The 70,597-nt window shown below is 42.4% G+C and overlaps 6 protein-coding genes across 7 annotated transcripts in view; 1 reads left to right on the forward strand and 5 right to left on the reverse strand.

The window, feature by feature from the left end:
• Window positions 1-12,446: 12,446 nt before the first annotated feature.
• On the reverse strand, window positions 12,447-18,570 carry sost (sclerostin). Its single transcript, XM_086064946.1, has 2 exons — window positions 18,268-18,570; window positions 12,447-13,843 (listed from the first exon to the last, which is right to left on the reverse strand). Exons 1-2 carry the CDS (start codon window positions 18,485-18,487, stop codon window positions 13,428-13,430), a joined length of 636 nt encoding a protein of 211 aa, XP_085921072.1. The 5' UTR covers window positions 18,488-18,570; the 3' UTR covers window positions 12,447-13,427.
• A 1,059-nt stretch (window positions 18,571-19,629) lies between these two features.
• dusp3a (dual specificity phosphatase 3a) lies at window positions 19,630-40,885 on the reverse strand. 2 transcript variants are annotated; one of them, XM_086064945.1, is made up of 4 exons: window positions 40,557-40,885; window positions 36,492-36,724; window positions 34,396-34,601; window positions 19,630-19,727 (listed from the first exon to the last, which is right to left on the reverse strand). In XM_086064945.1, exons 1-4 carry the CDS (start codon window positions 40,763-40,765, stop codon window positions 19,707-19,709), a joined length of 669 nt encoding a protein of 222 aa, XP_085921071.1. In that variant the 5' UTR covers window positions 40,766-40,885; the 3' UTR covers window positions 19,630-19,706. The 2 variants fall into 2 exon arrangements, with proteins under 2 accessions (XP_085921071.1, XP_085921070.1); XM_086064944.1 differs by lacking the exon at window positions 19,630-19,727 and having other exon boundaries at window positions 30,644-34,601.
• Window positions 40,886-51,969: 11,084 nt separating this feature from the next.
• Window positions 51,970-56,322, reverse strand: arl4d (ADP-ribosylation factor-like 4D). The gene is made up of 2 exons (XM_086065033.1): window positions 56,106-56,322; window positions 51,970-54,344 (listed from the first exon to the last, which is right to left on the reverse strand). Exon 2 carries the CDS (start codon window positions 54,264-54,266, stop codon window positions 53,661-53,663), a length of 606 nt encoding a protein of 201 aa, XP_085921159.1. The 5' UTR covers window positions 54,267-54,344; window positions 56,106-56,322; the 3' UTR covers window positions 51,970-53,660.
• Window positions 56,323-56,796: 474 nt separating this feature from the next.
• On the forward strand, window positions 56,797-60,937 carry LOC147156872 (E3 ubiquitin-protein ligase TRIM35-like). Its single transcript, XM_086064407.1, has 2 exons — window positions 56,797-56,881; window positions 59,088-60,937. The coding sequence occupies exon 2, from the start codon at window positions 59,137-59,139 to the stop codon at window positions 60,520-60,522; it is 1,386 nt and encodes a 461-aa protein (XP_085920533.1). The 5' UTR covers window positions 56,797-56,881; window positions 59,088-59,136; the 3' UTR covers window positions 60,523-60,937.
• A 901-nt stretch (window positions 60,938-61,838) lies between these two features.
• On the reverse strand, window positions 61,839-65,980 carry tmem106a (transmembrane protein 106A). The gene is made up of 8 exons (XM_086064542.1): window positions 65,755-65,980; window positions 64,734-64,910; window positions 64,591-64,654; window positions 64,366-64,519; window positions 63,035-63,175; window positions 62,916-62,959; window positions 62,794-62,847; window positions 61,839-62,721 (listed from the first exon to the last, which is right to left on the reverse strand). Exons 2-8 carry the CDS (start codon window positions 64,888-64,890, stop codon window positions 62,613-62,615), a joined length of 723 nt encoding a protein of 240 aa, XP_085920668.1. The 5' UTR covers window positions 64,891-64,910; window positions 65,755-65,980; the 3' UTR covers window positions 61,839-62,612.
• Window positions 65,981-66,370: 390 nt separating this feature from the next.
• nbr1a (NBR1 autophagy cargo receptor a) overlaps window positions 66,371-70,597 on the reverse strand; it is a 13,451-nt gene continuing 9,224 nt past the window's right edge. The window contains exons 18-22 of the mRNA XM_086064712.1: window positions 69,481-69,872; window positions 69,266-69,342; window positions 68,804-68,882; window positions 68,641-68,740; window positions 66,371-67,729 (exon numbers count right to left, since the gene is read on the reverse strand). Of these exons, the coding sequence (XP_085920838.1) occupies window positions 67,538-67,729; window positions 68,641-68,740; window positions 68,804-68,882; window positions 69,266-69,342; window positions 69,481-69,872 (840 nt within the window). The 3' untranslated portion in view covers window positions 66,371-67,537. The remainder of the gene's footprint in view (window positions 67,730-68,640; window positions 68,741-68,803; window positions 68,883-69,265; window positions 69,343-69,480; window positions 69,873-70,597) is intronic.

Raw genomic sequence — 70,597 nt, forward strand, 5'->3', positions numbered from 1 at the left:
ATCAGACTCAGGTTCTTTTATTACAATCACATGTTGACCTTTTAAAACCAGTTTAAAGTGGAATAAATGATCACATCTTTGAGATTTAATATTCACCATTATCGACTACAGGGCTATTTTGACTTACTAACCAGTGTTCCCAGTTACGTTAAAAAAAGTAACTTAGCTACTTTATTAATTGCTATATTTTAAAAGTAACTTAGCTACTTTACTAATTACTAAATTTTAAAAGTAACTTAGCTACTTTACTAATTACTATATTTCAAAAGTAATTTAGCTACTTTACTAATTACTAAATTTTAAAAGTAACTTAGCTACTTTACTAATTGCTATATTTTAAAAGTAACTTAGCTACTTTAATTACTTTATTTAAAAAGTAACTTAGCTACATTACTCATTACTTGATTTTAAAAATAACTTCGCGACTTGTTACTTGATTTTAAAGGTAACTAAGTTAGGTTACGAGTTACTTTATTAGTTACTGCCGACAACCCTGCTTAACAAAAACGACAAGATTTGAGAATGACTAAAATTACTGCTGAATTGAGAAGTGGGAGGAGCTGAGCCGCCAGTGCAATATATCTGTACTTTTATATGCACAATTTAAGATGATGAAGGTAATGATATCAATACTGTATGTATATTCTAAAGTTGATGCAAGTTAATTAAAAAAAAAAACATGCTGAGGAAAAAAAGTTTTGATGCTTGTTTGGTATCAGGAGAAAAAAAGAAGAAGCAAATGTTGTTTTGAATGTGTTTTGCATAGAGGATAATTAGAATCATAAATCTAAAGAAATATGTGAGATTTCATTATTTTAGTTTCCGGCCATATGTCCTGCTGTCTGTGTCTCGTTGCTCACCTCCGACGGACGCCCCGCGTCTTCCCCGTAAATTGACGCCAGCTGCGGACGCTTGCAGTGAAGACAATCCTGGAGCACATCAAACGAAAGATCATAAAAGAGAAGAAAAAAAAGAAGAAGAAGAAGATGGTCAGCATCAAATTATGTCTCTGGCTCGACGGAGGAAACTGCCGCGACCCCTTTCACTTTCATCCTTGGCTCGGGTACACATGTTGCTCTTGGGGCTAGTTGTTGACACGTGTGACATCTAAACCCTCTCAGGAGGAACACGGAAAATCTCACCTAGCGACCCACAGAAGTGGTCCAGGCAGGGAGGGGCAACCTCGAGTCTTGTGGAATAAAAAATAAATAAAATCTACATACTCCTTTCCAAATACTAGGTTTTTGTGATTTTAAAAAAAATGACACCACTTAAAACTTATAAAGTGTACTGTTCAATAAAAATAAAAATAAATCGAAAATGGAAGTAAAAATAAAGAAATAAATGTGGTCACACAAGTGTGCACGCTCACTTGTATCCTAGCTATTAGCCTAGCCATTACGCTTATGCTAACATTCTATACTTGTACGATTTAAGAACGTTAGTTTCATGCTACTCTAGATATCAGCTTAACATTTATTTTATCAAGCTAAGCTAGCATTAAATACAATACTATTAAATACTACTTAAATACAAACTATAAATGCTAATTGCCATGTGGTATGCAAACGTGATTGACCCCAAGCCATGCTAGCTTAGCTTAGCTTGTGCTTCTGCCAAGTTTTTGGTGAAAACCTGTAGGTCCCTACTATTACTTAGTTATTTAATGTATATTTAAGAACAAATTTCAATGATAATCTAAGTTTGTTTCGCGTATCAATGGCAATATTATTTTCTTTCAATGTTTTCAACATGATTGTGACATCACAAGAATGAGGCTAAACCTTCAAATCACTCAATATCTATTTCATCCATTTACCCAAAAGTCAAAGTTTGGTACAATAACAATTTCATGGCACATACTCCTTCTTATTCCATTATTCCTCAAAGTATTGCCTGCGCAGTCTATAAAGGTTTTATGACAATGACGGTTTGACCCTGGACAAAGACAAAAGGAAAAAAAGAACAAATCAGAGCCTCCCAGAGCAGATTGTGCTCGACTTCAGGGGTGCAAAAGTCTCTGCCTGACCATTTAATCCAAAGAAGAAGTGAACCGAATCGGAAGCAGTTGTTGTCCTAAATCAGTAGGATAATGTTCCCGGGATGCACACTAAAAGCTTTAATTGAAAAACCCGTTGACGTGTACACGGGGACGTTTTGGGAGGTTCCCACACTGCTGGGAACGCGGAGGCTTCCGGACCCTCCGCTGATGGTTGAAACAGGCCGCCGTCTACACAGGCATTATTTATGGGAGCGCACACGTGGCCACATGCGCTGCGTTTGAATGCCACGGCTGAACTTGTAACAGTTCAATCTGAAGGTAAAAAAAATCCCAGAGGCCGACTCGAGCCCAAGGATCCCGATCCGGTCTGCTTTGGCTATCAGCGGAGCGTCGCTAGTCGTTTGTAATCATCAGCGTGCGTGTGAATCAAGAAAACTGGCCTGCAAAGCCCGGAAAGAAGACATTTATCAACTGCTAAGATTCCCGTTTGTCGGGAAGAAAAATATATCTACAGCGGCTGAGCAGGTGCACTGATGATGATGTCATCTGATTTATAGATCAACTCTGTCCAATGTAAAGCATCGTATTAAATATGTTGGAGCTGATGGCAAATTTGACACTAGCCAATGATACTGTATCACTTATGAAAATTCATGATAATAATATTAACCCTTTAAGCCCTAAGCTACTTTTCAGGCTTTTGAAGAAGTTTTATTTTTCTGAAAAAAAATAAAAAATGAACACGCATGCATCTTCAAATTGTGCTAGTCTTAGTTAGTAATGTACAAAAAAACATATTTGGAAGAAATGTCCCACGATCCATTGATAAGCATGTATCTTTAAATCGTGTTAGTCTGTAAATATTATTTGAGACTAATAATGATGTTATTATTAAGTAGAAGAAAAATCTAAAGCGGTTTGTTTTTCTGATACAAATGTACGAAAAGGAGCACACATTTGGAAGAATTATTCCACTATTCAATCCAAAGCATGTATTCCTTAATTGTATTTGTTAATATTATCTAGTAATAATTAAGGGTATCGGGTACTTGTGGAGGCTGCCGATACCAACCACTAATGCTTTAGGCAAAAAAAAAAACATAAATTAGCACTATAACTGCGGCATTTTAACACATTGGCGTCATTTTGTGTTACATAAAACGTTACATATCAAAAGTATTAGAGATATCGATACTCTGTATGGGTTAGTACGCAGAGTTAATATTCGTACTGGAAGCGGTAAAAAAAAAAAAAAAAGTGGTATCGAGCATCACTCGTAATAATAACTATAATAATGAGGAGGCAGAGGAAAAGGGGAAACAAATTAAGAAAAAAAAGTCATTGAATTTTTCTGATAAATTGAAAAATAAAAATAAATTTGCCACTATCCAATGAAAAATGATGCATCTCCTAATTGTTTTGTTTGTGTTATGTTTTTTTTTTATGCCAAAGTTCAATTGCAAAATATGTTGCTTTGCTAATATTGTTACCCTAATCATTAATATTAAGAGGAAGACCACTAAAATATATATATATATATATATATATATTTTACATATCACACTCTGATAATGATATTGATAACGAACATGCAAAAAAAAAAAAAAAATCTGATACATTTTATTCACAAAATTTGCAATGCTTTTCTCTGGACAGCTCTAAAAGAAAAGTTTTGTTTTTCTCTTGGTATTTCTGGTATGTCTTACTTCATCTGCAAAACCATTTTTTGTTCATCAAGATATGAAGAAATTCCAACGGTTGGAATTCTATGCGTGTATTTCTTTTTTATTTTTTTTACATGATCATAAATAAAATCACACCTGCGAGAAGCAGCAACATTCCAGCTGCCTCCGTAAGCACGTGTGATGGGAGTGGCGGCATTCCGCACAATTGCCGCTTGTTGTTTCTGATGATCCAAAACAGACACACAGCAAGCTTTTAATTGAATGCAAGAAAAGCGTCTATTAAAAACAAAACAAAAAGGGAGCGTGAGGCGTAAAAGTCAACAGGAAATAGAATTCAGTTGCTCCTCCACAAAAAAGCGACACAAAGTGAACTACTTGTGCACTCACAAAAAGCTCCAAACAAGAACCTATGACTGGAATTAAACATTTTAGCACCAGAGCTGCATGTGACTTTTCTTTTGGCTTTTTAATCCTTTCGTCGAGTGTTTGATCAGCGTCCAGACTCAAGCAGACTACTCACTTTCCAGTTTTGGAGCGACCCAAAAAACAAAACAAAAAAACGGGACTGATTAACTGGTGACACCGCCACTCTCCGCTTTTTATGTTTAATTGCCGCCATTTCTTAAAGTGCCTGGCGCGCTTGCCAAGTGGCAGCGAAAATATGACGGATGGCGTCGTAAAAAAGAGCCTCGACCGCCACTTTTGCGAGGAGACACTTGGCGCGCTGCTCCGCGGGCCGTATTTCATCCCACGTCGGGCGCTCTTAATCAAATTTGTTGGTGAGGAGACGCTAATGTTAGCAGGCAGGGAGGGGACTTCCTGGGAAGTTGGGGTCAGAGCTTACAAATGAAATCATTTTAAATCATATGAATGCTACTGTGCTGTCTTTTCGTCATCTGGGTTCAAAAAAATATCTTAGTGTTTTCTACATTTTACAAATCAAGAAGTTTTAAAGTCTTGCAGAGGAAATCAAGCTGACGTTTTTTTTTTTACAATATGTTCTATGTGCCAGCAGTAGTCTAAACACGGCATTATGATTAATATTGTGTTTATGGACTATGAATTAAGCAGCAAAATCCACCTGCTTGTATCCATCTCAGGGGGCGGCCATTTTTTTTTTTTTTACATTATACCATATGACATCACAGTGTCCAAGTGTTCAGTTTCTTAATGTCACATGACCAAAGCTGCTATTGGTTGTTCCCTGATCCCCTTAAGCACTGTGATGTCATTTTTAGTCGACAGCAGAGGACGGTATCATATCAAAATGGCCGCCCTTTGACATGGATAAAAGTGGGTGGATTTTGAAAAATAAATTATTTGACTTTTAAACAATTTTTTGGGGACCATAAGTGTGTAGGAGACACCTGTGTTATTTGTATTATTTTTTTTTTTTTTTTTTTTTTGCAGGGTTAGGACCAGTGTAGTTAAAAAAAAAAAAGAAAGGTTGGCAAGATTCTCACTTTATTCTCAGAATTCTGACTTTAAAATCAGAATTCTCACTTTATTCTCAGAATTCTGACTTTAAAGTGAGTATTCTGACTTTATTCTAAGAATTCTGCCCCCCCCCCCCCACACACACACACACACACAATTCATAGCTCTACATCACAAAGTGAGAATTATGACTATGACTCACTTTAGAATTCTGAATTTTGACTTAAATCACAGAATTCTGAGAATCAAGTCAGAATTTGAGTTTAAAGTGAGAATTCTGACTTCTGAGAATAAACTGAGAATCTTGGCCCAAATTTTTTTTCCCTCTTCACTGGCCCTAATCCTCTTCCGTACATAACTAAAACACTTAAGCTATTCTACCCACATGTACATGTTTGTTTTTTGTTCTGGCGGCTGGCTGATATATGGAAACAATTTTGTTATTGTTATAGAGTAAAAAAGTACATTAATTAATTGACAAAAATACATCAATACCATGATGTAGTTTATTGGGGAATTTGGAGACCCCATTGGAGGAACCACATTTGTATTTAAATAAAAATAAAAACAGCTTCCAGCCGCCTTCTTGTGCAGACAGGAGTATAAAAAGCCCCCCCCCCCCCCCCCACAAAAAAATGTTTTCGTGAACATGCTCTTCCTCCTCCTCCAAGCACTCAATTCTCCCCAGTCTGGTGGAACGACAGCTTAATGACATGTGGAAATATCGCGGCGCATCATTGCGGGCGGGGTCAACACCGGGACAGGGCGTTTAAGGTTTGTGGGGGGAGTTGCGGGAGTAATTGTGATCTCCTAAGCTGTGGAGATGGAGGAGATATCTCCCGGGTCATGCAGCCTCAGCCACAAGGATGGGAGGCAATCTTTGGAGCTGATTGCGCCGAATCCTGGTCCAAAGGCGTGTTAGGATCTAAAACTAAAACAGTTTCCATGTGGGCCCGAGAGCCGGCACGCTCATGGGAACGAGAAATATTATCAAGTGGGAAAGAGGAAAACGCCGCGACAAACATACAAACAAGCGCAAAAGGCACCAGGATGTCTGCGCTGGCGGGCCGCGACGCCTTCGGGGTTTGTTGTTTCGAGAGGCGCTCGACACGCCTTCCACATCGAGATCAAGACTCTTAACTTTTGAGATTATGCTTATTCATCGGCAGTGGTACTAACTCATTCCGTGACCAAGCTCACAACTAATAATGGTAGAGCGGGGTAAGACGATGACCACAGCGGCCTTGATCAACGTCAGCGGGAATCCAAAGAACGGAGTCATTTTGAGTTGATGTAATATTTTGGACATTTTGGGGCTTGAAGAGGTAATACTGAAACTATTCGGGGGGAAAATCCACCTGTGGTTAGAAAACAAAAGTTATAAAGAAGGAATTGGACAGATCCCAAGAAAAAACATCAAAGCTGCCTTTTAGAGAATGACAGGCTACGGGCACCTCAGAGGATTCTGAATGTACGCGAAATTAGCAACATTTCTGCTTGACGGCTCACTTTTATCGCCTCTTTCTGGATTTTAATCAGTTATACATTCCTATGGATTATACAAACTTGATAACATTTAGTGTATAAGTCACACTCATTCAGAAACAAGTCATGCTTCAATGTAGCAGCCGTGGCTAATGTTAGCTTGTTTACAGCGCACGTAAAATCTTGCTAGCAGATTTAAAACTGTAAACTCTCCCTTGAAGTACATTTCCGTCTTTACTTTTGGAGTTGAATCAATTGAATCAAGTGTTCAGAAATAAGTCGTGCTTCAATGTAGCTGCTAATGTTAGCTTGTTTACAGCGCACGTGAAACCTTGCTAGCAGATTTAAAACTGTAAACTCTCCCTTGAAGTACATTTCAGTCTTTACTTCTTTTTTTTTACTTTTGGAGTTGAATCAATTGAATCAAGTGTTTGTACTTTCACTTAAGTACAGAGTGTGAATACTTTTACCGCCTCTATTAATACTCCAGTCCAAACACAAGCTAATTGCGGTTGTCATCAGTTTCCAAAATGTCTTCACGTGCCAGAGGCGTCGTGGAGCATTAGGCCGAGCAGGGTGACGGCGGGGCTGATTCGCCTGTCGCAGCCTGTCTGGCTCCGCCGTCATTGCGGTTAACACTGATGCCACGGAGACGAACCGTTTGACTCATCATTTGCTCGCCGTTCAGAACGGGAGGAGAGGTTTTGGTCGGGCGTCTGACGCGCGCCTGTCAAAACAAGCCAGACCGCCGCCCACACACGTGCTGCTTCCCTTTAAATATTCCATGATTGACTCAAGCTGAAACCACGGCTCATGTCCTGAATCCTAATATTTGAATGGAGACCTTTCATCTGGATTAAATGCTAACGTTTAGCCACTTAGCCTTGTGACGCAAAGCAAAAAGGGTGGGAGCACAACCAGAAATTTTCCCTGGGGAAGGCCTGACTGTCAAGACCTTTTTTAGCAAAAGTTGACTTTTGGGAAATGCATGCTCGGATGGGCGCAGCACCTTAATGCCCAAAATCCCCGAACGAAACTTGATTACAGCGGCATTGCGTAAACCGGGTGGAGCAAAATTGAAGAAAAACTGTGTCAAAAAAATCTCTTTAGCCTCGCTTTCTCATTGAAGTTGTAATTAGAACAATGCGATTTGTTCCAGAAACGAGAGGTACGCTAAATTTAAAGCAGGGATGTCCAAACTATGGCCCGGGGGGCATTTGTGGCCCGCCATCTGTTTTTAAACGGCCCGCAGCCTATAGTAAAAATGACATTTGCTACTAATAAATTTCTTTCTTTTTTTATATCGTAGAGCTACAATCAAAAAAGTAACATTTCCCTTTGGAACACTGGTGAATATTTGTTTTTGTTTTTACAAGCAATAATGGTTTCCCCCCCACTTTCTACTCCGTGTCAAAGTCCAAATTGTGAAAATTTCACATGAATGTTACCCAAATAACTGCTTTAAAAATGGTCTTCTTACAACTGATTGCTTTTTGTTTTGCTTCTGAATGTTGAGATGGGATTTGGCTGTCGTTTGTGCACGGGCTATTTTCTGGTGGGCTACAGGGGGCCACCCCAAAACCTTGTAAAACCCTAAACTATTTGTCTTACATGTTCACTATTCGTTTCAGGGCTATAGTGAGTAACATTTTCTACTTGATAGTGTTTTGCAAGGCCGGCACATTTATTAGACGGCGCTCCGCTAGTATCTCAAAAAAGCGAGTTATGAGCCGTCTTTTAGGGACTCGGCGTGTGTGGTTGGATTGATCTCTTCCGAGTCAACATCCGCTCTGAAGACGAACTGCCGAGTGACATTGTGTAAACTCGTGTCGCTACTCGTGAAGCTTATGCAGGCACGCCACGCCGAAGCTTCAATACACTTTCGAGGTCAAACACGTCGACTGATAAAACAGTCGCACAACTGTGCTTCCCTAATCCCGCACTGAGCGTATTTCACTCGAAAACGGCGCGTTTTCAACAGGATCCGTCAGGTGACGATGACTAACGCGGAGGAAATTCCTGCAGCGCTTCAGACTAAGAAGTCTCCCCGTTGACAGACGCTTCCTAAACTCCCGTCGCGCCCTCGCAGAATTTGGTGAACTCGTTGAGCGACTGAGGCTTACTCGGCTCAGCGGAACCCCTTTCACCCGTGAAGATCTTGCCCGTCCCTGGAAGAGTGACGACCACCACAGAACATTTTTGTTACTGTACTGTTAAGTGAAAATAAAAATGTCTTGTAAATTTGACAAATTGGAATGAGTAAAAAAAGTTGCCAGGTCTGTAAAATGAGGCTTTAGTACCGTGACAAATGAACTAAGACGCTTGTGTGCTTGTACACGGAATGCGTAAAACCACAGCGCACTAAAAAAATATAGATGCTACTTTAGCTAGCAACTTTCTTGTACTTAAACATCCCTACATGTTTGAGCCGTGACAATATATCCACTTATAGCCTCCGGTTGAACATTCCCCCCACTGGGTCACCAGCTAGCTCGCAAGCTAACAGGCTAACAGCCAGCAGACGAGATGAAGTAAGAACACCAACCTGTTTTGTGAATTGCGGCATTCGTGGAAGATTTATTTTCGGGGGTGTAGGTATAGCTAGTAGCTAGCTAGCTAGCTAACTGCACTGTAGAAATGGGCGTAGTAATAATAACTAAGTATCTCCGAAATTTGCCGGATGATGTGAACAACTGCCAAGTGCATCAACGGGTGTTGTTTTATCTATAGCCACAAAAAAAAAAAAAAACCTGAAAACTGAACAGTGAAAATGTTTTAGGTTTAAACATTTCTTTACAATAATATGTGATCTCACTCGTCTAAACATGACATTCTGATTAATATTACATTTGTGGTAGATGAGTTAAATCCAGCCGTTTTTTTATCCATCGTAGGTGGCGGCCATTTTGCCACTTGTTGTCGACTGAAGATGACAGACATCCCAGTTGCTCAGGGCTCAAGCAACAACCAATCACAGCTCACCCGTTTTCTGAAGCTGAGCTGTGATTGGTTGTTACCCGAGACCTGAGTCATTTTCACTCGACAAGAAGTGACAAAATGGTTGCCGTCTGATATTGATAAAAAAATTGCTGGATTATGCTGCTTAACTCATATTCAGAATACCGTATTTAGACGAGTGGGGCTGCATAGAACATATTATTGTCAAGAATTTTGGGGGGGGGGGTTGACTTCCTCTTTAACGCTACACTGGCACAGTTGCCGCAAAGTTTTATACTGTATTAGAAACAAAGCTATGAATTCACTTTACAGGGTTTTAGAGATTTGTATTTATTGTTTGCCGTTCTAATAAATGAATGAAAATGAGTGAAATCAGTACAAAATGTTTGCATATTTTTATACAAGTATCCGTATTTCAACTTTAGCTAGAGTGTAAAAGTACTTTGCCATCTCTGTCCTTCAAGCTGCTGACAAATCCTTGTGCGTCTTAGAAGGATTTGAGAAGAAATTCAACATTTTTGCCTCTTGAAAGTCAACAGTTTGGTTCGATTATCCTGAAGCGGACACACGTCTTTGATTACTGCAGTAGTTTGCAGTCTTGGCAAAAAAGCTCGATCGAAAACTACTGCGGGTGGGGGGCGCGGGGGGGGCCGAATCATCTTGACGTGGCGTAATCGCCGCCGAAGGCCGGAATGTTTGCAGTTCCAGTAAAATGTTTTTCATCTCCGCAAAGCCTCCTGGACAGCTCTCGGTTGCACAAGCTGTCCGTGCAGAAACTCGACACATTACCGACTTTTATTAGGTTAGCGTTTGGCATAGCCGCAGGAATTGTTTTGTGTCATGTTTTACGATCGATCCCGTTTCATGTGGATGTCACTTGCATTCGTGACGTATGATCTTTTTTTACGAGACGAATACCTCTGGCAACGCGTGCCTTTTGGACAATTTACTATCAGCGCACACAGATGATACGCTAATAAAGAAAATCCTCTTAGGTCTCGTCAGCGCTACGAAAACCGTCTTCCACTTCAAAGAGTGATTGTCAAAACAAGAAGTATGGTAGCATAGCTGAACATGCTGCTACCTTTCATGTAGAAGCGCAGGTTCACAGTTCCTTCCCAGGCGTGCCAAAACCCTGCCAGTGGAGGCCAGAAACCGGATTAACGGGAGGATGTTGTCAGCGAGGGGACATCTGGCGGGAAAACAAATCAAGCAAGTGGCGCACACAAGAGAGAGCTCAAATCTCAACCAATCATCTTCAGGCTAAGGTTCCCAAAAATGTTTGAGAATTCCTTCATATGTCACAAGACCTTTCACAAGACCTTAGGAACCCTTCTTGGGTGGAAGAAGAAGAGAGAATTTTAAGGATTAAACCAACCAGCTGAGAACGGAGCTTTTAATTTGTCTAGAGTTTCGGCGAAGAACTGGTACAATGGAGGCGTGATTGAAGGCCCGCCGACAGCTTTGGGACCGACTGAATTCCTCCCTCACCTCTCACTTACGTTCCCACATCGGAACAAAGGAAGCCCCGCGAGCATTTATTGTGGTCAGTGTGTCAGTTCTATAAATATTTTCTCAAGACCGAGAACCTTTTGCGGCAATACGAGGAGCGGCTTTTCCTAGCGGCGGCGGGCCTGTGGGACACGCGCACCTGGAGTTCCGAGCGCCTCCGATGACACTTGCGAGGCATCGGTTGGGAGTAAGATTGCGCTGCGCCCGAGGTCGGGAAAGGGTCACGGGGAGTTTGCGGTGTTGTGCGCACGTTAACGCGGGACAGATGCTTTGTCAGCGTCACCGTGCCGCGGTCTAAGGTTTCTCGGGAGAGACTCTCTGCGCTCGGGTCGTGCGAGCAAAACGCATGGGCATGTCTGTTCTCTTCGGGAAAACAAGGGCTTGGGAATGACATAATGACCACCCGCTCGGGATGATGTAGTGAAATGTGATCCGTTCCCAGAGAACACCAAGAGACAAACTCCCGGTTTGCACCTTGTTTGTTTGGAGGTCTTGAAACGCTGATGAAAAATTGCCTTTAGAGGGGAACAACCCGTTTTCAGGGGCCGGTCCCACTGAACAAGTTTATGTGCAGCATCCAATAGGCTACTTTGAGATTCATTTTCTTCGACCTTTTCGTCTTTCAATTCTGGATTTTTTAAAATTAATATATCTATTTATTAAATTTCATGTTCTGTTTTTCATACATTTTTAGACTTTTCTGAAGCCTCTTTCTTTCCTTTTTTCTTAAAAATACATTTTCCGATTTTTTTGGGGGGGCAATTTTGTCTGCATTTTACAGTAATTTTCAGGATTTATTTTGTTTTTCAACATTTTATAGCTACTTTTCACTTTTTTCTGCCTTTTTTTTGTATATTCTGACATTTATGACAAATTCATGGTCATTTTCTGATTTTCCTCTTCCTTTTTTGGACATTTTATGGTCACTTTAGTTATTTTTTTTACTTTTTCATCTCCTAAAAAAAAAAAATTGGAGTCTGACAATTTTTGAATATTTAATTATTATTTTTTATCTAATAATTTTTATTTTATTATTTTTTTTACTCCACAGGGAGCCACAGGAGAGGGACTAAAGAGCAACATGTGGTTCCAGAGCTGGAGGTAGCACACCCCGTTACTACCGTTATGACAATTTCCAACTTAACTGCGAATTTGGTAGTCTATCACTAACCTATGGTAAAGCAACTTTGGGCACTCATAAGTTAAGGTCCTACTACATTGTTTACACCGCTGTAAAGGTCGTTCGTCATTGGTGACCACAAAGTTCCGTATGTCGGGACCGTTGCATGTCAAGAACCAACGTCAGGATCAATGACACCCTTTCAAGATGTGACATTTGAATAAAACAACAAGCGGACCACTTTTTAAATATATCTGCGTTGGCTTTATTCATGTGCTGCACAGTATTTCATTGCGCTATCGTACTATATGACAATAATGGCGATTATTATATACTACAAAACAAGTCGCATAAATAATTTAAATGTGGAAATAAAAAATAAATATGCAGTTCTTTTCTTTTGTTTGGAGAAATCTGTCCCCTTCGCCGTCCACCGACTCACACCTGATCCCCTCCAGCCTGGCAAGGGCGACACTCGGTATGATATGTACAATCAATGACAAATGCTTTCCAGTTGCTCGTTTTTAAAAGTCAAAAAAGCCGCAAACATCGTCAGGATGTTTTAATGGTGGGGAATGACCGGGGCGCTAGTAAAAGGGGGGGGGGGGGGTCAACGTCCACCTCGTCTACAGCAAAGGGTGAAGCATCTTGGTGGTGCTGTTGTATTTACAAAATGGCAGGAGGAGGATCACTCTTCTATCAGGTCCGTTTGTGGGCTCACTGAATTGGTAATTCCAAGGAATGTCGAGCGCAAGTCATCAGCTGAGAGCGCCACAGGGCTGTTGAGGTACTGGGGGGGGGGCCCGGAAGGCGGAAGAGGTGAGAGGCCTCTTTCCGAAGCTGTCACCATCCCTCCATCTGAGCCACCCCACCCCCCCCTTGAGCTGCCAGCGTCCCGTCTAGGCAGAAGCAGATGGATTACGGCCCCTTTGGTGCACCTTGTCGGTCTGAAATGCAGCAGGGGGAGCAAGCGATGTGTGTTTGTACAGATGGCTTCGAGGGCCCGGCGGGGAGGATGTTTGCTGCGCTTGAGATGCGTTTATATCAGGATGAGGACCCGCTGCGACGTCTCCTCGTAGCAAGCCCGGACTTAAGGTTTGTCATGCAGAAAAGAAAACTGAGAAAAGTCAGCCCAGCTTGTGAAGTCGCTCTGGAGTGAAATAGCTTTTGCATGTCCTCTCCAACAGAGAGATCGGTCGGGTTGTTTGCGAGAAGACTCGGAGATTTTTTAATACGAGTTGTCTGTCAACGGCGAGATGTTCTTGTTCCGGTCCTGGGACGAGCGGCCGTGCTTCTTGTTGCGGGGCAGCCGCGGGACCTCCTTCGCTTCGGACTGGTTGTGATGCGGCCGGAAGCGCTTACACTTGCAGGAGGTGACCACGCGGATCTTATAAGTCCGAGTGTTGCCGTTGGCGCAGCGCAGCTGCACCCGGCGGGTCCGCGAGTGCGCCGGGATGCAGCGGTAATCCGAGGCCCCGCCGCTGGTCCTCCACCACTTCCCGCGGCCGATGGAGTTGGGCATGAGGTGGGAGGGCAGGCACTGGCCCGAGCACAACAGCTCCTTCACCGGCTTGGCGCTACGACAGGATCCGTCCGTGATGTAGCGGGTGGACCGCAGCTCTCTGCAGCTCAGCTCCGAGGCGCCTGGGAAGCAACGGCGGGATATTGGCGTTACGCTCAGTTACAAGACAAACGTTGGATGAATACACCGGTTAGCTGTTTTTATCACTGAGTAACCCATGGTCAATCACTCAACAGTAAATTGCAACTAGGAATCAGCACAAGCTTACCTTTACTCCCTACGTCTACTTTCTACTCCTTATACAGTATTGTGGTTAAAGGATATGTTACTTGGAAAAACAAAAACAAACCGATGACAACGTAAAAAGCACTTCGTTTCATCTCTAATTCTAGTGCTAGCTAGCTAGCTAGCTAGCTAAACTGCTCATCATTGCTCTCTCGATCAGTTGCTTGTTTGGCCGTCTCGTTGCATTAGACGTGAGAAACACTGGCTATTATTTTTTTTTCAAGTTCTCCCTGGTAAACATCCCTCAATGCGTTGCTTTTTTCAAAACTTCCGAGAGCATACCAGTCTTGGTTCAGCTGCTTTTAATGAAGTGCCCCGGACTGAACTTCCTACCAAAGATCTATGAAATTGTCTTCCCTCTCCTCTTCTTTTAGGCATTTTGAATCTCTGATCTCTGTAGAATCAGTTTCTGTTGTGGTTTGCTTTTCCTGATTTTGTTGTCGTTTTCTCATTGTCACTCAGAGGTGGCAAATCCAGGTCCAGAAAGTAAAAACCCTGCCATGGTTTGGCTTTAGCGCCAGGTGCTAGCTAAGGAGCTAGAGCTAGCTCCCGTGGTGCTCGTTTACCTGCTAGGGAGATAGCTAGCTAGCACCTGGGGCTAACGCCAAACTATGGCAGGGTACTTTTCTGGACCTGGATTTGCCACCTCTGAAACCTCAGTGGTTCGTGATTTTGAGCCAAGGCCGAGGTAAAGTCAACTGGTGAGATCTCGGCTGGTCAGTTTAGGTGGAACAAGAGGACAGCCATATGTTCCCCATCCATGGCTACTTTTTTTTTTAAAGGGGATAGAATGCGGTTCCTCACGAAGGGAAATTTAGCGTTAATACACCGTCTTTGGTCCCTCATAAGCAGCTGTTACCGTTCAAGCAGTGCAGTTCCCTACAAGAATCAGTGGCCTGGACTCAACTTTGTTACAGTTGGCTTGCGTATTTTTGAAGTTGAGAGGATTAGCTCAGAGCTTCAGCCTTTTCTAATTTGATGTTGCTGCTACTGACTAAATCAGTGTTTCCCAAGGCTCATAGTTTAACATTAGGAAAATCTCACAGCACACTAACAGACAATGTCAGAAGAAGTGTACAGTATATACTGAAATAACAACAGATATAAAGTAGGAAATAAATCCTTACTTGGTTTCTTGCAGCACACCGGACTAAACTTTTAAAGTTTGTTATTCAACATGGCAAAATGAGCGGTCTTTGCCAATTTGTGAGATGGACCTGAGGCCAGTCCAGAATGTACCCTGCCTCAAGTCAATAGGATAGGCTCCATTTACCCATGACCGTAATGAGAATTTGTTTCTAATTGGGAATGGATTGTGCATAGATGTTAATGTTCAACATACCCGTCCCTAATTGTAAAATTAGGTCAGAAAATAAACACAGCCATTTGTTTTTCTAGATTAAAAAAACAAGCATATTTAGTCAAGTTGGAAGTTTTGGAGATGAGTGTTTGTTAATTTAATTTCATCGGCGGTCCCCGGTGGGGGCTAAGGCCTCCGGGGCGCAGACGTCCAGCTGGCAGCCATCAGCTGATGCGGAGGAGCCAGTAAAGCGCTCCATCAAATCTAATGGAGCGCTGAGCTACAGGGGAGGCCTGGCGCACGCAGCCTCGCTGGCCCTCGCTAACATGCTAACTGAAGGCTAAACGGCTGTTCGCTTGCGGCACCGAACCAAGGACGCGACATCTTAAATTTCGACTACGTCTTTCTAATGGACGCATGCAAAGGCTATTGTGTTGTTTTTTTGTGTTGTTTCTTTTTGTTGGCGGTGCGTTAAAAGGGCCAAACTAACAACGGGCGAGGGATCAGCTTTCCTGTGGGTCCGCTTCTCAAAAAGGGACCAACAAAAGGATTCATGAGAAGCGACTTCCGTTTTATTCTCCCAGAGAAAACCCGATCCCGATGTTTTTCTGTGGCCGCAATACACGACGAGGACGGCTCGCACGATCACACACCAAGGTTGGCTCGGCTTGTAGCTAGAATTTAGCAGCCAATCGGGGACGAAGCGGTGGGGGGTTGCTGAGACCCCACAGAGGACACAATGCATCATAGGTGGCCAAAGTAAAATTACAGAGTTGTCATTTGTATAAATAAGTTTTGATAGCTTGGCAAAATAGAAAAATACTTCTCTGCACACAAAATATTTTCCTCTATTGTCAAACAATAAAAATCACATTACATGTCGCATGTGGAGCTAGCTAGAGTTAGCTTGACTTTTGTTATTAAAACTAGGGCTGTAACAATACACCAGTTTTCACCAAGTCATATCTCCATTTCGGACTCACCTGGATCAATTACAGTATAACAATTATATTTAGAACAATGTATTGGTCATTTTATATTTTAAAAACAATATCACATTTATATTGTTCCAGACCTCATTTAAATACATTTCATCATGGTGTATTTGAAAATGCATTAACATGTTTGTGACTTGGTAATTAAAAAAAAAATGTTTTTATAAATGTTTTGCTCACATACTGCTGACCTAAATGAGCTTGGAGGGTCCACAATTTCCTGATTATTAGTCGTACTTGTAATGTTTCTCGCTCTAGTACTAGCACTAGCAATAGCATTAGCTGTAGCCAGTTTCGCTAACTCTGGTCAGATGACTGTCATCGTAAAAAGTAGTCACATAGCAAGCACACACTTGGGGGCATGCTGAAGCATTTTGTCTTCAAAAGCTAGGCTTTTTTTTTTTTTTTTATTAAAATTATTATTATTATTATTATACTGGATTCAGATTCGTAGCATTGTGAGCTCAAATGGCTGCAGCCTTCATCTGAACGGGATCCCATAGCTTTGCAAAACAGAAAAAAAAAATACACAAATGTTTTGTTTTGGGGTTGTTTTTTTTACATTAGATGTCATCCGTATAGGTTGGGGGGAAAAAAACGATACATTTTTGAAAATAAGGAGTATCCATTTTCAAATGTAGAAAGTAACTAAAATTACCGGTAGTTGTCAGGGGGGGAAAAAATACTCAACTAAAAACCTTACTTAAAACGGTAATGAAGTATTTGGAAAGCAGACCTCAAATCTGACGCAAATCGAACCCCCTTGGCGTTCATTTTCCTTCTCGGGCCACAGGTGGGAATCATTCTCAAAGGCAGCGTTGCGTTAAAGAAGCAATTTCCAAAGTCCCCTCTTGGATATTCGCAGCCAGGGGAAGGCCGTGTTTTCTATTAGGGCCGACATGTTGCTGCAATCAGAGGCTTGAGTCCCTAAGCGGAGCTTGACTAATAGCGCCAAGTGAGACGGGCAATAAACTGATGAACAAATGATGGGGTTACGATTGTCTCTGTCCAGGGTCCAGAGAAGACACCGCAGGAATGTGTGTGGGGAAATTGGATTCAGACATGATCTAATGAAAACCAATTGAAAAACAAAGAGAGACGAGTACCCCAAAAAATCCACCGAGATTCAACCTAAAGTGTTTTAAGCGCAAGGAACTATTATTGGTCACTTTAAACACAAAAAAGCGTCAACAAATATCGTCTTTTAAAAATCATGTTGTATTGCACTGAAACGGCTTTTTATAGTTAAAAGCTTGCAATGATTTTTATTTTATTTTTTGACAATTTCCTGATCTTAAAAGTTCAAATTTCTGAGTATTTAAATTTGATTTCAAAAGGAAATATTTAGAAAACCTTTCAGGTGGATTTCAGGTCTTGTGGGCTTTCCATCAATCAAGTATTTCAAATAAATGTAAAATATGCAAATCGTGACAAGCTCAATCAGTTTTGTGTGCTTGATTCCATTTCTAACCAGACAAATCAAATGCTGAACTGAATATTTCAAACACTACAAAAACTACGCTTCAAAAAAAAAAAAAAAAAACTACTGACATTCATAATATATTACTCAATATAAGCAAAATGATCTTCCAATAGAACAGGGAAATTGAATTTAGAAAAAGTATATATTTTTTTAAAAACACACGAAGATGTCTTAAAACTGGTGCATGCATACTACGCACATGCATAGAAATCTGGCATTTCTTGTCCTAATACAAACCTGCTCACAAAAAAAAGAATAAAAACTCAATAATCTTATAATACCTTAATCATATTCAAGCGGATAAAAATGCTTGAAGCAAGTGAACTCAAAATATTTTAGCAAAGAACAAACCTCGATTTGTAATATTTCACCTTGGTTCGATCCGAGTCTTAGCAACGCACTTCTATTCAAAACAAGCAAATTATGACAAACGCACCTTTTTTATTTTTTTTTTAAATATAGGACGATAAAGAGGACACTTACTGTAGGAGACCGAGTTGCTTGTCCGTCCACCTGTTTTGGCTCTGTTGTTGTTGTTATTATTCATGGTGTTGTTATTGCTGCCGCCGTTGTGCGTGTAGTCCGGCATGAACTCCGTGCCGTCGTTGGACACCTGCCTCCGAGCCTTGGCGGCGGCTCCGGACGCGCAGCCGCATCCGCGGAGCAGCAGGAGGCTGAGGAGCAGCGGGGGAGCAGCGTGCATGCTGCAGCCAGGAGGACGACAGCGAAGTGGGGCAAGTGGGGGAGAAGGAGGAGGAGGAGGTGGTGGTGGTGGTGCTTGGTGGGTGGGTGGGCTTCTTGTGGAAGGCTGAGAGACTCCTCACGCCTTATAAAGACTCTGGCGGGAGGCTGCCAATTAGGCGGTGACGTAAGGGAGAGGGAGGGGCCTCGGACTTCATGATGTTGTGTTTTTTTTTTTTTTCCTTTTGGTGCGCCACACTGTTGCGTCACCGCATTGGCAAGTCCATCAAAATCCTGGCAGAACTGCTCTTCGGGTCTTATTTTGACACGTGAACAGGAAATAACGCATGAGCCCTTTTAAATATTTGTTGGCCTGACTGACCTAAATTTACAACATTAAAAGCACACGGGTGAAAGGATCTGCGAAAAGTGCTTCGAATTCAATTGGCAAGAAACCACCACGCCCGAGAAAAACAACCAATCACATGACTGTTTGTGGCTCACTCTCCAAACAGATAACATTTTGTGTTATAGTAACAGTCCATTCTGAATTAGTCAAGAGGGCTAACGGCAACCTCTTTGCAGTTGCTAAGGCTAGCTTAGTACTGCTAGCGCTGCCATTTCGTTGAAGCCATGTAAGCACTTGTATAAACCACGACTGCACACTTTCATACTCTCGCGCCGTTATGAATGGCCATCTTTGAGAATTACGTTCATGAACGATAATGAGGGGGTGCGGCTTTAGTCTGATACTCGGTGAGAGTGACGTGAAGCTACGTTTAAACCCGCTCTCCCTTAAATGTGATATTGCATTCGTTTATTCCTCACCGTCTGTTTTCTTCATTTTGTAGCATTTCTTTTGGCTGCTTCCAGAAAATGGACAGTTAAAGGGACCACACACTGGTGGATGAGGACTACTTTTGTCTAAATGAAGCTCCACAACTCACTTCAAATTGTTTCCTTGAGGACCAAAAATGCCACCAGATGGCACAGAAGCAATACCGATATTGAATAGTTGAGTTTTTCAGCTGATAGCAGGATTGGTTAAAATTTTTTTAATAATAATCAGCTAATAGCCAAATTTGCCAAATTGCAAATGTGTAAATTTCATTTTATGTTACGTCAATCTAACCTGCCCAGGGTGTTGCCGGCTGATGTAACTTACGTTTCCAGTCCAATTTTAAATTCGCCGTCCGCCTGCAGTCTCCATGTCAGCATTTTTCTGGCTTCTGATTGGCTGGTCAAAGCAAAACTTGTTCCATCTGCACACATGAATACAATTTAATAATTAGCATCTCTGCGAGTATGATGTATTTTATATTTACATTGTTCATCTTTTTGTCACGTTAATATCGATTCCGAACGGCCTCAGATGATTACACGGCACAGTTGTGTGCCGTTGTGTTGCATTTTTTTTTGTATTGTAACGGTTTCTATATAATTGTGACGCGTTTGTGAAAAGTTAAACCGCCGCCGTTTATGGATCTGCTTCAAATTAGACATTGTCGACTGAGAGGCTCTTGGCATCCTCAGCAATGTCAGCGCTTTGACGAGCGTTGACAGATGGAGGCTCCTCGGAGGAGAGGGAAGCGTTCCAAATTAAGATCCCCTCCACATTTCCCCCCACAGACTCGGTTTAACATCAGGATGACATTTCGGCCCCTTCGTGTTCACCCCAGGAGACGCGATGGTCCCTCTTGTCTGGGCCTTTTTTTTTTTTTCTCGCCGCTCCTGCCGCGCTTTGATTTGTCACACATAAAAAATCATGGATGAGGATGACAGAGCCAGAAAAACTGAGCCTGCACAGGTCCACTTCGGCGCCGTATGAGCTCAGCATGATAACCCGCAGCCCTTTCTTTGGTCCTAATGACTTTTATTTATTTATTTATTTTATTCATTGTTTGGCTCTTTATCACCTTCAATATGAGTGCAAAACAAGGTGAACGATCATTGGATTAAGTCTGACGCATGAGCGCCTTGACTGAGGAAACACTGCCTCCTAGAGGGAGAAGGAGCGAGGGCAATTTGCAAGCAGAAAGTAGAGAAAGGTTGCAAATAGTACATGCAGCGAAGTAATGACGATTCTGTTGTGTGATTGGCAACTCGTGGATACAAAAGTTAATCGTACCTTTTTTTGTGTAAAAGCATTTAATTTATCTGCCTGTCATTATAAGATGCTGGAATAGATAGATTAATCAATATAGATATTTGTAGTAAATAAATGACGATCTTTCACGGCACATTCGGAATTACTAATACAAAAAAAAAACTATACAGTGTTGAACTTTATAAATAAATATGTACCTCATAAATATGCATACATACATACAGTAATAATATAATTATACAAAGTAAAGAATGTAATAGTTTGTGCATCAAAATTCAATGGGCATTGGCAAAATAATAGAATACATACACATACTACACGTCGATTTGATGCGGAAGAATCACAAATAAACTGCAAAAATTGTCATTTTTGCAGAGGATAAAGAATATATGCCTGAGAGCATCGTTATATTCTCTGTCTCCATGTGCTACTTCCGCGAGGGTTCAAATACAAGTTGCTTCAAGGTCTATAATTACCGACATCAATGAGAATTCCATCTAAGGTGTTTTGCATTGTGTGTTAGCATTAAGCTAGCAAACCTATGAAAGACCAAGTTCATGTGGTTCTGTTAAATACACAATGGGCTAATCCCATTGCTGCACTCAAACTGCAACGTAGGACAAAAATAAAACAATAAAATAACCAGCTAAGTGGCAGCTACGAACGTACTTAAAAAAAAAAATGGGGGAAAAAATACCGCGTTATCACCAAATTTGAACTTCCCATGATTTTTACTGGTTACATATGATTTTTTTTTAGATTATATTATGTTACATTGTTTTCTATTCTATGTTTTAATGAATTGCCACTAATTCAACCGCGGTGGTTCTAAATGTGCTCTATAAATACATTTGGATCGGTAGCAAGCTGATATTTGATTCATTGGCTTGCATTTATTTACATGCCCGCAGTTTGCATTTGTATTTTGTACAGCATGACTCGATGCTTCCCCATGTGTCATTTAAGAGCGAGGAGATGCTGCGTTGCGTTGTGTGAAGTCGTGCCAAGCAGCGACGCCGCAATTCTGATTAGCATCTTGCGACGGACGTCGGTCACAATCTCCATTTGGACCTTTATGGTTTCCTTCACGGAGCCCCCCCGGGGGCCTGCCGCGCGTTTTGTTTTTTTAATCAGCGTCGCAGTAAAATAACAATCAGATGCTCACCACATTGGAAGAAAGCCTCCAGCGCTGCAGCTGATGGCAGAGCGCAACTTTCATTTAAGTTGAGAAGGCGGCTGCTTTAGGTTCATAAACGAAGTGTTGAAAGCTGCTTGCGGCGATGACATTTCCTGATGAAGAATTTGTTGTTGTTGTTCGTTATAGTCTGTAAGCACTCAAGGGTCAAACGCCGACTTGAGAAATGTATCTTGGTATTGACCTCTTTTAAGTCCCTTGCCTAATATGTATCTGTATCTACCGTTACACGCCAAGTCATTACCTTTCTAACATGCCTGTTAACATTTTTCCAAATAAAAGGCAACCAGGGATGCATGGGAAATATTACACGGCATTCCTCCTCCACAAATGTGTACATAAGTCGCAATGTGTCGGTACGAACCCATTGATGCAATGGTAAACTCTGAGCAATTTCAGAAAAGAAAAAATATAATACCACAAAACAGTTGGCTCAAAAAAAAAAATAGACCAATCCACTACCTGGGTCAATTTGACACAACTTTCAGAGAAATTGGGTCATTTTGTACAATATAGCCAAAAATAAAGCAATTTTATTGGGATTTGTGCAAAACAACACAAAGTTGGGTCAAATTGACCCAAATAGGGTTATCTTTAAACCAACTCTGAAAACAGTTGGGTCAGAAGTAACCCTATTTGGGTCAATAATGGATCAAACCACTACTTGGGTCAATTTGTCCAAAGTATTTTCCTGCTTCTTTTATTTTACTTTTTTTATTATTTTTTAAATAGCCAATTTTATTTATTTATTTGTCATACCAAATGGTCATTTTTTAGGGGGTTTGTGCAAATCAAATCAGAAGATGGGTCAAATTGACCCAAATAGTAGACCATTCCATTTTGGGCCCAAATTGGGTTAGTTTTAAACCAACTCTGAAAACAGTTGGGTCAGAAGTAACCCAATTTGGGTCAATAATGGACCAATCCACTACTTGGGTCAATTTGTCCAAAGTAATCTCCTACTCGTTTCTTTTTTTCTTTCTTTTTTTTTGTACAAAAATTAGCCAATTTTATTTATATATTCGTACAAAACGACCCGATTTATTGGGTTGTTTCATACCAAATGACCATTTTTTTTAGGGGGTTTGTGCAAAGCAACTCAAAAGAATGACCTAAGTAGTGCACTCAACTCCAGCCCCCCACCCCCCCTCTTTTTTTTTTATACCCAAATTTTATTTAATTTTTTAACCTAACCCTGAAAACAGTTGGGTCAGAAATTACCCAATTGCGGTCAATATTGGACCGATCCACTACTTTTTGTTCAAAGTATTCTCCCGAGATGGGAGTTTTGTGAAAAGCGACTCAGAAATGGGTAAAAAAAAAAGACCAGAGTAGTGGGTCAGTCCATTTTTGACCCAACTGTTTTAGAAACTAATAAAAACAGTGAACTGTATGTATGTCAGTACCAATCGTGACCCAAGGAGCACCTGTAATTCTTCACAAATGATCCCTGACCCACCCGAAATCAATCTGTCACGCATTTTTGGGTCCAGACCCGCCAGATGAGAATCACTATATTAGGGAATTCGTCGATTTACATTTCCCACACAATGCCAAAGCCCTGAAAGTATTAGATGGTGTCAAAGAAGACTACTTGCGCATAATATCAATTTTCCCCAATGAAATGTATTCAAATAAATGGATCTAGCCCTCGTGAATTATGTGTGCAGATCTTTTTCTCTTGATGGATTGTGGTCGTCCAGTCAAATCCATTGGAATGATCTGAGATGAATATTATGCAAGAGTAAAACGCTTCCCGCTTTCCCCTCGTAAAAAACACGCGCTGAGCCGTCACGCTCCACGCGGGGGCCCGCGTTGACCCGAGTCGCATTTTAACGTCCGGCGGGTGTCAATCAAGCCGCAATCTACGTTAGCATTAGCGTTGTTGTCGCACCGACATGTGGCTGCAATCAGCACACGCAACCGCAATAAACACCAGCAACCAGCGGCCGCGCACACTCGCAGCCCTCAGATATGTGAAGCACGCTGGACGTAAATTTGCTGTCATGTTCTCATGCGAGGCCCGGCCAGGTCCGTCTCACAAACTACACTTCACGCCGACGTGCGTTGATCAATTGTGACGGCAAAATCTCAAGTTCAAGTGCCGGCATATGGCAGGCCATTCCGAGCATCTCGTGCTAATAGTTCACATTTGCGCATGCTGCTACTTTTTCCAATTGGCAAAGAAAAGGTCCGAATTTGACAACAATCGCTTATCTTCCGATCTTTCAATGGACCCCCCGTTTTAAACACCAAGAACTGTTAGGTTCTTATCCTGACTGTTTTTTGGGGTTCTTTGGCAGGGAACGAGGTCAGCTGGAGTTAAGTGCCTGCGACGGGGCAGCAGAGGCACAATAAGCGCAAAATGGGGACGCTCGCACTACTTTGATCTTTTATGATCTTCCGCGCAGGAAAACGGGGGATTTAACCCTGGCGGCGGCAAATCCCCAAATTGTCATTGTTTGTCTGCAGACTATTCAGATCATCTTCAAGATAGATAGTACTTCCATTGAAGCTGCCAAGTAGGAAGTTGGCCTGTGGGAGCGAGGCTGGCGGGACCTCAGACACTAAATGGCGCTCTTTCCCAACAACCCCGAGGCCCTTGCTTGTCGGACATGTGCTGTTCCTATGAACGAGTCAACTAAACGTTCCCAGAACATTGATCTTAGGCTGTTGTAGGCGAGCTGCTCTTAAGCTCCTGAAATCCTTTCTTCTTGTTTAGCGTTTCTGGTTACCAGGATATCCCATCTTGCCCACTTTTCAAGATTGAGGGGCTTTTATTTCCAGGTTCAACAGTAACCAATCTGGTGTTCCAGCATTTGTATGCCACTTGGTTGTATCGTACCCAAAACGCTCATCGTTCCTATGACACCATTTAGTACTTTTCAGAGATGGGAGACTCGACTTGCAGTCCAGTCGACGCAACTTGACTCGAGAAGAGTCTCCCATCTCTGAAAAGTACTAAATGATATCATAGGAACTAGGAGTGGTTTGCGTACGACGCGACTTGGGTCACATTGACTGGGCTCGACTGGGGTCGCATTGACTGGGCTCGACTCGCATTGACTGGGCTCGACTGGGGTCAAATCGACTGGGCTCGACTGGGGTCGCATCGACTGGGCTCGACTGGGGTCAAATCGACTGGGCTCGACTGGGGTCGCATCGACTGGACTCGACTGGGGTCGCATTGACTGGGCTCGACTGGGGTCGCATCGACTGGACTCGACTGGGGTCGCATTGACTGGGCTCGACTGGGGTCAAATCGACTGGGCTCGAATCAACTGGACTCGACTGGGGTCGCATCGCATTGACTGGGCTCGACTGGGGTCGCATCGACTGGGCTCGACTGGGGTCGCATCGACTGGGCTCGACTGGGGTCAAATCGACTGGGCTCGACTGGGGTCAAATCGACTGGGCTCGACTGGGGTCGCATTGACTGGGCTCGACTGGGGTCAAATCGACTGGGCTCGACTGGGGTCAAATCGACTGGGCTCGACTGGGGTCGCATTGGCTGGGCTCGACTGGGGTCGCATCGACTGGGCTCGACTGGGGTCGCATTGACTGGGCTCGACTCGCATTGACTGGGCTCGACTGGGGTCAAATCGACTGGGCTCGACTGGGGTCGCATCGACTGGGCTCGACTGGGGTCGCATCGACTGGGCTCGACTGGGGTCGCATTGACTGGGCTCGACTGGGGTCGCATTGACTGGGCTCGACTGGGGTCAAATCGACTGGGCTCGACTGGGGTCAAATCGACTGGGCTCGACTGGGGTCGCATCGACTGGGCTCGACTGGGGTCGCATCGACTGGGCTCGACTGGGGTCGCATTGACTGGGCTCGACTCGCATTGACTGGGCTCGACTGGGGTCAAATCGACTGGGCTCGACTGGGGTCGCATTGACTGGGCTCGACTGGGGTCAAATCGACTGGGCTCGACTGGGGTCGCATCGACTGGGCTCGACTGGGGTCGCATCGACTGGACTCGACTGGGGTCGCATTGACTGGGCTCGACTGGGGTCGCACTGCATTGACTGGGCTCGACTGGGGTCGCATCGACTGGGCTCGACTGGGGTCAAATCGACTGGGCTCGAATCGACTGGACTCGACTGGGGTCGCATCGCATTGACTGGGCTCGACTGGGGTCGCATTGACTGGGCTCGAATTGACTGGACTCGACTGGGGTCACATTGACTGGACTCGACTGGGGTCACATTGACTGGACTCGACTGGGGTCACATTGACTGGACTCGACTGGGGTCACATTGACTGGACTCGACTGGGGTCACATTGACTGGACTCGACTGGGGTCACATTGACTGGACTCGACTGGGGTCACATTGACTGGACTCGCCATTTTTAAGACTTGCTTGCCTAAAACTTATGCAAAACTAAAACTAACTGATTTGGCATTCATGAGACTCAAATCACTTGGCAAGTTTTGCTTGTTTTTGTTAGCCGAATAGGATAGTTACCCAAGTTATATTTGAATGTTTTCGGAAAACAAGAAAAAATAATATCTAGGAAATGCAATGGTATTTATTGTTTGATAACGGTAAAATAAAAATGACTTAGGTATTAAGCTATTGAGATAAAGATTTGAATATATGTATTTAAGATAGTGCCGTTTGTTATGTTTTCAAAAGAAAAAAATGTGTATAATGTGTACAAATTCAAAGATAAGACAACTATGGCAGGTCGAATCCAATGAAGGAAGGTAAGCTAAATTAACTTCAGACATTAGCTAACCAATAGTTGACCAAACAAACTAAGCTTCATGTTGCATATGCATTTGTTGTAAATAAGAAGACAAAGAAGGTGATTCTGATTATAAACGTGCTCGTAATAGTAGTACAGCGAACTAATGCAAGTACAGATACTCTACCAACATCCCAGAATTTGGGGGTATTTCATGCTTATCGGCGCTATGGGATCAACTGTTGTGTCCATGTTGCAGAAATGGTACAGTATTTCCTGGCATAAACAGTTGAAAACTAACACCGAAAATCAAAACAAGCTGTATTTTCTTATGTATGACATTTTTTTTAATGGACGATGTAAGGGCAGTGTGACAGATGCTGGCGATTCTCGCATTCCCATAGAATGGCCGCTTTCCCATGATAGCAATTAAGAGGTGCTAATTGAGCATGTAAGTACAAGCAGACAAACGCCAATGCTATGCGTGGTTATTTTCAACTTGTTTTTTTTTTTTTCCATTGCAAGATCAATAAGTCAAGCAAACCGGCATGTAAGAATAATCTAGCCCCCGCGGTGTTTAATTCAGCGAAGGATAATGACAAGCAGAACGTCTCTGTGGCGGCAGCGCGCTGTCAACTGCGAGGCCACCCACGGTGCAGCTTCCCCCTTCGCGGACGCAGAAACCTTGCTCGCTCGCACCCTTTCGCCGAGTGTGACGGCACTTTTGGGCAGAAGCCAACACGCGCGTGACAAGACCAGTGCCCCGTTGCCCACGGTGATGTCAGGATGTGCTACGCAGTACATGTTTCGCTAAACTGAGTCTATTTTGGTAGACTCTAAATAGAGTAAAATGTCCACTTGGCAGAGAGTATTTTTTTTTTTCAGTCACACAAGTGTTGAAGAACAAATCCATAGCTAATCTACTCCCTGAGCCACGCAACTCCTGCTGCGTGTTACTATATCGCTCGTCAGTTGCAATTTCCGTAACTCCAAGAGACTAAAAATGATGTTTTTGGTCTCCTCTCAACTCATTCACTGCCATTGACGCCTATAGACGACAAAAATTCATTTGAACTATTTCTATTAGTTTCACATTTTTTTCCACTTTTGTTAACAAGCGTATGAAAACCTAGAATTTTTTTATTGTACATTTAGAACAGATATAAAATTTGTGATTAAACGATTAATTACAATTAAAAAATTTCATCGTCTGACGCCCCAAATTTTTAATAATCTTTTCTTTTCTTTTTTTATTAGGGGCATTTTTAATCTGTTCTAAATGTACAATAAAAAAATTCTAGGTTTTCATACGCTTGTTAACAAAAGTGGGAAAAAATGTGAAACTAATAGAAATAGTTCAAATGAAATGTTGACATCTATAGCCGTCAATGGCAGCGAATGAGTTAATAAGCAAACGGTAGGAGTGGCATAGCTCAGGCGGTAGAGTGGCAGTCTCCCAAGCTGAAGGTTATGAGTTCATTCATCAACACTTGTAACTTTTTTTTTTTAATAAACTAGTCAATTTTAGTCATAATCTCTCCTTCTCCTCTCTGATTTTTTTCATGTGATAGGCAAATTCTCTCGTATGCACTAAAAATACTTTGAGTAAACTCTGAATATTTTACTCTCTTCCAGGGTGTAAATTGTACTTTATTTAGCGAGAGACCAAATACTCAGATTAGAGTAACATTTACTGAATTTACTGTGTACACTACAGTTCGATCCACTAATCGACCAATACATCCAAGGACGCCCATTTGCATGCCTTTCTGTAGTTCGCCCATACTCTATAAGCTGAGTGGCCTCTTCCCTCTGAGAACCTAATTGAAGCCTCGCAATGGTCTCACCAAGTCAAAAATATAAACGGCATGGGGAAGAGTCACAGAAAAGCACAGAAGTGGCGTGTCAGGCGATTCATGGAGCGTTTTCTTTACTTTGACTGGGGCTTGTATTCGAGCTGGCTCCCAAAGTCAGATGTGTGTACGTCTGGCGCCGCACTGTGAACATTTCAAACGCTTTGTGTAACTTGCATTGTTCCGTGTCAGAGGTGTGCCGGCGCAGGCGGCTTACATCTGGTTGCGCAACAGGATGATCATGCGCAGCCTTTAGCAATTAGCGAGGCAGCTTAAAGGTATGTTTGAAAGCTGCGAACGCCAGGTCTGCTTTTTAACAACGCCACCTGACTTTTTACCCTCCGCCGCTAGTGAACGTCAACATGCGGCGGCGGCGGCGGCGGCGCTCTCGAGAATTCTGCAAAAGGTTGGACGGAAGGGTGCATTCAAAATGTTCACGTTGGAATCTTCTTGACTCATGACGATGAACGTGCCTTATACAAGCATTGCTCCACTATAAGTAACCCCGTTTACGTTGGCAGATATGTTGTTTGTCCTTCAGGGAGAGAACAATGCCAGGTTTTCAATTTTCGATTGATTTTAAATCTGACACGGGATCGTGCTGGGCGTGATGTTTTATAGTTGCACTGGCGGCGTACGCGGATCATCCACATGCGGTGCAGTAAAAAAAAAAAGAAAAAAACAGCACAGGGATGAAACCAGCGACACTGCGGGCGAGACCATTTGGAAGCGGATCTGAGGAGATGGATCCTCCGCCTTCATATTTCCTGCTAAAGCAACGCTGTGCCACAGATGTGCTTCGACGGCGGCCTTGGAGCATCACTCGCTCCCCGGGATGAAACCGAAAACGGCAACTTTGGGAGAACTCCGCTGCCGCATTCTCAGCAGTGACTGATGCAAACGTCAGCGCCAGAAATACCTGCCACTGATTACATGTCCTGTTTCTCACTCATGAATCATTTCCTCCATAAACAAGCGACCGACATCAGGTGTTGTTAGCTTAGCGGATGTGAGCAAATGAGCACATGACTCACGAAAATAAACACGTTTCCAGGCATTTGAGGTATTCGACCCAAACAACTAAATCTGTATTGACACCAGCTCGCGTTTCTTCAAGCGATCTGCAGGATGTAGTCGGCTCTGATTTTGGCTCAAGCCGTAAACATTTCCATGCACAAGCAAACACATAGTTGGAATGCGTGTCACTTCATCACGCTGATGAGATTGGAGAGCTGCTTTGGAATAAAAGTGGTAGTGAGGGACCTATAACCCGCTTGGACAAATTTTTTTTACTCGCAGTGCTTCCTGCCCTGTAACGGGCTCTTGGTGCCTGGCATGTTTCTCCACCGCGCCGAACCCCCCTGGATGCGGTTGTTCGAACCCGAGCCAGCGAGGTAGCCAACCAAAACAGAGCATTTAAAAACGGTTTATAAGCTGAAGAAATAATTAGACTTTTAATTCAGGCTTTCCTAAAAAAATGTCCAGAAAGAAAGAGGAAATGCAGAAATTTACCATAAGATGTCCATTAAATTGCCAAAAATGTAAAAAAAATAAAATAAAAATAGGCAGAAATCCCCCAAATTACTGTAAAATGCAGATAAAATTACCCGTGTCAGATTTTTTTTTAAAGCAGGAAAGACGGTTTAAAAAGTAACTATGAAATCTCTCAAAACAAAATAAATCCCGAAAATTACGATAAAATGTCCACAAACTTGCCCAAAAAAAGGTGCATTGTGCCGTTTAAAAAGGTCATGTTTTTTACATCATGCATGCTCCACCAATGCCCAGATGAGTACAAAGAGCCCTGACTGTTTTACTCTGACTACACCTATCAGCTTTCATCTTCCCTTTAGTTTCTTTAGGGAGGGGCGGAGTTTTTTCTTTCACAAAATTGCCAAAGATTTTGCAATAAATTGTCCAATTAAGGAAAGAGGGGCAGAAAATTACCATATGTCCATAAAATTGCCAAAAACGTCGGAAATTTGATAGAAAGGCAGAAAAATCTGAAAAATTACAACTTCCCCCCCAAAAAAAATCCATAATCTACAAAAGGTAGGAAGGTAAATTAATCTCAAAGTATTGGATGTTGCATATTTTTCTGTTATGATGCAGCTCTAATTCGCTCTTGGGCCCACAGTACATTAGACTAACATGAGCATACTTTTTTTTTTTTTTGCTCGTTACCATGTTCAAAGGTTTTGCGGCTCCGGACAGATTTTTTGTCTTTTTGGCCTAAAATGTCTCTCGACAGTAAAGGTTGCTGTAACCTGGCCTATAAAGATGTTTCTAATATTTGGTAACCAAACACAGAGCAATAAGAGCCATTAGCCCAGTTGATAACTCAGTAGTTTATTTTTAACAAAGTAGTCCTAGATAAGAAAAAACAAAACAAACAAAAACAATCTTAAATCAAGTGCACTTCAACCTTTGCCCTCCCGCCATGTGAGGTGAAATTGACAAACTGAACGACACGCTGTAAGGCTTCAGGTGGGCTGTGTCGTTAGGGTCGTCGTCATCATCATTAAAATGGGAAACGGGACAAAGCAGGAGTCAAGGCAGTGGACTCTTTTTGTGCGAAAACCGTTGGAACACCACTGGACTCCACCTGGCCCCAACTCCCACTTTGTTACTCCTTTCCGGCGCTTGTTTAAAAAGCTCTCAGGTGGGAAAACGTAGCGGGGGGAAAAGGTGAACAAGTTCAGGCCAGATGAGTTTCCATGATGTGCCGAGTATCGGTTGTCGGCCACGTGGGGCTCCCAACAAAAGGAGACTTCAAGCGCAGATGTCCAAATTACACCACGGGAGACTTCACATTTGGACTCCCCAAAACTTTTTTTTCCCTTTTTTTTTTTTTTTTTAAATCACAGGAAGTTATCTGGGAGTCAAATGAACCTACTTCAATGTTTCACAATGTTGTAAACCAGCATTGTTGAATCCATTACAATTACGGGTAACGGGCCCGTGATGTCATCGTTTGTCAAAGAAGATTAAGAACTTGTCCGGCGCCTTTCCCACCCCAAACAATTCAACTAAGATCCACTTGTTATCCTCCCCGGTAAGCGGTTAACCAAATGTTACTACCGACCAATATATTAGGCCAGCTTGGACATTGAATGCAGCAATTCACCACTTAGTGCATGTTACATATTACGTAGTATATATAACGATATACAATTTGACATTCGCAGTTCTGGAACCAACACAGCGGAGCGCGGTCAAAGCTTCCAAAAGTGACGCTGGTGGCGCATTGCCCGCTCAGCAACACCAATTAGTCGCGATGCTACGAATTTTACACTTGGAAATGACGGACGGGAAACACGATGAGGTGAGTTAATTAAAAGCAATTACATTGACTGGGCAGCAGGTGGCAGTTTCGATTTCTGTGCTAAAACATCAAATATATCATAGGTTGATGGATTGTCATAAATTATGCAACAAATACTCAGATGTGAAGAAAGTCGTGAATGCGCCATAGAAAAGATGTAGATTGGTCCATTTTATGAGTGTTTTAAAATGTGGGTTGTTGAGAGGATTTACACTAAACACAAAGTTTCAGAATCAACAAAATGTTTTACAGGCAGAGGTGGAAAATCCAGATCCAGAAAGTAAAAACCCTGCCAGTTTGTCTTTAGCCTCTGATGCTAGCTAGCGAGCAGGTAAACAAGCACCATAGGAGCTAGCTCGCTAGCACCTGGTGCTAAAGCCAAACTGTGGCAGGGTTTTTACTTTCTGGACCTGAATTTGCCACCTCTGTTTACAGGTCAACTTAATTTTGACCTTCTCGAAACCTTTGAAAGCAAATGTTCAACTGTTCAATGTTTTCGTATATTTTCCACAACAGGCGCCTACGCCTTTTTTTCCTCATCTCTCTGCTGGAGCCTGCTGTCTGACAAGCTAAGCTAAAGTGGCCAATTCCCTCCGAGGACAGTTTGTTTGAAGTCTCGCATGGTGAATACTGTCGATGATTAGCCAAGTCGCATCTTGGTGTCATGATGTCGCAAATGTGAACAGCAGGATGAAGAGGTTGCACCGGAAAATGTATTGGGCCAATCGTGGATCGAACGGCTGTTGTGAATTTAGAATTTTGCTTGTTAGATAGCGGCAAGTCAAACAGTACTGAAGCATTGAATGTTGAACACTTAAAAGAAGGTCAAATTAAGTTCACCTGTTAGGGTTCGAGTGCATTTTAAGTTTATCCTGATATTTCACCCGAAAGCAATATTCAACTTTTGTCATATACGCGATTGAATATCTTAAACCTTCAAATTTTGTTGGTTCTGGTTTTGAATCTCCAACCTCACGTTGCTCGCACATTGAAAAAGTCTGCACGTGAGGTTCAGTGAGGACTAAATTGTCTTTGAGTCAGTTGAGGCCGCGCATACGTGACCCAAATGAGATCAAGCTTGATAAGAAAAATGATGTATAGAAGGATGGATTTTGTGTTGAGAACCACAAAGACTCAAAAGAGTTAGTAGTAAACTTCCGGGTATTGGTGTGCCAGCAGATTTGTGTGACTCAAAGGAAGTGATATTGTTTCCGCGCAACTTTTTGTGTGATCGCCGGGTTGTGATGAGGTGAAAAACACGAAGTGACACATTTTTGACAAAGATCTCAGCTTTTTAACCGAGTGCACCCGATGGTTGTTGCCAAACACTTTGGACTAACACAACCAGTGACATGTTGGCCAAAGGACAAACTGGGGACGGGGGGGGGGGGCCGTCTTGCAACTCCCCCCCTTGATAAGAACTGACCTGCCGACGCATGTTGAGACGTCAGCGAACGGCGCTGCGATGCATCTGGCAGCGTTTAGTCATGTCTGCGTCAGACGGGGGCCAAGTCTTTGCTGCTGGAACACATTTGGTTGGACATCTACCAAACAACCACTGCAGTCCTACAACATCTCAATGGGGCTGCTTTCTGGAACATTATGGAAGGACGCCCCCTAGTGGAGGCTCCGCATAGTGCTAGAAATGGAATCAAAACCCTTTCTTTCTGGGCAAGTTGGCGCATCAAGGGCGTGACAGGCTTGGATGCGATGACATCAGCACAATCCAGACTGCCACCTGTGTCGCAATGTCGACGCACAATTCATGATCGCGGATCGCACGATTGTGGTCACAGTAAAGTCCATGCACATCATATTTGGATATTAATTAATATACTGCAGTACATGTAAATGGGCGACGTTGAGGTTGATTAGTCGTATAGACAAGTGATATTTAAGACACAATGACGATACACCTACACGTTGGATACATTGCTCATACATTCATATATGTCAACACGTACAGTAAATACGTATATACAGTACGCACAGTACATGTATATATTCATATGCATATATTTATACATATAGCAAAGGAGGAATAAATAGTGAGTTGATTGATGAGATGTGCGACACATTCGGCATTGTTGACTGTTAAATAACTGACAGCTGGCCTTACATTCTATATATATTGTATATAATATAGGAGTATTGACATATATTGCAATGTTTTACTGCACACAAAAAAAAAAGAAGTGCATGGTATGGGATGTGCGAACTGGCAGTGGATACAATGACTTGCATCACTTTTATCCCATGATGCATCAGGAGAGCGTCAAACGGAGAGGCCTCTGGTCGGTTTTTAGGAGGCGCTATGCTAACGCGTTAGCACGGTTGGTTAAAAAAAAAACTGCTGTGGATTCACGGAATGCTTCTATGTAACGTTACATCGCATCGTGATCGGCCGTTTATTTGACTTTTAGGTTTCCGACGTTCGTGGCAGTGAAACCTCTCGGATTGATTGTGCTGTCGTCTTTTACGTTAGGAATCGTGGGAGTACGGAGCGTCGGAATGCTTGAAGTAGCTCGGTTCTATGAGATCTAGCTCTGTGGCGTGATCGGTGAGTTTACAGCAGCTCGTCATGGCGATTCGAAGGTAAACATGGACGTGTGCGTGCGCGGAATGATTAAAAAAAGCATGTTCCAGAATACCCCTCAGACGGGTGCTGGTTTGTGGGAGGAGTCCTGGAGAGCAGCGGGAAACCAGTGAAAGGCATGATGGGAGGTCGTTTTCATTTGGTCTTTAGTTTGCCCACCTCGCCATTCAGCCTGCCCTCGCGGGCCAGCTTCTCGTTGAGTTGGCACAGCAGGCGCAGGAAGCCGTCGTTGGGGCCGATCTCCCTCTTTTGCCGTACGGTGGCCACCGCCTGCCGGGCGTCCATTTTGTGCCGCAGCATGAGGTAAGCCACCACCATGGTGGGCGAGCGGCTGTAGCCTTCCCTGCAGTGCACGTACACCTTCCCTGTGAGACACAACAGGATGAGTTGAACGCAGGCCCAGTGCATTTTGGGTATTGGAGTCTAAAGTTGCTATCCTGGATTTTTAAGCAATCGTTTTTATTGGGTTTTTACTAGGGGTGTCAAAATTTGCGATTTCATTTTGAGTTAATTTAAAGTTCCTAAACGGCACAATTTTTTTTTATGTGCGATTAATGACCGCCCCTTACTTGGAAAGCCTGTACTGGTGGAATTCCAGTCACAACGCAGCAGACACGTCCACTTCAAAATTTACCAGTAATAATAATGCATATATTTGTGAAGAATGGGGTCAAGTCGTATATTACAATTTTAAAAACGTGCAGAATTTCACAAGTTACTTCATGTTAAAGATTAGATAGCTCTTAATATGAAAAGAAAAATGCCCTGAGCCGTCACCAATGTCTTACAAATGCAATTATGCCATCTCGTGGCAGAAAAATGACCTCAACACAAATCAATATCACTTGTTTTTTTACAGTACAGTACATCTTTTTAATTTTAACTCAATTTTATGAATTATGAAATTACTGTATCAATGACCAAAAGATTCAGCCATATTTCTATTAGTTTAACATTTTTTCCACTTTTATGTTAACAAGAGTATGAATAATTACAAAAAAAAATTATTTTATTGTACATTTGGAACAGATATAACATTTGCGATTAATTGTGAGTTAACTAGTGAAGTAATGCGATTAATTACGATTAAAATTTTAATCGCCTGACACCCCTCGTTTTTAATTTTCAGGATCATAGTTTGTGATATGTTTGTAGTTTAAACCAGGGGTGTCAAACATAAAGCACGTGGGTCAAAAGTGGCCCATCAGGGACTCCAATCTGGCCCACGACAAGAGATCACTGTAGGGTGCACTGACGACCACTTAAATGACATTCTGAAATTTGGCTGCAAAAAAATGCGCTAATTTTTGTTGCAATGTGATGACAATAAATAATATTTTCAGTATGTACTTAGAATTTTTCACACACAAAAAAACCCAGGAAATATTTCTGACCTGTTTGGGTTTAAGTGGCCCCTGGTTTAATCAATGAAGCATTTTAAAGGGGCGTCAATTAGACATGTTTTTCTGCAATTCATGGTAGTATTTGTGCCTTTCACCTGCAAGTAGGGGTATATGCCGTATTCTTTTGTATAAATGGCAACTCAATCCATTTTCTACACAAGTTATCATGAGCTGGACAACATTTTAGACCAATTAAGTGAAATTACACAATTTCCAAAAACTGGTGAAAACACAATTTAGCTTCTTCCCTTGCATCTAGTTTCAGACATCATCTCCAAAGCGAATGAAAAGGTCAGCAATCTTGTGCATGGAAAATGAGTCCTCGTATACAAGGAGACGCCGTCTGCACTGCAGCAACGGTGATGCAGCCGCTCATTAAAATCCACCAACCTTCGACCTTTGAAAACTGGCTCGCAAACAACGCTCACAAAAATGAGCCGATAATGTCGCGCGCAGCAAAATCGGACTCTGCGGCAAAACACACCGGATCTTGGCTCCGAATATTCAAGTGGGTGCGCTTTTTTGTTCCGCGGAACGCTGATGAAGCACCTTTTATATCTAATATTTCATGTAAAAGATATGAAGAGTAGAACAACGCGTTCTACAAGTGCTCTTGCTCATATCCAGGGACGTGATCTGATAATGGAATATGGAGCAGGACTCTGGCGTGAGTCGGAATTAGCCACAGATGATTGGCTTTGAGAGCACAATGCATCATCACATCAATTCATTCAATAAATGTCTGGTGGAGAAAACTTCATTGAAAGAGAAAAGTCTCTATTTTTTTTTTTCTACACACTTGAGGATACCGACATGGAACGCACAGGTTGAAGCTGACCCGCAAATTTTCACCTTTGCCGTTGTTGTGCGCGAGGGCCTTGTCGACAAAGCCGGCGCCCTCCTCGAAGAAGGCACTGAGGTCAAACTGCTCCGTGTCGTTGGCCTTGATGCCGTGGTAGACGATGCCTGTGCCGGCATAGAAATCGGCGCTGGTGTTGACGTGCATGAAGGAGGTGCCCTCCGCCATGTTGAGCACGTGCGTCACGCCCAGCTTCTGCAGGCGCATTGCATTCTGGGCCACGAACCTGCAGAGGAAGGAGACAAGTGTTCATCCCCCCTGCTGAAAAATGAACATAAAGCACTGGAACAGCACACTTGGGGGGGACGGGGGGGGGAGGATGATTGATGTGTAGATACAACAAACATCACACTGCAGCGATATATATATAAATATAAAAAATAAAAAATAAAGCATGTCAGCACAGTGTGTTTCAAAGTGATATATACGCTGCATCTTTCATATTAAAAAAAAAACAGCTCAGGGAACATTTTGCTGCTTCAAAGAAGGTTTTTTTTTTTAGCTGAGGCAGGCCTGTTTCTACAGTATCTGTTGTTGAGGGAATACAAGATAATTAAGCCTCAATATTGCTTTTCCTTGATTTATTGTTAAAATTAGTATGTCATGAGCAATTATGAGGTGTGTGGATTCTCTTGACAGGAGTAAAGCCCGCTCCATCACAAATTCTAGGTTCATGGTCTCACCATTTTGTGATTTTTTTTCCCAACAGTTCATAACTATTTTTGTTCTGCTTCCCACTTATTTTAGCTGCAATTCCACTGTTGACCACTAGATGGTGGCACATTATTTTGTTTGACGCTAAATTTGGCTAAAGAAGACCACTGAAAAAAGGAAGTCAAGTATATCAGGTCACCTTAGTTTTTGCTGAAGATTACTGAATGTCAATCACCTTCAATCCTGCTTTTTACGCCTACAGCAAGTAATGGCTAAAAGGTTCAATTTATAATGTACATCTTTGGGTATGATAATTATGTACTGCATATTGGGAGACGATAAGCCAAGTTTCTTAGTTTGGGGTGGGAATAAATACAAAATCACTGCCTATGCTATTTCTCTGTAAATGTGTTTGCTTTATTTAATAATAATAAAATTTAGAGCCATAAATGCCATTGAAACATGACTAGGGCGTATTTAGCATATTTGATCATGAGTTTCACTTATTCCAAGGGTGATCTGCAACATAATCCCAGTGATGGAGAGAGGATTATTGTATTTGTATAAACAGAATGGACCCAAATTCATCAGTACATACATGCAGATCTGTTACCGCCACCACACTAAGGAATTGTATGTTCTGAATTAACTTCCCATTCCATTTTTCTTCTTTTTTGAGGTTGCTCAACCTCTAACACCCACCACGTCTAAAAGCAGTTTGGAGATAATTGCACTGTCTCTCATTCAAACTATGGATTGAGACCTCAAGTGGGTCAACTCCTCGGGGAGCCTCTCAGAGAACGTAATGAACATTTTTCAAGGACTGGACCACCTTGCCTGCCCCGGCGTAAGCTTCATGTGAAGAGGGCAACGCAAACAACAGCTTTTATCCAATTACGGTTGCACCGAAGCAGACTCGTCAGCACAAAAAGGTCCGCGGGGTCCCCGAGGGGGTCGCAAACTTTAAAATCGCCAATCAATACCGCCACGTGATCTTTCCCTCCTGTTGGACACGCCCACTTGAACAGCGCACTAATTACACAAGGCCGATTAGAAGCCAAAGTGTTTGTAGGCTTGTCGGCATCGCTTGTATCCGGACTTGACTGGCACGTTTATATTGATCTTGTTGTAGCAGTGATCCATTAAAGCGCAAGCAGAGCATCCCTCTTCCTGTCTCGACGGCGATCCGAGCCAAAAAAATGGAGAGCAGCGGGATGCTAAGCGCCATGCCTTCTTCTCGAGTGTCAGTTCGCTTTTTCCTTGACAATAGCGCCATGATAACCGTGGGTCAATAAAATAATACACATGTAAGTTATGCGATGCGTCAAAAGGTTTATACAGAAGATGACAAGGGCTCGCATTTTTTTGATGCAAGTTCGGGTCTGTAAGTGAGGGTCAGTCACTAAACAGTTTATTCACGATCGTCCATTTCCGTCCAGTTCAGGTGCATCGCTCGGTGTGTGGCTGCCTTAAACCAGGAAACGACTGAGTATGAGCTGTGAGACGTAAATCCCCATAGACACGTTTCATTGGAAAGCAGATAGCTGCTGGGCAGCCAACAAGCTCAGATTTATGTTTCTCTCTCCAGTTTCATCTGCTACGCTTCCCGCAAATGACTACATCCACATGATCCTTTGTGTTTCAGCAGAGGCATGCTTGGATGCTGGTGCTTTTCTTTTTTTTTGGGGGGGGGGGGGGGGCTCAAGTTCATAGCGGATATGGAGGTTATTAGTCAGTCAGTATTGCCAATTTAGCAATAATTTAGTCAATTAAAGAGACTTTTAAGTAAATTTTGGAACAGTTATAAATGTGAATTCTAGGAAGGCACAACAAATACAATTACAATGCCACCCCTCTGCAAAGTTACGTCCCCCTCCCCAAAAAGACTTTCTAAAAATAAATATATTTTTTAAATGACTTCCTTAAAAAAAAAAAAAGCATTTATGACTCTAAGAAGCAATCTGACTGAAAAGAAAAAATATTCACCCATTGAAAATTTGACTTTTTAAATTAAAAACGACTTTTCCTAAGTAAGTTCAATTTTTTCCGCTCAAAAAAATGCAGCTTTATTTCCTCTAAATTTAATGTTTCTGATTTTATTTTTATTTTTATCCTTCATCCACTATCGGCGGCGGCAGAAATGCCTCCAAAAAACAGGTGGTTGCATTTCATGAATGAACACAAAGACAGACTAAAATAAAATGTTACTCTTAACTTAACTTGAGGAAACGCAGCTGTTTTGTAATGCTGAAGCAGGAAAGGTTAACAACAGAAGCGGTTTAAAGAATGAATGTGTACAACAAAAAACGCCATCATGGAAATTTTGTAATGATCAAAAACTTTGGCACAATTCGTATTCTCTTTGCCATCGTATGAATTGTAATTTTCTTTGCATGACCTCAAATGCATCAAAACTACATGAAATATGTCGATATAAAAGGAGCAAGGTACCTTTCAATACTTTTAGTTATGTCGCCGTGCCTGAGAAAAAAAATATTGTAATACTGCATGCAACAGCAAATCATTAAAAAAACAAAAAAAAAAAAACAATGAGGCAATAGAGGGGATTCCACTGTGTGTCATATCTAAAAATAGAGAATTTGTCACATAACTATATAATCTTATTTTTCCCTACCATAACCTAACATCAAAATGTTAGTGTAGCCCCCACCTATTTTTCCTATGTGTCGTTGCCCTGAGTGTTTTGTGTATGTTTAATCTAATCACTTACGAGCTACCATAACTCAGGCTCATGACGGCTTTCGGCAAAACGTAATTCTAAAGTGACTCCAAGTGAAAAGAAGGAAAATATATTATGTCACCCTGTCCAAGTCATGGCTTTTTTTTCTTTCTTTTTTTTTAAACCTTCTGAAAAGAGAAAGGTTGACAATGAGACCAGTCAATTTCAAGAAAAACGGGAGACTGTTGTTAACTGTTGTTAATAAACATTGAGAAGAATCGATTACTTGTACTTGTATCGAATACTAAGTTGAAGACCTTTTTTTTTGGGTGGAATACTTGATGCAGTCCAGTCACATTCAGACTCCGTTTCCAGTGGCCCCCACATAAACTTTTTAAGACCCCTGTTATAGACCTGTCTAGGTCTAGGATTATGCAATTTCAGGTTAGGCTCAGTCAAGGTTTCTGAATTAGGTTTAAGGTTCGGTGCAATTCTATTTTGGTCGGTGTGTATGAAAGCATCCAAGCCCTAGGGCATACATACCTGTTTTAAAACACATGTCTTTAATTGGTGCGTTGTCGTGACGTTGATACGCAACACCCACATTAGAGGGCGCCCCAAAGGTGTGTCGGTAACAAAAAAATAAAATAAATAAAAGACAACAACAGGCGGTCGCTGGCTGGCAGGCAGCAAAACAAACACGAAAAAGGAGACAAACACTCACGCATTGCCAATGTATATCCTGGGGAAGACCTCGTTGAAGTGCTGCGTCGGTAGACTGTAGAAGCCGCTGCCGTTCGACAGGAGCTCGTTCAGTTGCTGGACGGTCACCTCGCCGCCCTGAGTCGACGCCGCCACCGATACAACCGCTGGGACGTCTGCCACCGCCGCCGCCGCCGCGGGCTGCTTGGCGGGACTGTGGTGTTTTTTCATGGCGCCACAAAATAATGAAGGTCAGACTGAAGTCGTCGAGGAAGCGGCGAACCTTTTACTGTGGTTTAAGCTCATCTTCATATCGCCGCACGTGAGTCGCGCGCGCACTGTCTGGTCTATTGGGTGTCTGACAAGAGATGACGTCAAGTTGTACGGAATCACATTGACTACTTCCTGTTTGAATACTCAATGTAAAAGTCTCAGGCGAATAGTCATAGTTAAAATTAACCGTTTTTGCTGAACCTCAAACATACTTTACAGTGTTTGAATCGTTTATAAAATATATACCTTTGAGTAACAGGGTCCATCACATTGCAGTACAGTACATCACGCTGACACAACATTTTATTTTGAAGTCAAGCTTGGTTATTTTTCGGTAATGTGTCACTTCCTAGCAGACACGCCCCACCGGTGAACGCACGCCCGTCTGTGTTCCACGCCCGACGACGGCCACACTTTGCCGTCAGTGCGGCTTCTCGAGGTAAAAAAACATTATATGAACACATTGGGAAAGCAGCGAGTAAATGCAAACGCACGATGGGAGGATAAGTTAGCTCACGCGTGCTAACAAGACGTACTTGTATTAACCCTGTCCTCCTCTAGATGTCGCCATTTGCTCTTGTGGTTGTAGACTGGATGACGTTACTTTATGTATCCAAAATAAAAAACAAGTGTCTCCAGTTCGTAACAAATTATTTTATTTTGGAGCTTCTTTATACCCACAAAATGGCTAAGTAACGTCTCTTTAACAAATTATTGGTTGAATTAGGCTCCTTAAATCCATAGCCTGACCTTAAAATAGAATATGAAGTGTAAACTAGTTGGTACGTTCTTTGAATATTCAATGTTTCTTATTTACCATTTTGTATTTATTTATTCGTTTATTCTTTAATGTACAGTACTTTTCAGTTCATTGCATAGTTATGACAAGCACTGCTGTTATGAAGCCAGCCACAGAGGGGCGCCAACTTTCCATTGAAGCTGCACACATCAGTGGTGACGGTACATGTAGATATAGCAGGGATGACGTGACCATTTTTTCCCCGGTGCACTGAGCAGTGTGCACACTGAAATAAGTTATCAATAATTGCCGCATTTAATCACGATGTCAGAATGGTTACATGCATCAAATGTTACAGAATCCGGGCTGGTCACGAGCCAATTCCAAGGCAATTGAAGACAAACAAACAACGGACTGGTTGCCAGCCAATGTCAGGGCACAATGGAGGAGTCGCCAGCCAGTTATCTTACAAAACCACACTGATAAACAAGATGGGGTTCAATCAATTTTGGATGATGCATGCAATCATTTATCTTAAACGGTTTGCAACTTGCACAACTCATTGTTTCAAGTCTTTTTTCTTCTCTACGGTTGTTGTTGTTTTTTTAAATTGAGCTTTGATAAACAACGGCTGCGTAAATGAGGCCACTTCACTCAAATAAGCAAGCCAGTCATCATTTTTGTGTTTCCGTGGAAAATGTGGGGAGATGCAGACCGGCACCTTGGCAACAACAACAACTGAGTAGACGGACAACATGTCCAATTGGATGTTATAATTTCATTCAGCTGACATTATACGTTTCAACATCACAATAATATCTGAGGTCTTGTAATGCCTCATAAATTGCAGAAACACTCCAGTAAAGTAGGATAAAAAATGCATTACTGATAAATTATAGGCAGGGGGGTTTAATGACATCCCGTGTCCCTCGTGGCTGAGGATAACACTAAGCATTGATTTACAAATAGTAGCTTTTTTATTGACAGTTTCCCTCCTCATCCCGCATCCACGCCGCTTAATTGGATCGGGACCACCTGAGTCCGTCTGCAAATCAGCTCGCGGTGACACGTGGGGGAGTTCCACCAAATGTGAGCCGCCTCGATCCCCATTTTTTTCGATTTCTTCATAGGGAATCAGCCGTATAAAAAGCGGAACGGGATGGCTCGCTTAAATAGCGCAAACGGTACAGAAAATGTCTGAATTTAAAGCAATGTCACAATCCACAAAGCGGAAAGAATGGCGCTTTTACCAACATGTGAATGGACGCAGCCATTCATCTAACGCGCATTCATCTTGACGCCAGTCTAATGGAACACGTTGAAGCTGCCTTTAAGCCACATAAAACAGAACAAACTGCAAAGTCTGACATCAACGCCGCAATAACACTAACTTCACTACTTTCCGCTTTCATGGAAATGGAAATGTGCCAAGGAGTGTTTATTAGGCTCTCTTAGTACATTCTGGATGACTTCTCCAGATGGTGCATGACAAAGGAGCGTGCACGTGTTGCCTTCAAGCCCCCTTTTAAGCATCTTTATATATATATATATATATATATATATATATATATATATAGCAGAAAGAAGCCATCTCTATCAGTGTGGGCCGCTTTCACCCACGGGCTTTTGTAAGAGTCGGTGATTCGTCTTGAGCTTCCACAATGGATACAACCATCTGTGTGACCCCCCCCCCCCCCCCCCGCCAATCAGATAGATTCCGCACTAAGCAGCTTAATTAAGGGGAGGAACAATCAGAGGTGTGCTAATAATAATAGAAAAAGAAGATTCCCTCATATGGAACGTTGAAAAGTGTCAACTTTCAGCCCTAGCTGATCATTCTAGAACCCCTCTCCTTGGGTGGTCGTTCACATTTACCCCGAAGTTCAGAAAGGACGTTGACCCCCCTGAACCCGATGTTCTCCTTTCAGGCTTACGTTTCGTGAAGACAAATACATTTCAGGCTAAACGGGCGTGTGCAAGTTCAACTGTGGGGGGGGGGGGGGGGGGGGCAGGCCGGGTCTTGGTTACCTCAGAGTCTCCCTTCGCTAGCCTAAGACTTGTGTTCTCCACGAATGTGTATTAAGCACTTCTTTTCAACAAGCAGCCCTCCTTTCACGATGTTGGAAGTTAAGGGAAATCTTGATAAGAAGTCACAGTCCGGGAACAGCAATTACAACAAACAACAGTTTGGTTGTCAATACCTCAAATGACAAAAGACGTCAACCCACCCACATTCTTCGTTTTTTTTTTTTTTTGTTTACAAGCATAGTGTGGTTTAAGAATTTGACACAGCTTTTGCAATTGGGACGGAAATAACTGATCCGTCACACTGTCTGCCCCCCCCCCCCCCCCAAAGCCTTCTTTTCCACTACACGGTTAGTTACTTGCCTTATTTTATGACTCGTTTGCTGCTTTTTATTGACACGGTTCCACTATCAAACTGAAGTAGCGTTAGATACGAGTTAGAATTTGTGGGATACACAATGGGTTTAAACATTGGTCATTCACGCCCACCGATTTGACGAACTAACAGCTATTCATTCGGGGTCACATTCTCCAATTCGTCTTTTTTCTACCCGCTTGGCTCGTCGTGCACCTTTCAGCTACGTTCGCTTCTGACGCACACACCATGCGTAACCTGGAAACGTTAACGCGTGCCACCTAAGAGGCGTGGCTCAAGAAGTCTGATGCTGGCTGTGAATCACGGCGCATCGCATTGCTGAGGCTTTGTCATAGAAATCCATTTGGAACATTTAGCAGACTTTTAAGTATGAAAATATTTTCTGGAGCGAATGCGTCGTCGCTCGTGAGACGTGTACACTTTTTTATTCTGTATGAACTAAATGTAATAAAAGTAATGAAATCAGAATACTGCACTTATGAATGTATTTTTGGAGGTCTATAAATAGAAAAGCCGGTGGATTTCTACTGTTCTATATCAACAGTGCCCTTGCCTATGTCACTTTCTTTAACTCATTCACTGCCATTGACGGCTATAGACGTCAAAAGTTCATTTGAACTAACTATTAGTTTAACATTTTTTCCCACTTTTGTTAACAAGAGTATGAAAACCTAGATTTATTTTTTATTGTATTATATAACATTGGTGATTAATCGTGAGTTAACTAGTGAAGTCATGCAATTAATTACGATAACAAATTGTAATATAATCTTTTCTTGAAAAAAAGGATTATTAAAAAATAAAAAATAAATAATAATAATAACTTTATAAAAAAAATGAGGGGCGTCAGGCGATTAAAATTTTTAATCGTAATTAATCGCATGACTTCACTAGTTAACTCACGATTAATCACAAAATGTATATCTGTTCTAAATGTACAAAAAAACAAATTTCTAGGTTTTCATACTCTTGTTAACAAAAGTGGAAAAAAATGTTAAACAAATAGAAATAGTTCAAATGAATTTGCGATGTCTATAGCCGTCAATGGCAGTGAATGAGTTAACATATTTGACAACTGACAAAGAGCAAATAAAAAGTAATGATTCCAAACAGAACTCACCATAACGCACGCCATTACTAGCTTCTAATAGTGTGCTGCCAAAAAAGTCCAAGCCACATGCTTTAAGTGGAAAGGTTCTGAAATCACAGAGGTGAAAAATAGTTAGCTAGCAGTGAGTATAGGTTAGCGTTATGTGCTAGGTGTGTCCTGCACCGTGAACATGAGTCAGCTGTCGCTATGCTAGCAGTGATCAGTTAAAAGGAACCCCGTCCAAATAAAGTTTCTACAAAATGTATTAAACAGGAAATTATTTTTGAAAAATGAATCTCATAGTTATGTTCGTAACCACCAAATAAATAATATAGAGCAAACTTGTCATTACAGTCGGGGTTCCTTTTAACTGAATCAAAAGGTGCAATATGATGTCTCACCTTCATGGGGCGCTGTACTTACTACAGTGACAATAATTTGTTCTATGTGCCCCCACTAGTCTAAAATTCTGATTAATATTGTGTTTGTGGAACATAAATTAAACAGAAAAATCCACCTTTTTCATCCATCTCGGGGGCGGCCATTTTGCACGTGCTGGCGACTGAAATTGACATCACGGTGCCTAAGGATTCAAATGACAAATGTCACATGACCAAACCCAGAAAACAGGAGAACTCTGATGGTTGTTTGAGTCGAGAGCACGCGGCAGTACAACCTACAAGGCAAAATGGCCGCCCTCCTGAGATGGATAAAAACGGGTTAATTTTTCTGCTTAATTCATAGTCCACAAATGCAGCATTAATCCGAATACTGTGTTTAGACTAGTCGGGGCACATAGAACATACTGTAAAGAAATGTTTTGACTTGACTTCCCTTTGAAGTCCACACATGCTAATTAGCTGCTAACAGTTCAACGTAAGCAATGCAACTAAGGATAAAAAAAATGGCTTGGGGTACATGGAAAAAAAAAAAAGTGTATCTACGGGTATGTATCACAGATTAAAAAAATCAAATAAAATAAAAAAAATTGGTTACACATGCTAACATGAGGCTTAGCTTAACATTAGGTGAAACAGTTAGGTATAGTGTAGCCCAGATACATAAAGAAAAGATCCTCTTTTTTGTGGAATTCATTAGTGTCTTGCACAAAATAGCACAGGCTCTTTTACTGTATGTACACCAACACAATTTATCAGGATATCTGGACTTGACCTTTTGGTGAAAAGGTGTTTTTTTTGTAGGGGACAAGATAAGTTGCTAATTGGACCGAGGTTGGTGGAGACTGTCAGGACGCGCTCGTGTTGAGTTTGTGCAACCTTGACAAGAGGCGAGCTGAGTGCCTGTGAGCGCTGTGCTATCTTTAGCTTTTGTTCAAGCTTTTAGCGCTGGCCTTCTCTTCTTCCTCCTCCCCCTCCTCCTCCTCTTCCTCCCACTCTGCCCACTCACTGCAAACATACACGCTGATGCATGCTTGCACACGACCAACACACACTCATATATGCACGTTGCATGAGTGTTACTGGGCAGATTAGAGGAGGCAACCTACTCGCGGGCTGAAAACGTGAGACCCATGTTTGGTTTTGGGTGGAAAAAAGTGAGCCGCTCTTCACACACTGGACGTGAAAAAAAATACTCAAATACAGTACGAGTAAATCTTTCATGACTTATGTAATAACATGTATGTTACCGTATACCAGTCGCCACATGTGAAAAAGATTTCTGTGGTTCTTGAAGGAAACATTCTCAAAATAGCTCGGGTCAAACAGCCTGGCTAATCAGCGCTAATCGAGTTAAATGTCGCCACGCCGAGGGTCAAACAACAGCTTCAATCATAATCGGATCTGCGCATGATTGGTCGTCACATTTTATGAAACAGAATTTGCCAAAAAAGTGAGATCTGCTTAAGTCTGCTTATTGCTATTTATAGGGGTGTCATGGTAAATTCCCACAAATCATATTAGGTAAGGGATAGGAAGTGCAACTCCCGCATAATCTAGCAACACGTCTCCTCCGTAAACAAACACAGTGCAGCTCACCCTCTTGCTTGCCGACATCATGGCTAGCTAGTTAGTTCACTTGACGCGGCATCATAAGCGACAATAAATAATAAAATACTTTCAACTATTCCACTTTCCTAAAAAGGAAAAATTCAATCTGTTAAGTACTGCATTCCTTTAACCGAACTGTCCACAACGTGATCCAAATCTTTTGCTTTGGCTTTCAGTCCTAAAAATGAGGGAGAATAAATAATCTCACTGACTACTACTCTCATCTCTTTAATCCCTTCTATTCTTCACCACGCGCATGCAATGTTGCGGTCGGTCCAGTGATGAAAATCCAGACTCGTCACCGCACCTGAAATTGTGCAGGTTTCCTCCTCCTGCACTGCAGCATCCGAGGCTGTCAGGGGAGTTCGCGTCACGTTTGCCCCCAGAGCAGCGACCGACTGCCAGGCAACCGAGCGCCTGCCGCGCCGTCCCCTCCTGCTTCACCTTCGCCGGGCGAGCTGCTGTCTCATGACGAGGAGAAAATATTGCTTTTGGCCCGGCGGCGAAAAAGGAGATTATATCCTGATAAGTGATGATGCGTTTTTTTTCCCTGCTGCGGGGATAACAAAGGCGTAATTGTGATGCTCGCAGATTATTATTATTATTTTTTTTAAAGCATCATTTGCCTAAAAGTGCAGTGTGACCTTGATGGAAAGGCAGTTTCTACCTTCACACTTCTCTGAGTTTAATAAGTTCCTGACGAAAGAGGGCTCGAGGCTGTTTTTTGCCACAGATCATTGGAGGCAACATAAGGAGGATTAAAATAAAGGCCACAAGGACACAATGCGGGCATCCTCCATGCGCCCGTCCTCCTTCCCCCCAAAGTTATTAAAATCATGGCTGCACGTAGGTGCTCGCTCATTGCCCTCAAATTTTTATTTTAATTTCCTGATGCCACTAGTTCACTCTATGGTCATTGGCAGAATTATTATTATTTTTTTTTTGCACCCCCTGCGATAGGCTGCCGTCCAATCTCGGGTGCCTTTTGCCCAAAGTGAAATGCAATATGGTCCAAATCTCTGTGACCCTGAACTGGATAAGCGGTATAAAAGAAAGATGTGGAACTTTAATCTCACTATTGTTGTCAAGTAAAAGTTATCTGAAGCTTTTCACTCAGATAACTATTGGCCCATCCCTTCGTTCCCCCCCCAGTAGGGTGTTAAGACGACCTTAGTGGCACTGGCAAAGGCCCAATAGGGGCACCTAACGAGATTAGCGGCATGCACTCGTCATGGTTTAGAAGCCCAGATCAATCCACTATCTCCCAATGATGTTTTTAATGGGACAAAACTTGTCATATTTCCCTGACTCCACTTCAAAAATTTGGTCCGGGGGGCCTAAGCGGAACCACAAACGGCCATCTTTGACACAACAAAATGAAAACGGACAAAACAAAAGGAACGCCGAGCTTGGATGGAGGCGAACAAAAAGGCTACTGTGGTCGCCTCATTTGGGATGATTAAGCCCCAAATACCAGATCTGCTCCGCATGGGTTCCTCTTCAGAACCTCGTGCAAAAAAGTCCTGATGGACGTCCGTCTGAGTCGGACACATCATGAGGGAAACGGGTTGTACAAACACACTGACAGGATGTTGCTGGGATGAATTAGTTATTAATGACTTGTTCAACAGAATTGCCCAAAGTCATTCATTTGTTCAGTCCAATGGAAAAACATGTTTTGAGGAACAGGATGGAAAACCGAGGAAGTTGGTTTCTTCTTCTTCTTCTTCTTTTCCCTCCTTTCACAAGGTGAATAAAAAGCTGAGGCCAGCTTATGCAGCTGTCCCCACACATCCAGCTGAGACCCGAGCAACCCCCTCAGCTGGGCTCCCACCTTTTTCACGGAGTTTGGATCCGTCTCCTCCATGGCAGGACACCACGTCAACAAAAACGTCATGCGCAAAGATGAAGGTTGACTTGGGTCACACAGTATCTCTGGTTCGCTGCGGCTGCAAGTGAGCCGGAACGTCTCTTTTTTTACGAGACTCTACCTAAACCACAACCCGATGAGTGTCCACTTTTTTTGGACCCTTCGACATCAGTTCACCCGATTCGGCTTTTGTAGTACGTCCCGAGAACCAGCGTGCGCCCCGCAAGGATTTCTGGATTGGATTGACTTGAGGTGACACAAACCCTGCGTGCGTACACACAGGATGAATCTGTTCCAGAGAAAACACACAGCCAGATGTTTCCAAAATTTGAAGTGAACATCCACCCCAGTGCAAGGACAAAAAGGATGAGGTCATCCATGAAGTCATGTTTCAGCTCCTCGCGCGTGGTCTTCCCGTGCTTGCCTGACGCGCTTTTTGGAGCCTGCATTGTATTCGTGAACGTGAATTCAAATGCACGTCATGTATTTAAACACAGGAGTTGAAGCCATATGTCAGTGGAAAGGTGAAGGGGATGTCACGCCAAAGTCACCGCCGCATTCTGCCCGGGTGAAAGACTGCTGATAAAGTCGAGCTTCGCTTTCCCTCCCAACCCCTTCCCCCCCACCCCCACCCGCCCCCTTCAATCAGGCGCACTCGCCTCTTAAATGGAGGCCAAGTGGCAGCTTTACGATCTGTGAGGATAAAAGCTGCAGCGACTAATCCCGCCCCCCCACAAACATTGTTCCTTTTCAACCTATTTGGACCCTTTGCGTCCGGCAACGATGACCTTCCACACGCTTCTACCGCTCCTAAAACTGCCCAGTCTGAGAAATTGGAGACAAACCATCACGTGACCCTCCCAACAAGGACAGTGAATACAAACGAAAGGTCAACAGATCTCATGACTCCGGTATTGATCTTCTCCTCCTCTTATAATCTCCCTGCCCCCTTGGTAACCTCCGCCGGATCGGACATGCTGCCACAAAAAGCAATCTGACCCCTTCATCACCCTTCGGGGACTGATGAAGTAAGGTTGCCAGGGCGATAGAAAATGATGTCTCAGGCCTGTTTGGGGGCGTTCAGAGGTGCTGAGGTCTGTTTTTCATCATGCAGCCAAAAGCTACAAGGCCCGTTTTTTTACGGAACGTGGCCTAAAAGGGACACCCTGTGTTAAATCAAAGGTTTGATCTGGATGACAACAAAATGTCTTCTTGCAATCTTTTATACACAATTTAATAGTATGGGTTCAAGAGAGGCGGAGGTTTAAATGCGCTCCGTTCACAACCAAGGATACTTTTGATGAAATATGGAATATGTCTTTTCAAAGACTTCCAATATGGGCCCTTCCTTTGCACTTAGTAATTGTCCGAGTGTCTATAGGCCAGTGGTGGGCAAACTCGGTCCTCGACGGCCAGAGTCCTGCAGGTTTTTGGAAGTTTCCCTTCTCCAACACAGCTGATCATATGATCAGCAAGCTCTGAGTAAGCCCGATAGCGATCCTGTTGATTGGAATCAACTGTGTTGGAGACCTGCAGGAGGACCGAGAGCTTTGTATTTGAAATATGGCAGATAACTAATGTTTTGTGATGAAGAACCAGGCCACATATTGTCCAAGGTCTTACAGCGGGTAACTCGCTCCCTGTAAAAAAAAAAAAATTGTGGTAGAGAACCAGACCACAATGAGTACCAAGGTCTTTCCAAAGACTTCATCTCTAGGCATCTTGGGAGTGACGCGTTGAATGCGCTCCGCGGTAGTTTGGAAGACGTCCTGAACCTTCCGAGTGAATGAACAAGACAAACGTCTTTATGAGTGGTGGGATAAAAGTTTGTGGCTGAGAACCTGACATCATTTGGTTTTAAAGCCCAGAGATGAGCCCGAGGGACGTTTCTGTAACCTCGACCACCCTGCAGCCTCCCCCTTGCCCGCCTGCTGTGGATCTTGTCAAGAGAGCGAGGTAGGAGACAACGGGGAGCTTGAAAAATAAAATATGCAAAGCGAGGCAAAGACTGTGCGAAGGAGACAATGATCACGCAGCTCCCCTTCCCAGTTTGTCTCCGCAGGGGGGGGGAGGGAAAACCGTGATTGCGATGCGGGAAGTCAGTCAGTCACATCCTCAGTGTGAGGTCGGTACAACTTTCTGTAGGTTACACCACATCCATCCATTTTTTTTTTTTTTAGTACTTATCCTCATTATCATCATGAGAGACTATCCCAGGTGACTTTGGCCGAGATTGGTCGCTCGTCAGTCTAAGAGCAGATCCTATTCACGTTTAAAGTCAACAGAAATATGGATCGCTTGAAGATAGGTTCACTAAATAGTATGTACATTCAGACTTCCTAGAAAGAAGTCCGAGTCGCGCAGTGTGTGCTCTGGGCTGACTTGACAGCTCCACAACAGTGTCTCTGGTCTGCTGCTGCTGCTGCTACATTACAATGCTAATGAAGTCAGCATGCCAGATGCTGCGTGGCGACGATTGCGCTAAAGACATCCTTGAGAAACTTTTGGGGTTTTTAATGAGCTTGCGGGGTGCAGGTCGCTTGGACGTGGAGGTCCGCATGCAAAATTCCGAAGGACGAATCCAAAGTCATTCCACACTATTCATGCTATACAAAGACAAACACACACACACACACAAGGATCAACAATACACTACTGGTATTAAGCTTAGGTTGCGTAATGTGCTCGAGTGGCAACTTTATGTATAGGATTTGTGGCAAAACAAGTGGATTTGGATTTGTCTTTACTTTTAAATATAGGTCACAGGCTCGATGGCGACATGGCAAGAAAGTGGTGACTGTTATTCCAGCTGTGTTGGATGGCGCTCAAAGATTGCCGTATTGATCATAGGATCGACTTTTCACACGTGCTGATGCACTTACAGAACAAAACGGACCCACTTGGTAGAGCGGCGTGCTAACAATAGCAGCAGGGTGAAGGGGGCGCCATCCTGAAAGATGTGAACGCTTTCCGGGTCCTCGAATGGATGATTGGGATCAGGATGGTTTTTCCCAATTGCCCACAAATCACTTCCCACAAAAGACGACAATGTCTGAAGTGTGGTGCTCTGATTTATTCATTCGCCAATGTTACAAAAACATACAGGTTCTATAGTCTGTTCGTCAAAATGTTTTAAACAAGCTTTAGTACGTTGCGGAAGAAACACAGCAAAGGGTGCAGTGGGGGGGGGGGGGGGGGGGTCGTTAAAAACTCTCAAATGGAATCCGGTTCTCCATGAATCGATTGGCGAGGTCTATAAAAATGTCACAAAGTTCACAAGGCAAGATTAGAAAATATTCACGAGATTATCAAAATAGGTGAGGTTTTTTTGTTTTGTTTTTAAGTTAGCTTATCACTTATTGCGGTTCGGGAATGGGTTTGTTTGGTTGGGCAGATTGAAAATATGTTTGCATTTATTCCATGTGCTCTTAATGCAGTGTTGCCAACTCCCCAGTAAGGAAAGTAGGTTTTGGCTGTCCTAAAAATAGCTAGAAGTCGCTAAATGATGCCATTGCCTAATTTGCATAATCGGCAATAAACATGTAATAGTAATGGACGCTTCAGGAGAGAGGAAGAAGGTTGTCACCAGATTTAGCAACAAAGTCGGCAACACTGCTCGTCTGTAAGTTCGTCGTAAGGTTAACCAAAGTATTATAAACGACTTCAATTGTTATCGGCAGGCCCGGACTGGCCATCTGGCAGACGGGCAGATGTCCGGTGGGCCGGCGTGTTTTGGGGGTGATTGCAGTGCTTTTCAGTTTTTTGTCCTCCCATTTGACCCCAAGAGACTGGCCCGCAATTTAGAGGGGCTCGTCCATTAATGCATTTTGAATATAGACAGCAAACTGAACCAACATCAGTCAAAATATCAATAGCAGAACAATGTGTTCGACTGGTATGGGCCGGGACGGGCCGGTGGGCATAAGTCAAAATGCCAGGCCCGATTTTTTTGTGCCAGTCAAAACCTGGTAACCAGTGTCAAATCAAATCACAACTGAGCATTATTAGTTTTGTAAAACATTACTGGAGTAAAGGTAGCTAGGGAAGACTAATGGTATTAAAGATGTACTTGGAGATCTAAGTGTTTTTTAGGTGACGTAAAAGGTTTGAGAAGCATTGGTTTAAACTACAAATAGAACAACTCCCCACCCCCAAATGATATAGGGTGACGTCAATTACTAGCTTATTTTTTTCCACTATTCGCAGCAGGGCAGATGCGGTCGCTATTAACTCATTCACAGCCATTGACGGCTATAGACGTCAAAAATTCATTTGAACTATTGCTATTAGTTTCACATTTTTTCCCACTGTGTATGAAAACCTAGGGAAAAAAATTACATTTAGAACAGATATAAAAATTGTGATTAATCGTGAGTTAACTATTGAAGTCATACGATTAATTACAATAAAAAAATAATGTCTGACGGCCAGAATTTTTTTATATATTTTTTCTTTTTTTTGTGATTAAAATGTTTAATTGTAATTAATCACATGAATTCACTAGTTAACTCAAGAGTAATCACAAATTTGATATCTGTTCTAAATGTACAATAAATTTTTTCTAGGTTTTCATACTCTTGTTAACAAAAGTGGCAAACAAATGTGAAGCTAATAGAAATAGTTCAAATGAATTTTTGACGTCTATAGCCGTCAATGGCAGTGAATGAGTCACTGTAACTCATCTTCTACAATGCGTAGTGGAACTGTGCTTTTTGCCGATCATGTTCTTCCTCATCCCTCCTCTTCATCTCTTCCTGCCCCTGCTGCGCTTGACCATCTTCCTCCTCCTGAGGATCATGTCGTAGAGTTTCTCCAGGCCCTGCTGCACGCCGCGGCCGTCCACGGCGCTGCAGCTGTGCACGTGGCGCAGCGTCCCGGCGCTCAGTTCCTGCACGCCCAGCAGCTTCTCCACCTGGCTCACGGGCAGCGCCGTGTCCAGGTCCTGCTTGTTGGCCAGGATCAGCACGGGCACGCCCTGGTTCTCCGAGCTGCGGCTGATCTTGTGGAGCTCCACCTTGGCCTCCTCCATGCGCTCGGCTTCGGAGGCGTCCACCACGAACACCAGGCCGTCGGTGCGCCGCGTGTACGACTTCCACAGCGGCCGCAGCTTCTCCTGGCCGCCCACGTCCCACACGTGGAAGGTGACGGCCCGCGAGCCGCCCACCGTCACCTTCACCTTCTCCGTGTTGAAGCCTTTGGTGGGGATGGTCTCCACAAACTCCTTCAGCTTGAGGCGATAGAGCAGAGAGGTCTTCCCGGCGGAGTCCAGACCGATCACTACAACATGTGGGCACTTGAAGCCGGGCAGGAAGGAGCTGGGGGGCGCCAAGTCACTCAGGTGGTTACCCATGATTCCACGTGAGGATGCCTGGTTTGATCCTCTGGAGCTTTTTTTTACAAGGTCTGCATGTCAGGCGGGATCGCTCACCTTATCAAAACAAAGAATGGAAAGTGCTTAAAAGGTCCATAAACAAACACTTAAAACAGGTATGACAGTGAATTCCCATCTAGTCCTCAGATTAGTCCAAAAATAATCATTTACGTACAATTGATGAACCTAAATACGAATATTTTGGTGCAGTATTCGGATATCCTACTGACACTAATATAATAAATGTGCTTAGTTACAAAACAGTTCAAACAGAGAAAATAACTGTGCATAGCATAAACGGAATTTTCTTCTCGCAAAGTGACGTCAGAACCGCAGCAGCAATTTTGCTGTAAGCACATTTGAGTAAGCCTTTTTGTTCAAAATTGCTCAAGGAACTAAACTGTTGACGACTGCCTTTTAAAAGATGTCGACGGAAACTGCGAACCTGTATGGGGCGCTAGCCTAGCGGCTAGATGCTAGCTACTAGCCGCTAATGCTTGGAGCAGGTGCCACATTGTACAATGTCATTCTTTTTTTTTCACGTCCTTATTTAGTGATTGAACATGATTTCTGTATGAAGTTCTGTTGATGTTGGTGGCAACAGACGACAAAAAATGCTAAAACGTATTGATCGTCGGGGGATCAGTTGCGGTCCCGCTGCCGCTGGTATGAAGCTTAACTCATTCGCTGCCATTGACGGCTATAGACGTCAAAAATTCATTTGAAGTATTTCTATTAGTTTAACTTTTTTTTTTCCACTTTTGTTAACAAGAGTATGAAAACATAGAAAAAATGTAATGTACATTTAGAACAGATATACAATTTGTGATTAATCGTGAGTTAACTATTAAAGTCATGCGATTAATTACAATTACAAATTGTAATCGCCTGCCACCCCTAATTTTTAACAATCTTTTCTTTTTTGCAAAAAAAAAATTTTTTTTTTTTAAATGTCTAGGTTTTCATACTCTTGTTAACAAAAGTGGGGGGAAAGTTAAACTAATAGAAATAGCTCAAATTAATTTTTGACGTTTATAGGCGTCATTGGCAGTGAATGAGGCTAACACTGATTCATCCAGTCAAGTGTGTGCTGGCCTTTTTTTCTTCTTGCGACATCCAATTTCTGCTGGGTTGTCCATCTGAGTGTTTGAATTTTTTATTTGCGTTTTGACTTATTCAATAAAAAGCTTGACTGCATGACTGTCGCTTTTATTTTTTCTCACCTCCCTCGTACAGTGCATTTCTGTGCTCATTTTTGGGCACACAAAACAAAACACAAATTTACAAATTAGTACTAGAAATATTCATCTATGCTAGCAACATATGCTCTTCTACATTTTGTCAGAAGACACTTTTTGTAACGTTTCAGTTACAATAAGTGGTATGCCGACATCTATGCCTTGGTTCAAATAAGGATGGGAAACACTGCATAAGAAACAAAAGCAAGTTAATTGAGGCGTTCAGTGTCTCGTTTACCGTAGCTAATCCTTTTAAAAGGCTGTTCAACCTCACGGTTCATGTCAAGCAGCACTGGATTGAATGCATCCATGCATGCAGATGGCGATGATGCTTTAATCCGGTTGTTGACATTCTGATTCCCATCAAAAGATCTCTACTGCTTGTTTACACTCACTTATTCAAAAACTACACTGCACAAACTGCATTCTGAAGTAAACGTCTATTCGTGTTTTAAATGCATATTTATCGGTCTTAATGTTTACAACTAAATTAATGCAAATAAATATGCAAAGAAGGACTGACATATCGCATTAAACATGAACTAATGCGTGCAATGGACATCAAGAGTGCCGTACGTACCTTGAATGAGGTCTCGGTCTTCTTCAAGCCCGTGAACGCATCGCGAGGCAGAAGTGTGACTTGTAGAGGTGCAGAAAGGCAAAAATGTCTTTAAACGCATCCATGTTGCACTTTGTCACCAAAACACGCCTGGTTTTCCCTCCCGCGGTGGACCACCAGCAGTATTGAGGCGCTCACTTCTCGGCCACAGCAGCCACGAACACACTACACTCGAGAGCCCTGGTGACGTCACGAGTCACGACCAATCAGAGCACTCACGAATGTGCGCCTTGTGGCGTCTTTTCCGGCATTTATCTCGTTTAAATGCGTCATTTGGACACTTGAATGTACCTTGTCGGACACAATTGTTGAGTTTGTCATTGATTGCAATCTGAAACTACACACATCTTTCATCGCAAATGTATTTATTTCATATGATGGTCGGTATTTGATTACACAGGAGTTCAGTTATTTTTGGATGGATGGTTGGCGACATCTAGTGGTGACTATTGCGCACAACAAGATGAACTTGAAGCCTGACTTTGTTCAGTGATCGTCTTGCCTATAAAGTCATACTTTAAATATATATAAGTATTTTGGTTTATTTATTTAAAATGAACCGTGGCGCTCACATAATCGGGCCAGTCCACACAAAGCACCTCCCCCCTGCCCGCCCACGCCCCACCCAACCCCCAAATGGTCTTTGCAACGTGTGTGACTGTGTACTTCACTTTGTGTAACTTCCGACACTAAGCCAGTTGTGTTTGTGTGGTTTTGACGAGTTTTTCTCCAGTTTGGTGAGTGGTCTATTTTTTAAGGTTAATTGATTAACAAACAACCAAATAAATACATAAATAAATAAGTAAACAACGAAATATGCGTTAGTAATGTATGACCTTCTAATTTACAAAGTATCTTTTTATAGTGTTTTAAGAAAGGCAATGTTCTTTAGTATTTTTTGTAAAACTTGTTTGCGTGTTGCATTTTAATTAATGAACTAAATTAACCTGATCTCCGCAATTGACCCCCCTTGACCATTTTCAAATCCAAACTCAAAACCCACCTCTTCAAGATTGCCTACACGCCTTAAACTACACTGCTTCTTTATTTTTTAGATTTTTTATTATTATTCTATCTAATCTGTAAAAAAATTGTTTTAAATTTTGTTTTTAACTGTAGTACAGCGTCCTTGAAGGTCTTGAAAGGCACTTTTAAGTTAAATGAATTATTTTTTTATAGTAGTTCTCATGCAGTAAGGCAATGTACAATATTCATTTGTACTTTCGAATGGACACTAGGGGCACTTTATTAAATATGCTAAAAATATTTAATATGCTGTCCCACCCCATTGCAAAATAACCATGCCACATTTGGGTTGTTCATTCTTGGCTATTTGGTGACTTTTCAATGCACTAACTTTTTATGGGGGGTAATATATATATATATTTTTGTATTATTTTTTTTGCGTGTTTTTATAATTATATCAGTTCTGACATGTTTAATCTTCAGGAACGTGTATTACTTGATTACTTTCAAACAGCTTGTGGTTGTAGCAAATGTGAGTGACATCATGCACGCGTGCTGTGATCATGATATCTCTGATCCACAGTTGAAAGGAGGCTTTGAATTGCTCTTTTTTTCATCTGTAACCGCTTCAAACAACAAAGTGTATGAAGGAATTGAGTGTGGAACACTGGAACCTCACAGTATTGAAAATGTTAAAGCAAATTCCCCATAGTTCTGTGAGGCAGCCATCTTTAGCTAGCGAGCACTACATACAGTGCATATCAAACATGTTTGCAATTATTTCACAACCTTGCTTGCTTTTTTCACAATTCAGCAGGGTAAAAAGTTAAGAATAGGACAGACAGGTTAACATCATAAAACTTGTAAAGGCAGACAGGAAGTTGGTGCTTACCTCTTTGTTCTTTGAAATTCCCACTAATAAGAGTGACTGCACTTCCTGAATGTGGCATCATGGGTGTTGAAGGCTTTTTTTGTTGTTGCTTATACTGTAAGGTAAAACGACAAAAACAACAAATAAATCGAAGCCTCTCATTTTTGGTGTCTCTGTGGTGACATCTTATGTTAAAGAAAACACATTGTCGATGTTTAAAGTAGGTGAAACTGCACAATGCAGCCTTCGATCTTTTATCAAGAGTCATCATTGAAAACAATATATAATTGATTTTAATTATAAGCCTGTACAAGGTGAATGGACTTAAATTTATTATTGATTTTAAACTCTTGATAAAACAAGGCACATGTAAGTAAATGAGTTACTGTGGATTTTGTGTTGTAAATAAAAGTTCTAAATATTGTACATGTGTAGCGGGATGCAGAATGCAGTTTGGCGCTACACATTTAATTTTTATGGATTTTTATTTTGGGTTTTCGAAAAACACAAAATATGCTTTTTAATGCACCGCGTTCACAAAGCGTCCCATACACGGATGACGTTGCTGTCTCTTCTTCGCTTTAGAATGCGAAGCTCCCCTCCTAGGCCATGTACCCAAAATAGCAAACGCTGCCCTTTGCTGGTTGGCGTTAGTAATTACAACTTTCTAGAATACAATTTTCTCCTTAACACAAAATGCATTTACTTAAAGTTTGCTAGCTCCTGATTGGTTAGTGTTGGTCAGCTGACGAGTTGTCAGGAAGTGTTGCCGCTGAAGTTGCGTGCGTGACTAGTAAACAGCGTTGATCCAGAAAAAACTCTATCTCGCTTTCTCATCCACCAACAAACCCTCACATTTACATGCCTGTATCATACATGCAGTGTATTCCTTATATTATCGCATTGTCAAATACATCAAAGGTTACAAAAATAAAACGAGGAAAATATTAAAGAAACTGTACACCACGCTCCGCCCTTTCGCCGAGGGTAACAAGTGTCCGTGTTTTTCGATGGCCAGACTCTCTCTCGATACGCATAGTAACACTGCCGCCTAGCGTTATCATCAGGAAGCGCAACAATAATAAACTGTCTTTGTGTGATCACAGATAACCGCCACCAAAGAGTGAAGCTTGTCACTGAGATTTCTCAAGGACCATGGAACACCGATTTGAGCACAATCTCATATGTCCGGTCTGCTTGGAGATCTTCAAAGATCCTGTCATGCTGCCGTGTACACACAGTGTCTGTCGCACGTGTGTGCAGGGGTGGTGGGTGGATAAAAGAGAAAGATTGTGTCCAGTTTGTAGGAAAAAGTGTAGATTGAAGCTAACCATACCTTCAAACTTGGCACTGAAGAATGTGTGTGAGGCCTACTTAGAACCCCCCTTGGAATTAGGGCCCGTCTGCAGCTTGCACAGGAACAAACTGGTTTTTTTCTGCTTGGACCACCAGGAGCCCGTGTGCCACATCTGCAAAGATGCAGTCATACACGCCGGCCACGAGTTCCGTCTCCTTGATCAAGTTGCAAACGATCACAAAGAGAAACTCCAGGGAGGCCTGCAGAAAGTGACACAAACACTGGAATATTATACCAAAATTAGAGACAACTGCTTCGAACAATCGGAGTACATCAAGGTCCAGAGGGACCAGGTTGAACGCAAGATCAAGAAGGATTTTGAGGCGCTTCATTACTTCCTGCAGGTTGAGGAGAAGGCCAGATTGTCTGCTGTGATGGAAGAAGAGCAGAAGAAGAGTCTGATGATGAAGAAGAAGATTGAGGCTCTCAACGGAAACATAACCGCTCTCTTAGACAAGATCCGAACCGCAGAAGAGTCGCAAATGTCTGACCACGTCTCCCTCGTGAAGAACTTCCAGACTGCAATGACCAAAATCCAAGAGCTGCCGGAAAAACACGAGATGCCCTCGGGAGCTCTCCTGGACGAAGTCAAACATGTGGGCAACCTCAAGTTCACCGTGTGGGAAAAAATGAAGGAGATTGTCACCTACAGTCCCGTGATTTTTGACCCAAACACGGCTGGTCCAGAAGTCAGTCTGTCCGAAGATCTGACCAGTGTGAGTTCTCAAGTCAGACCGGATTATCCGAAGAATCCAGAGCGGTATCGCTGTAACGCCGTGCTTGGTTCCGCTTTGACCCCAGGAACACACATCTGGGATGTGGAGGTGGGGGACAACACTGACTGGGAAGTGGGGGTGGTCTGGGGGGACCTTTGTTGGCCAATTAGCATGTGCACTTGGGGAATTGCATTTTGCGATGATAAATACATCAAGTTTGACCAGCCATTTGGATCGTGGAAGCCGCCAGTGAAACTGCAGAGGGTCCGTGTTCATGTGGACACCGACAAAGGATCAATTTCATTCTTTGAATCTCTGACAAACATTGAATTGGGCAAAAAGCAACCTTCGCACTGGCCACGTTTGTCATGTAAAAAAAAAATGTTTCCTCTGTTATCCACAAAGGGGGAAAGTCCTCTGAAAATAATTCATCTTCCACCGCGAGTTACGATTCAAAGTCAAAGATGATGTTCTGGAGATACTTTTAAGAAATGGGACCACCATGTAAGAAAAAAGTGGAATCGCAAAAATCTTTTGACTACAATTTGAACAAACAGATGTGTGCAATAGTCACCACTAGGTGGCACACTTCCCATCCAAAGTTGTTAGCATCCCCAAAACGGAACACATAGCCTACTTACGTGTTAAGTATTCAGTTATTAAAATTTTCAACGGAATTCGTATTCCGTTATTTCTGTTTGTGTATGGCTTGTGAACCAAGGTGCATTTGGGTGCTTTATTCCACCCGGGAGAACTGGCGAATGCTGATTTGTGGTGCGTGGAGCAGGTGGCTAACATTAGCCTCTGCAGTTGTCTGCTGCCTGTCACTTGTCAATTGTTGCCCACAGACTGGTCTAATAAAATATTGACATTCTTCTCCAAAGTTGTGTAAGTGGTCACACTGGCTTTAAATATGTATGTGCGATGTCGATATTACAATGTAGATTTGGCAAACCAATTCCACAAGTGGTTAAAAACGAAAACGAAAGTCAACACACAAGTCTCAAAGCCCATTTGAGGGGAACTCAAGCACCTAGAAATGAATTGAATTACAGCACCACTTAAATTTGAGACTAATTTAATGTTTTAATTGTGTATTCATTGTAAAAACAAAACCTTTAATGTGTATGTATACACGCAACTTGTACTTGTTGAACTTGAAACGTAATCGTTAGACGATAAAATATTGCACACCCCTCCCAAATCTCCCGAGTGGTTTGCTCCACCTCGGAGAAGCTGTTGCCAAAATTAATATGTACCTCAAAGACTCGTGTCTCTTTTGGTTATTGAATATTACGTTTGGAAACAAAATGTAAAAAAATAGCTAAACGACTCGTTATTTGTTGAAACGGATAGGTGGATTCCCGGAAGTTGTCACTGACGGCACTTTTCATAGTGACCAGGAGATGGCGACAGCGTGACGCCTATGATGTTACACTGAACAAATTTTAAGTACTGTAGTTTTTTTTAAGCCATTTTTTTCTCCCGGTAGGCTATGAACCTATTAAACTACGTGGCTCGTTTGGTCTCGTAGACTTTCGTCCTGTTGTGTTGACTTCAGTGGAAATCTTAGGCAATGTTCAGAGTGACTCACTCTCCAATTAGCGCTTGTGTAAGATGGAAAATGTGAAAATGATTCCAACTCATGTTGACTTACTTCTTGGCTGCAAATAAATATCGCAAGTCTATTTTTCTGATAAATAGTCACAAAATCAAAAGCTGTTAAATAACAGGCGCAAATTTAAAAGTTTTGTGTGTTTGTAAAACAATTCCAAGTCAGTGCGTGAGTGTGACAAATATCGGAATATTTAATCAGTTCATAAAACAACAGAATGAACAATGTGACACATGAATGCATCAAGATGATTATCGTGAATACCGTCATATTACAAACGAGTCATCTAAATACTGAACATTTCATTTCAAACCTGGATTTTTTTTTTCCTTTTTTCTTATTCCCTTCATGAAATCTTAAAACTTAAAGTGCAACAGCTCAGTTTGTCTCATTAATCTCCCATTTAAGTGTCACAAAGGTGCTTTTTTGGTCACAGCAAGGCACACAACCGATTTTCAAAATGACATGAAAAAAAAAGTATCAATTTTTTCTTACTACTCTTGTAGTGTATTGTGTGCAGGAGATGATGAACACAACACACAACAATACCTCCTGGGTTCTCCCATTCAGACCGCTGCGAAATACAAGAGTAGTTGTAAGAAAAGCAATCGAAGAAGCTAGGCTAAGTGTTTGCTTATCTTGTCGCAGCTTCAGCAAGCCTCTCGATTGGCTAACGTCACATTTCACGTCACAGTCACGGAGCCTGTGGTTGTGCCCAATGACGATTTGCTATCGTAAATAATAAAACACTTACGATTGTTGGCGAACATTTTGAGCAGAAAAATCTCTCGTTACCCCGAAAGAATATGCTTACTTTCACCAGAAAGAAAAAAATTATCAAAATTGGCTTGACTATTTTTGGTCTGAGTGTACCGAGCTCGAGAGAACTTTCAAGCCACACACACACACACACACACACACACACACGTGTACTTGTGTGATCTCATCTGACAGGGTGCGGCATGGTGGAGTTGGTGCCGCAGTCGATGTACTCAAAAGTCTCCAGGGACAGCTGCTCCGTATGGGACAAGTAGGAGATGTTCATCGTCATCCTGGGACACAAAACAGGTGGCAGGAGTTTATTCGATGAAATACCGGCGCCCCCCTGTGGCCTTAAAACTTACTGCAGCTCCAGGAATAAGGTGTGGATCTTTATGACGCTGGACTGGCAGTAGTTGCTGGAAGACATTTGACTGCGTTACATCGCCTCCACGTTAAACCACGAGATCTTTTTTTGTCTGCTCACCTGAGGCCTTTATCGGTAATGGGCAGCTCAATTTGATATGTGTACTGTCAATGTGAAAGAAAAGAGTTAAAAAAAAAGAAATTGAAATCACATTTTAACAGGATTTTTTTTTAATTCACCGATTTGTCCGAGCGTGATGGGATGGCCGACATGTTGGACAACTTGGTTTTGCCCACCACCACACGAGATATCAGACCCTGGACGTTCAGCTCCATGATTTGGACCGGAACAAAGTTGTCATTGATGACTGTGATGAGATTCTGGAGGGCAGGAGGAGAAAAATAAACACTAAAAACAAGCTCACAAACAAATACAGAATCACTTAACATACATGGGGGGGGGAAAATACACGTTGTCATGGAAAAGTCTTACAGGGGAACTTTGCCCTTCTTCCAACCCTTTTAAATGTGTCCACTTTTACGGGAGTCTGTCATGTGAACGCAATACAGCACAAGGCAAACTTCCACTGGAATTTTCTTGCATGAGTTTTCTAAAAATAAGAACATGTTTTACAATTTGGTTTTATATATCAGTCCCTTTTGTTTATATATATATATATATAAAATGGTAATTGGAGTGCACTTTATCTTTATACATTTACTAAGCCATATTATCCAATTTTAAATCCATCCGCGTCAAGTGTACTAGCTTGTTGTGGCTTTGTCCTCACTAATGCTAAGCTCGCTAATGCTACACTTGTAACTTCATCCCCACTAATGCTAAGCTCGCTAATGCTACACTTGTAACTTCATCCCCACTAATGGTAAGCTCGCTAATGCTACGCTAGTAGCCTCGTCCTCACTAATGCTACGCTTGTAACTTCGTGCTCACTAATGCTATACTAGTAGCTTAGTCCTTGCTAATGCTTAGCTTGTTAATGCTACACTAGTAGTTTAGTCCTCGCTAATGCTACGCTCACTATAGTTAAAGTACCACCAATTGTCACACCCACCTAAGTGGGGCGAAATTTGTTCTCATGCTACACTAGTAGCTTCATCCTCATTAATGCTATGCTCGCCAATACTAAGTTAGTTCGTTTAAGCCAAGAAGGCGTGAGGCGGCCAGCATCCACGTATTCAAAGTCCATTAAAGTAGACGTTAAAGGTGCTTTTTCTAACAGTTTGCACAAAATATCTTTACAATAGCCTTTTTATTTGACTATTTATGACTGAAACATCTTCTAATTAGTAGATTAACACGTTAGCTGTTAACAATGGTACTCCTGCAAGCCTATGGCTACTAGTTTTTAGACTGGATTCGGGTTAGAATATCCCACCCCCCGTCCGTGGATGCGACGTCGTACCCATTGTGTACGTGAAGAGCCATGTGTGCAGTTCAATGTTTTAGCCACAGGTGGCAGTAGCGATTCAAAATCGCATTTTCTGCGTTGAGCAGCTTTAATTAAAGCAGCCCATTGTGTTGATTAATCTCGGTTTTGGGCATGGCTCACCGTGACCTCCATTTGCACCGCGTCCGGCGTAAAGTAAACCATGACGGACAGCACGGACACGGGGGTGAGCGTGACGCTCCGGGGGAAGAGGAAGAAGAGGATGAGACAGCTGAGGAAGAGACAGAGCGCCATGGACACGCACACGTACAGCTTCCTGCAGTGGAAGGTCAATATCAACCATGGAAATAATATAATTACAGTCATGCTGTGTTGTATAGTTCTTACGTGCGTCTGGGTTTGAGTCTTTTATCGTTACATGGGATCACGGCAACCAGCTGGTCTTCATGGCCTGAAAAGAAAAACAACGACCATCCATACATTGTATACACAAATTTCCATAACATGACCATTTAAAATGTTAATCAAACCTCTTGGAATTCGTCCAGTGCCGCGACAGGTGGGGCAGGTATCTCCCACGATTGAGCCGTAACGTGGGAAATGTTTCATCGTCTTCACCGTCTCCGAGCCGGTTTCCCCATCCGGACTGGACTCCCCGCTTGCGTTCGTGCGCTCGCTCGCAACCATGACCCTTGGCTGGGTCGGCGCTTTCAAAAACAAACAAAAATAGTTATTTAAATATAGCTTGAACAGTGATGTTAGGTGCACTCATGTGCTGTGCAGTCACACAGTTAGTCATAAAGGACCAATAAAAGCACATTTGTGACATAGTCCAAAGTGTTGACACATTCAACTCTGATTTTTACATTCATTTCCAAGTAAGATGATAATCATTCTGCTACGAAAAATATGCTCCATTTCTGTACTTTCATTAAAAACAAGGGGGGGGGGGGGCACGAATGGGACTTGGTTCCGAGTGGTCAGAACTGCTTTTATCAGGTGGCAAAACGACGTCACTTTTCGAAACACTCAATATCGCTCCGCCATTACCCGCTCTAGTTGTTGTTAATTTATTTGAACACGTTATGTCGTCCTAAATACAACATTAGCGCCTGCGTCAACGTTTAACGGCGGGATAAAATGATTCGTAAATAAATTGTCATTGTAATCGTAAATTGTAATTTGTTGGTGCTTTTCCTGACGTTTGTGGACGCCACCTCACCATGTATACATTTAATTAGGTTAAACGTTCGCAGCTTGCGCACGTGATTTTGTATCATTAAAAATTATAGTATACTATATACATTATTATACTGTACATTTGTCGTTTTTAACTTTAATTTCTGAATACTAATACATTTCTTTGCGTGACTTGGCTTTTTTTTTTTTTTTTAACACCACCACTTCCACCTGTGTTCTGCAATAAAAATGGGAACTATAACATGCAATTCTTCAAACGACATTTATGAGAGGCTCGGCGGTACCTTTGAGACATTTAGACTCTAACCTTTTTTGGTGTGAAATGTGTTTACTGGGCGTCAAACTACTCACCTTAAATAAGCAGCCTTTCGTTTCAAACGGCAGATGTCATCCTCGATGATATTCAAAACTACTTGGTCTGCAACTTCGGGGGGAAAAATACTTTTGAGCTAAATTCTCAGATATTATCCTTCTCCGTGGTTTAAACGCTTATTTTGTGTCCTCCGTCTTGGTGTTTGACAGTCATTTTTGCTGAAAACAAATTGGACGTGAGAGGAACACTTCCGCCTTCTTCAGGTGACAGGTCACCTATACCGCCCCACAGCGGCGAAGATAATATACTACATCTCTCTTCCACTAATTTACTCCACACATTTGGTGGCTTCCTTAAAACTCGTGATGCACTGCGATCAGAAATCAATATTTGACCATTTTGAATGTACATCAATATTTGACCATTTTTAATGTACATGTATAGCATTTGCAATTTTAAGCTGTCCTCTGTCCTTTGACCACTAGGAGTAGATCCATACAAGTACAAGATTTTCAGAACCTCATAAACCCATATTTAGCTTACAGGTTGTATGCAGGATTAAGGAGGTAAAATGTAAAGCTCTTAGAGACTACTCATTCTGTACTTCTAAATACAAAAACAGGATGAAGAATTAACGGACGAGTGAGATACAAGCCATGTGCAAATTGTTTATTTTGGGATCTATAGCAGAAGGGTTGTGAAAGTGTTTGCAAAAAGATGTGACAAGCCCAACTTTTCATAACTATCCTAACATTCAGCACGACACGGACATCACGACACATGGTAACCTCAAAAGCACCCTCACGTCGATAAAATAGGAAATCTTGACACAAAACCACACTCTCGCCGATATCAGAATAGGAAAAATGCTCCAAAACCACACACAGCAGAAGAAGAAGCAACTCTATGAACTGATAATGATGAATATGCTTGATAAGAAGGCATTAATAATGATGGTCATAATCATAAAAGGTGTTGGTACCACTGGAGATTGAGGAATGTGTTGTTTGCGGAGACATCTCAGGTTGCTAATACGAGCTTCGCTAGGTTTTGGTGAAAGAGCGGGAAGAAGGCGTCAAGCGGACCACCGGAACACCACTCGAAACTCCCGCGGTGATTATATATTTCGGTATATATTCTTTGTATACATTCCACACGTCAACGTCTAAAAGAGAACAGTACTCGGATACAAAAAGATTGCATTGTTTAGGCAAAGTGGACTACGGTTACACGGAGAAAGGGTCGCGTTGCTATTTGCGCTTTTCCTACCAACAGTTCCTTCGTACTGGCGTCGCTTTTCCACTGCGGCGTACCGGCCCGGATCGGAGAACCGCGCCGCATTGAACGCACCATGCTAGTAAACGAGGCAAATTTGATTTAAAAGGTGATTGGCGCTATGGCTCAAGCTAACAAGTGTGTTTTTACAATTACACTTGGAACCCTGTCTGAACAGATGCTAGAAAATTACAAATAGTACTTTGCATGTCAGTAAAGGAGGAACAATTGATCCAAAAGGAGTTTGGGGCAGAGTGTGGATCAAGATCAAGCTAACATTAAGCATGTATTTGGAACCCTGTCTGAGCAGAAATTTGTGTCGACGTGTCATGTAGGTACCATGCAGTGGAAAAGGGACGTTAGCGCGAGCCCATCAAAAAGACGTCCATATAAAAACACTAAAACTTCATCTACAAGCAGCTCTTCACTATCACGCTTGGTCCAAATGAACACGACGATACTCTGCTCACCTTTTAAATATGTCTCAACATGATATTAGAGAGGCAATAATAGAAGAAAAAAAAAAACCCGACAACGTTGCGCGCCCTAGTGGCGAGCTTGGATGGCACGTGCCGGCGGCGCGTCCTCGGCCATCTGCACCAGCTCGTTGACGGTGTGCAGCAGGTTGTAGCCGTGCTTGCGCAGCAGACGCTGGTTGAGACGTCGGTCCCGGAAGCCCATCTCTAGAAGCATGGCCATGAGGGACGGGTCCTGTCGGGCTGCCGGGTCCACGCCGCGCTGCGGAGAGAGAGAGGACACGTTAAGGCTGGTTGATAAGGCCTTGCTGCAAAAAAAAAAAAAAAAAAGAAGATATATGCTTATATCACAAAAATTATATATTTTTAATTGACATTTTGAAAATTTCTTTATCTACAGGAGCAGTACAAAATGACCACAATATTCCAGAATTTTTTAAATATTTTTACATTAATATACAGTATATAATAATCTAATTAATATTGATAATTTTTATACACACAGTAAAAAAATTAAAAAATCTCTTAAAAAAAAAAAGAAGGAAATTTTATATATAAAGTAAAAATAATTATACAAATTCAGAAATTCTGTAAAAATTCTGACATTCAAGCAAGACGTTCTGAAAGCCGCTTCCATCAAGACTTCTCATCCTGTAAAATACGGATAGACCAATTATCACTATCGGCCCTTTTTAAAAATCTGACAAGACGATAAGACATCAATTTATAATTGTTAACTACAGGTAACTATTGAAATTTTATAATAGATGCTGCTATGCCATGGGAATTCTTTGCACATTTTGTTATTGTTAAAAATTAAACCAAGATAAGTGAAAATTGAGCATTTCAGATATTGTGAGATTTTGGAAAAAAATATTTACTGTATAAAACAATAGGGCACTTTTTACTTGTACTTATAAAAATTCTGACGGAATTTTATTTTTTGTCACTTTTACTAAAAATGAATATCGGCCCAAAGTGTACTAAATTTATTAGAATTGCAGAAAATATTGAATCCAATCAAATTAAAATATAGCAAAGCTTAAGTGTCATTTTTAATAACATATTTTGGTAAATATTTTTTTCGCATTCAACTTTTTTTGCCTGGAACTCTTTTCCCTCGTGTGACACCCCCCATCCCGGTCTTCTCCAAGTCAGCATGAGGTGATGTACCTGTATGGGACAGTTGGGCCCGGTGAACAGAGCCTTGTAAGCGGACGCCGCCACTGAGAGAGCCCCCTTGACCAGGCCCTCGGTGAGGCCTCCTTGACCCCTGCAATAAACACAAATGAGTCTTAATTCATCCTCCTGTGGAGTCTTAAATGATGATGAGGACCTGGGCTGCAGTGCGTTGCTGGGCCTGGGGTTGTACGTCTCAAAGGCGCTGGATGCTGATCCAGCGGATCTGGACAGACCTGATGAAATAAATAAATAAATAAACCGAGAAGAGGAAAAACAACAACATGCTAGTGTTCGAAAAGAGGAAGAGCGCCTTCTGCTGAGACAACGAATCGTGCTAGCCACGTTTCCTTTGCACGCCACACTGGGTTTCCTCTTTGAACCCAAAATAAGACAAATCCTCTTCATACAATAACAAAGAATGAATACAATTTGCCTTTTAATAGTTCGACAAGTGTGTCCTAACTTGATCAGTGCTGTACACATTTACACTTTTTTTTTTAGTAGTTAAAGTGATCATGCTATGGCAAAAGTAGAAAAAAAAAAATTTCCTTTAAAAAAAAATCTCTCCCCAAAACATCTTAAAAGAGTGTAATATGCTATAACGAGCGTCCCTCACCGTTGGCGTGGACCCTCGGCGTGTGCGACTCATCTACCTCTTGACAAGCGTCCTCTGCCAGGTACAAAGCCTCTGACCTGAGACAACAAGCAAGCCAAAAAAAGGTCATTAGCGACAATAAGCAGCTAACAGGAAGTTGACTACCATAACAAGATAGCTTCAGGTGCTCAATGTACAGGAAGTTGCCCAGGCTAAACAGGAAGTGCTCATTTCACCTGGGCGAGTAGATGGCCGGCGGCGGGGGAACCACTTCCGGTGTGAGCGTGGCGGCGTCCAGGGTCTGTGAGGCGCACAGCATCTGGTTGACGCTGCTGTGGATGGTGAGGGCGGGCGAGGGCGGGCCGCCGCATGCCAGGTCTTCGTCATCGTCCGTTTGCTCGTCATCTTCCTCGTCTCCTGGCGGCGGCGATGCCCCGCCCGTGTCCGAGGCGTAGTCTTCCTCTTGCAGCGGCTCGGGGCTGGCCAGCGTGGCGGTGACGACGGCGTCGGGCTGCGACATGGCCGAGCTGTACATGGACTCCCCCAGTGGACGACTCGTGTCGAAGCATTCGGGGAGGACGATGATGAAGTCGTCGCAGGAGGATGACGACGACGTCTGGCTGCTCACCTGAGGAACGCCAGGAGGAAGGTTAGATGAATATTTGAAGCGGGGAAAAAAATCGAAGAAATGTTGCGATAGATGATATGAAGACAGGCAGAAACATAAAAGCAAACATTTGAGCTTGATTTGATCCATAAGCAGAAAAGGTGTGGCTACAAACATTTGTCACCGAACAGGAAGTTAACCAAGTTGCTCGAGTGATCATGTAACAGAAAGCTGACTAGTGACAAGGTTTTAAGTAATCATGTAAAAGTTGACTCGCTTGCTTCAGCTAGATTATCATGTAAGAAGACGACTAGTTACTACATTGGTGGAGGTCTCAGATAACACGGAGCTGACTAGTGACAAGGTTGGTAGAGTGATCATCTAACAGGAAGTTGACTAGCCACTACCCTGGTTGAGGTATCAGATAACAGGGAATTGACCAGAGTAAATGTGTAGCAGGAGGTTGACTAGTTGCTAGTTCGGTTTTAGTTCAAAGGAAGTTGACGAGCGATTGCGTGATTATAAGAGGAAGTTGAAGTTGTTTGAGTCATTGGGCAACAGGTAAATGACTAGTTACAAGAGATGTCATTTAACAGGGAGTTGACTAGTGACAAGGTTGCTAGAGTGATTGTGTAACAGGAAGTTGACGAGTTACTAGCCTGGTTAAGCTATCAGATAACATTGACTAGACTGATTGTGTAACAGGAAATTGACTAGTTACTAGATTGGTTGCGGTATCAGGTAAC

The sequence above is a fragment of the Leptonotus elevatus genome, chromosome 20 (genome assembly GCF_054856555.1).
Source record: "Leptonotus elevatus isolate MCC_2025b chromosome 20, RoL_Lele_1.0, whole genome shotgun sequence".
Taxonomy (NCBI): domain Eukaryota; kingdom Metazoa; phylum Chordata; class Actinopteri; order Syngnathiformes; family Syngnathidae; genus Leptonotus; species Leptonotus elevatus.

What these genes read in the sequence shown, in the direction of transcription:
- sost (XM_086064946.1), bottom strand. Translation starts at nt 18,487, where the DNA reads ATGCACGCTGCTCCCCCGCTGCTCCTCAGCCTCCTGCTGCTCCGCGGA. An exon ending in AAGCAACTCGGTCTCCTACA is followed by an intron (nt 13,844 to 18,267) that starts GTAAGTGTCCTC and finishes GTTGCTTCCCAG; the next exon opens with GCGCCTCGGAGCTGAGCTGC.
- LOC147156872 (XM_086064407.1), top strand. Translation starts at nt 59,137, where the DNA reads ATGGAACACCGATTTGAGCACAATCTCATATGTCCGGTCTGCTTGGAG.
- arl4d (XM_086065033.1), bottom strand. Translation starts at nt 54,266, where the DNA reads ATGGGTAACCACCTGAGTGACTTGGCGCCCCCCAGCTCCTTCCTGCCC.
- tmem106a (XM_086064542.1), bottom strand. Translation starts at nt 64,890, where the DNA reads ATGGTTGCGAGCGAGCGCACGAACGCAAGCGGGGAGTCCAGTCCGGAT. An exon ending in CACTGGACGAATTCCAAGAG is followed by an intron (nt 64,655 to 64,733) that starts GTTTGATTAACA and finishes TTTTCTTTTCAG; the next exon opens with GCCATGAAGACCAGCTGGTT. An exon ending in AGACTCAAACCCAGACGCAC is followed by an intron (nt 64,520 to 64,590) that starts GTAAGAACTATA and finishes CTTCCACTGCAG; the next exon opens with GAAGCTGTACGTGTGCGTGT.
- dusp3a (XM_086064944.1), bottom strand. Translation starts at nt 40,765, where the DNA reads ATGAAAAAACACCACAGTCCCGCCAAGCAGCCCGCGGCGGCGGCGGCG. An exon ending in AGGATATACATTGGCAATGC is followed by an intron (nt 36,725 to 40,556) that starts GTGAGTGTTTGT and finishes CTTCCTCTGCAG; the next exon opens with GTTCGTGGCCCAGAATGCAA. An exon ending in CGCGCACAACAACGGCAAAG is followed by an intron (nt 34,602 to 36,491) that starts GTGAAAATTTGC and finishes TGTGTCTCACAG; the next exon opens with GGAAGGTGTACGTGCACTGC.